The following is a 72089-nucleotide window of genomic DNA, read 5'->3' as shown; positions in this document are numbered from 1 at the left end:
CTTTTAATACGAGTGTACTTCTCTCTTCAAGTCCTTGGCTCTCCTATACTAGTGGTTAATTGCAACTTAACTAACTCTCATTCTTTTCAAATATTTGTTGTCGTCCTACACCATTTTACTAGTCACTTCATTAGGACAACTATTCATATGGTCCTGTGACACATACTCTCGTGATTTAATACAAGCAGTAAATTATAATTTCCCGACGTAGAAGATATTTTCAACTCTCATCTCTTCCAGAGCTGCGATTTTTCCTTAGCAGTCCCGTCTGTCCTTAATACTTATCCTTGATCGCTCGTAGGCCTTCTCACTTCCTTCGTTGCCTTTTGGGGTACATCTGCTGCGTATTTACTGGTAACACAATATTTTTCTCTGGTGTGAGGGATTCAAACTATAGCCCGACACATGACATATTGTATTGACAAAATTTATTTCCTTGATTTTATAAACCTCTATTATCTTGTCATGCTTCCTTCCTATGTCGGTTTCATGATATACATGAAGTTAATTCAAGTCCACTTTTCCTTTAGCACATCCTTGCTTTATTAGTCCTGTTATTGCAAAAACCTCTATGCCGAACTTTCCTTAACAAGGTCTTATAAGCTTTCTTATTCACTGCTTCGTGGCTCGCTTATTGGTTTCACACTTGCATTCACTCTCTATTCACATAAACCATGTCACCTCTCTTAGTCGTGTCCTCGCTATACCTTACTTTGTATTGTAGTTCTTGCTACGTTCTCATTATATCCTATCATAATCAACTCTATAGAGTACCATTTCTTGATCTCATTCGTAACACTGCTTATACAACAGAATAAGGCTCGTGGAGTAAGCTTACTTAACCGGTAACGCTTTCTAATTGACCCTATTACACTTACCACATAAGTTGTTTTACCAAGTTATTCACATTCATTACAAACCTTAGTATTCTATGCCCCTGTCCCCGTCACGCTGTTACTTCGTTTTACTAATAGACCCGTCGCATTTCCCTTGTAGTTATCCATCCCCATAAATCCTTTATTTATCTTTTTGATGCCACGGCCAAGTTTGTCTTCTCCTCCATGCACGTTTCTTACATTTCATTATATTTCCTTTATAATCGAACCTCTCGGTCTTTACGGAAGTTCTTGCCTCATATCACTAATTTCCTAATCAATTGTGTCAACTCACCATCCTCGTTCTTTCCTCGATGAGTAATCGGTTTCCTACCGTTATTTAGTTAAAGTATCCTTCTTACTCCCATGGTTAGAGATTTCCAGTTACTCCACTCCTAAATGCTCTCCCCTTTCTTCGACCAACCTATTAGTATACCTTTCTTACTTTCATTAACCTTCCTTGGGTCTATTCCTCCTCGAGTGCCTTTCTTCTCTTGTTATTTGTAGTATTGGCTCTGAAGTTCATGAAATGTCCTTTTAAACGTGCAAATCTGTTCTATTCTTAAGTCATTCTTGTGGAGAACTTCTCTATGTCCGAGGCGACCGTGTTAATTTGACTACACATTTATCCCTTCATATACCTTTCAAGGGTTGGGAATCTCTTGACATCGTCGCACGGTCTAACCATTCCTTCTCTTACTTCTCATTCCTCGTCATGGTCACTATCCTGTTAATCCCACTTATTGCAATTCGTTTCCTGACCCCACACATTCCTCTTTGTGTTCCATACTGTTATATCCCGTGTTTTAACACGTTGGAAAAATTTGGAAATATTCTTGACTTGTAAGAAATAAGGCCATAACTAACTTTTATTTGACATAGGAGTTGTGTATGAAAGAATATTAATGTGAAAGTGTCGAATAAGGCCAAGGACAAATTTGGAATTTTGGAAATTAGTTTCGGGAATTACAAAATTTGATTCACAAGTCATTGGCTCAAACAAAAATTGAAGTGGGATTGAGGCCCAAAGAAGGGATTATGGCCGGCCAACATGGCCATGATCCAAGCCCATTTTTACTTGGTCATGTGCTTGGTCATGTGACCAAGTCTTCTTATTATACATTAGAAGACTCAAGAAATTAGAAGACTTAGGATAAGAAGCCAAGAACAAGAAAAAGAGAGAGAGGGTCTCGGGTTTGAGGGCAAAAATTTAGCCACCAAAAATCTTGCTTCTAACATTTTTCCCTTGTTGGATTTCCACTAATTCAAGGTCCCTTTGTAACTTGGTGTAGTTGGTTTGGAAGAAAGAGGTCTTGTTCCTTCAAGTTGACCTTATATTCAAGTGAAGAAGATTGAGTAAAAAGGTAAGAATTTATCCCTTATTATTGTGTTATAAAGTCTTGTTTGTGTTGTAGTATGTAGAAATGAGTTGATTGTATAGAAAAATGGAAGTTTGCAAAGTGGGTGTGGAATATAGAATGTGGCCGTGTGTGTGTGTCAATGTGTAATTGAAATGAGTTGAAATTTATGTTGTATTCTAGTTGTGATTGTGGTGAAATGCATATTGGAAATGAAAGTTGGATGAATTTAGTTGATAATTGATAAAATGGGCATATGGCCGTAGGGTGTGTTTGGCTTGGGATAGAAATGAATTAAGTGGCTTAGTGTGTTAGTGGGTTATTGTGATGCTTGCTATGTAAATGAAGATAGAATGATATAAGTTGTATTGAATTGGAATGTAGAAACTTATGTCGTTCTAGTATGATTTTCCGACATTAAGAAAATGAAGTTGTTTGGTTGTTAATTGTGATGATCATTGATGAATTTGGAAGTTGGAAACATGTTATTAATATGTATGCCAAAGATTTGATGTTTTGAACAAGTTATGACTTTGGCGGAAAGTTGTATATTATGTATATCGTGTGTATAACTTAAGGAAAATGATATGAAATGTTTCTAGAACTATATGGTGATGATCTTGATTGTTGATGAATGTGAAATCATTGATATTGGTTTGGAAATTGAAGTTGAAATGAAGGTTATGGCATTATGTCGGCAAGTAGAACTAGTTGTGCCATATTGTGTTTCTAGTGTTTGTTGTTGATGTTGATGTTGTTGTTTGGGTTGTTGTTGATGATTGTGAGCCGAGTTGAATTCTCGGGGGTGCTATATATATTGGGGAAGTGCTGCCGAAATTTTGGTACACAAATAAGAGTTGAATTGAATTTGTAGTATCTATAACTTACAATTGGTAAATGTGACCATTTGCAGATTTTCGACGAAACGGAGAGTGAGCTTGGATAGGCTTAAAAAGCTCAAAATGTATGTAAAGCTACCGCGATCCTTCTTTTGGCATGTCTAAGTGTTTTAGGATCGGATTCGGGCCTCAAAAGACCTTCTTGGCCATCGGAATCCGCAAGAGCAAATCTCAGTTTTTCCTTCAGTAGAATTGAACCATTTTGATATGCTTTTCCTGAAATTATGCAAACTTTCTCTAAACTCCTTGAAAAGCTATAGAATGTCCGTAGAACCTTTATAGGTGACCCCATAAGCTTACAAGGGCGTAATTTGAGCCCACCGCCTTGCTTGTTCCGAGGTGGGCCCGCTATTCCCGGTTTTGCCCTTAATGTACTAAAGTCTCCTTTTCGAACGATTTTTGAAAGAAACGTTTCGACTACCCTTTTAATTACCTAACGAATATGGTTTTAAATATTCCATTAAGTCTGATAAATTGTTTTGATACTCGAAACTCATTTACTGTGATTCCTTCCGACTTCATTGGATCGGCTTGTCTTTGATATGCCTCATCGAGTCTATGGAAACATTCATGATATTTTACTTGCATTAGTCTCTCACTACTCCATTCGTGGATGCCCCAATGTTTCCCACACTGAGCCCGGGCCAGGATATGTTGTCAAGCGTAATCCCCTGCATTGTTCGCCGTGCCTCGATGTGAGGGGGCAGGTATACGCGTACATGGGTTTGTGGAGTATGCTGTGCCATGTACGTATGTTCTGATATGATTTACTATGGCCATCTGAAATGACATATTATGTTATGGGGTTATGCCCCTATTCTGATTCTTCTGTGTTGTGGCACTAGCGTCGGGAGGGTGGCCACGTTCTGTCTACCGAGTCCCTTGGCAGGGGCCGGATTTGATATGACATATGTTTCTGTACACACTCTGCATGTTTTGAAATTATGTATCTGACACTTTGGATTTTTCTGTTTATTCTGTACGTTTTATACCAGTTATGATTTTGTTTCTGCAACTCAGGCTTTACATATTCAGTACATATTTCGTACTGACCCCCTTTCCTCGGGTGCTGCGTTTTCATGCCGACGACAGGTTTGCTGATCCGTCTGCTTAGGATCTCCTTCTGCTATTTTTGGAGCGCTCTTTTATTCAGATCCATCTTTTGGTATAGTCTGTCACTTCTATATATGTATATTCTCGCTCATGGGTACGGCGGGGCCCTGTCCCGTCATATGATTCTGTCGGTCTGTTTAGAGGTCTGTGGACATGTTTGTGGGTTGGGATCTTTCTGTACAGCTGTGTGTATATGTTGTGTTTGGGCGATCCCATTCGCCGCGGTGGCCGGTCCGCATATATTTAAATGTTGTTTTGTTGGCCCTGTGTGGCCTTTGTTGGTATTTTCTGCGTGCAGGGTATATGGGATAGTCCGTAAAACAAAGGAAACTCTGCCGAAATTTTTCTGGAAATTAACTAAATTTGAAATAAAGACTTGTCGGCTTCTGCTATATACTAGAATGTGTTTGAGTGCCCAGATAGGGCACTAGTCACGGCCTACGGGGTTGGGTCGTGACAAAAGTGGTATCAGAGCGGTTCGTCCTCGGAATGTCTACAGACCGTGTCTAGTAGAGTCTTGTTTATCGGTGTGTTGTGCACCACACCTATAAACAGGAGGCTACAGGGAATTTAGGATACTACCCTTCTTTCTGTCTTAGATCGTGCGATAGAGCTGTGTTATCAGGATGATTCCTCCCTAACGAATTGTTACATTGCAGTTATGCCTCCAAAAAAGGCGACAGCGGCCCAAAAGGCCAAGGCAGTAGCTGTGGGAGAGACTAGTCGGGCCCAGAGGGTTACCAGGGCCCATGCTCATATTGCTCCTGATATATTTCCCCCGGCAGAGGGCTCTTCCACACCGCCACATGTAGAGGAGATTGGAGCAGCAGCAGCTGTAGGACGAGGGGCGGCTCCACCGCCAGCTCCCGAGATTCCAGTACCTGAGCCTCCAGCTCCACGGTCAGGGACTGAGGATCAGACTATGAGAGAGGCAGTCCAGCTATTGACCAGACTTGTGGCGGGACAGGTTCAGGGGCACGGATTGGGAGGTGACCGAGCATATAGGCGCGACAGTTCGAGAGCTCGTGAGTTCTTGACTTGTGGCCCTCTAGATTTCTTCGGGACAAAGCCCGAGGAGGATCCCGAGGAGTTCATCAGGAAGATGCGGCGCACCTTACAGTTTATTAATGCTTCCGTGACAGAGTCAGTCACATTGGCTTTGTACCGGTTGTATGATGTAGCGGCAAATTGGTATGAGTCATGGGAGTTATCCAGAGGCGACGGCGCTCCCCCAGCAGTTTGGGATGATTTTTCTCAGGCTTTTCTTAGCCAATTTCTGCCTCCGGAGTTACGGCGGGCCAAGGTTGACAGATTCTTATTGCTGAGACAGAGGGGTCGCAGTGTTCGAGAGTACAGTATGGAGTTCGACTCATTGGCCTGATACGCACCTGCTGTGGTAGCTACTATGGTTGACAGGATGCACAGGTACATTATGGGGCTGGACTGTTATTTTGTCGGCAGCTGTTTGGTATTGGCTGCTCAGCCCGGCATGGATATTGCCCGGATTCAGGCCCACGCCCAGGGCATGGAGGACCGGCATAGGGAGCGTCATCCTGATAGGAGCCAGGATCGGAGACAGCCCAAGAGGGCCAGATCATCTGGGTATTTTGGAGATTTTCGGGGCAGGCAGCCTCAGCAGCCTCAGCAGCCGCAGCAGCCTAGCAGACATCTATCCCAGCCGGCACAGAGCGCACCTCCACAGCCTACAGGTCGCAGATTTGATAGCCCAGGTTATTCAGGAGCAGGTCAGAGCTCCAGGGCTTCAGGTTCGCGGACAGACAGGGGTTCTGGTCAGACGAGGCCAGCTAGGCCTCAGTGTTCTTACTGTGGCAGATACCATCCGGGGGAGTGCTACAGATCCACCGGTGCATGTTTTTCTTGTGGCCGTCAGGGCCATTCTGTGAGAGATTGCCCGTATAAGGGTAGTGCGGGTGGTGCAGCGCAGCCTACCGGATCAGCCGCCGGGTCTTCATCTTCATCAGTGGCTATGCGCCCTACGGGGCCAGGTACTTCAGCACCAGCGGGTCGCGGCAAAGGCCGTGGTGGAGCTTCTAGTACTAGCGGTCCTTCGAACCGCATTTATGCTCTGTCCAGCCGCCAGGATCAGGAGGCATCGCCTAATGTCGTTACAGGTACATTATTGGTTTTCTCTCGGTCTGTGTATGCATTGATTGATCCAGGTTCGACTTTGTCATATATTTCGCCTCTGGTTGCTAGTAAAATTGGTATAACGTCTGAACCTATAGAGCCGTTTGAGGTAGCCACACCTATTGGGGACTTTATTGTAGCAAAACAGGTATATAAAAACTGTTCTGTAATTGTATGTGGCCGTGACACTAAGGCAGATCTAGTGGAGTTAGATATGGTCGAGTTCGATGTTATTATGGGGATGGACTGGCTAGCCTCCTGTTATGCCAATGTTGACTGCCAAAATAAGGTAGTTCGTTTCCAGTTTCCCGGGGAGCCAGTTATAGAATGGGCCGGTAATACAGCATCGCCGAAAGGTAAGTTTATTTCATACCTTAAGGCGAAGAAAATGATTAGAAAGGGTTATTTTTATCATCTGGTTCGGGTACAAGACTTGACAGCAGAAACGCCGACTCTTCAGTCAGTTCCCGTGGTTAATGAATTTCCAGATGTTTTCCCAGATGAGCTCCCAAGCCTTCCTCCAGAGCGGGAGATAGATTTTACTATTGATTTGCTTCCAGATACTCAGCCGATATCTATCCCCCCGTACAGAATGGCACCGGCAGAATTGAAAGAACTAAAAGAGCAGTGAAGGATCTGTTAGAAAAAGGCTTCATTAGACCCAGTACTTCGCCTTGGGGAGCCCCGGTATTATTTGTGCGTAAGAAAGACGGATCGTTGCGTATGTGTATTGATTATCGACAGGTGAATAAGGTAACCATAAAGAATAAATACCCCCTCCCCAGAATTGATGATTTGTTTGATCAGTTGCAGGGCGCCAAGTATTTTTCGAAGATAGATCTTCGGTCTGGCTATCATCAGGTACGGGTACGGGAGGCCGATATTCCTAAGACAGCATTCCAGAACAGATATGGACATTATGAATTCAGAGTTATGTCTTTTGGGCTGACTAATGCTCCTGCGGTATTCATGGATTTAATGAACCGGGTATTCAGGCCATTCTTGGATATGTTCGTAATTGTATTTATCGATGATATTCTGGTTTATTCTCGGTCCGAGGCAGAGCACGCAGATCATCTGAGAGCGGTATTGGGGTACTTCGGCATCAGGAATTATATGAAAAATTTTCTAAATGTGAATTCTGGCTGGCTTCAGTGGCATTTCTGGGCATATTATTGCAGCTGATGGTGTCCGGGTGGATACACAGAAGATTGATGCCGTGAAAAATTGGCCCAGACCCACGACGCCCACAGAGGTACGTAGTTTCCTGGGGTTAGCTGGCTATTACAGAAGATTTGTGGAAAAGTTTGCTTCGATTTCAGCGCCTTTGACAAGGCTAACTCAGAAGGGAGCCAAGTTCCAGTGGACTGATGCTTGTGAACGAAGCTTCCAGTTGCTGAAAGAGAAGCTGACTACAGCCGCAGTTCTGACTCTTCCAGAGGGACCCGATGGATATGTTATTTATTGTGACGCTTCTGGCGTGGGATTGGGCTGTGTATTGATGCAGCACGGCAGAGTTATAGCTTATGCTTCTCGGCAATTGAAAAAGCATGAAAAGAATTATCCTACTCACGATCTGGAGCTTGCAGCGGTGATCCATGCCCTGAAGATATGGAGACATTATTTATATGGCGTTCATGTTGATATCTATACAGATCATAAGAGTCTCCAGTATATGTTCAGGCAGAAAGAGCGGCAGCGGAGGTGGCTGGAGCTCCTGAAAGACTATGATGTGGATATTCTGTATCATCCGGGCAAGGCTAATGTTGTTGTAGATGCGCTTAGCCGGAAATCTATGGGCAGCTTGGTAGATTTACAGCCAGACAGGAGAGAGATAGTACGTGACATTTATCAGTTGGCTAATCTTGGGGTTCGTCTGGCCGATTCTGGAGGTACACGGATTTCTGTTCGAGGGGTTTCTGAATCATCTATTAAGGAAGATATCAAGCAGCATCAATATGAAGATCCTGTTTTGGCACGATACAGAGACACAACCTATGATAAGGAGAAGACTCCGTTCGAGTTCACTTCGGACGGGACTTTATTATTTAGGGGCAGGTTGTGTGTACCTGATATTGCAGGCCTTCGGTAGCAGGTTATGAGCGAGGCACATTATGCTCGCTATTCGGTCCATCCTGGGTCTACGAAGATGTACCATGATCTCCGATGCTTATACTGGTGGGATGGCATGAAACGGGACATCGCAGAGTTCGTCGCCCAGTGTCCCAATTGTCAGCAGGTCAAAATTGAACATCAGAAACCGGGTGGACTGTTGCAGGAAATGGAAATTCCGACGTGGAAGTGGGAGATCATTAATATGGACTTCATTACAGGGTTGCCTCGCACTCCACGGAAGTATGATTCCATCTGGGTTATTGTTGATAGGCTAACAAAATCAGCCCATTTTCTCCCCGTCAGAACTACTTACTCCGCTGAGGATTATGCCAGGCTTTATATTAAAGAAATTGTGCGACTTCATGGAGTTCCTATATCTATTATCACTGACAGAGGTGCTCAGTTCACGGCGAACTTCTGGAGATCTTTTCAGGAAGGATTAGGGACTCAGCTGAGCCTGAGCCCAGCTTTCCATCCTCAGAGTGACGGACAGGCCGAGCGCACTATCCAGACGCTTGAAGATATGTTGCGAGCCTGTGTTATTGATTTCAGAGGTAGCTGGGAGGATCACTTGCCATTGATTGAATTTTCTTATAATAACAGCTACCATTCCAGCATCCAGATGGCTCCGTACGAGGCTTTATATGGTAGAAAATGCAGGTCACCTATCGGATGGTTTGATATTGGCGAGACAGAGTTAATCGGCCCGGATATGATTCAGCAGGCCGTTGATAAGGTGAAACTTATCCGGGAACGACTATTGGCAGCCCAGAGTCGACAGAAATCATACGCTGATAAACGGCGTCGTCCTTTGGAATTCCAGGTTGGTGATTGGGTATTTCTGAAGGTATCGCCTATGAAAGGCGTAATGCGGTTCGGCAGAAAGGGCAAACTTAGTCTGCGTTATATTGGGCCTTATCTGATTGTGCGAAAAATTGGAAATGTCGCCTATGGGTTAGACCTGCCATCTGATTTGGAAGCGGTACATCCGGTATTCCATGTGTCTATGCTCCGCAAATGCATTGGTGATCCCTCCAGAATATTTTCTGCGGATGATATTCAGGTGACGGAGCAGTTATCTTATAAGGAGCAGCCCGTAGCTATTTTGGACCGCCAGGTAAGAAAGCTCCGGAACAAAGATGTAGCCTCTGTTAAGGTGCTGTGGCGGAACGATAATAGGGAGGAAATGACCTGGGAGGCCGAAGAGGAGATGAAGAAGAAATATCCTCATTTGTTCCCTACGGCCACAGGTAATCCTGAATCCTTACTTAATTCTGTTTCAATAATGAATGTGCGTCATATGTGCTGACTATAAACATAAACTCCCCCAAAGTATTCTCAGACCCTATAAGATTAATTTAACATTCGAGGACGAATGTTCAAAAGGGGGGGAGGATGTTATATCCCGTGTTTTAACACGTTGGAAAAATTTGGAAATATTCTTGACTTGTAAGAAATAAGGCCATAACTAACTTTTATTTGATATAGGAGTTGTGTATGAAAGAATATTAATGTGAAAGTGTCGAATAAGGCCAAGGACAAATTTGGAATTTTGGAAATTAGTTTCGGGAATTACAAAATTTGATTCGCAAGTCATTGGGCTCAAAAAAAAAATTGAAGTGGGATTGAGGCCCAAAGAAGGGATCATGGCCGGCCAATATGGCCATGATCCAAGCCCATTTTTACTTGGTCATGTGACCAAGTCTTCTTATTATACATTAGAAGACTCAAGAAATTAGAAGACTTAGGATAAGAAGCCAAGAACAAGAAAAAGAGAGAGAGGGTCTCGGGTTTGAGGGCAAAAATTTAGCCACCAAAAATCTTGCTTCTAAATTTTTTCCCTTGTTGGATTTCCACTAATTCAAGGTCCCTTTGTAACTTGGTGTAGTTGGTTTGGAAGAAAGAGGTCTTGTCAAGTTGACCTTATATTCAAGTGAAGAAGATTGAGCAAAAAGGTAAGAATTTATCCCTTATTATTGTGTTATGAAGTCTTGTTTGTGTTGTAGTATGTAGAAATGAGTTGATTGTATAGAAAAATGGAAGTTTGCAAAGTGGGTGTGGAATATAGAATGTGGCCGTGTGTGTGTGTCAATGTGTAATTGAAATGAGTTGAAATTTATGTTGTATTCTAGTTGTGATTGTGGTGAAATGCATATTGGAAATGAAAGTTGGATGAATTTAGTTGATAATTGATAAAATGGGCATATGGCCGTAGGGTGTGTTTGGCTTGGGATAGAAATGAATTAAGTGGCTTAGTGTGTTAGTGGGTTATTGTGATGCTTGCTATGTAAATGAAGATAGAATGATATAAGTTGTATTGAATTGGAATGTAGAAACTTATGTCGTTCTAGTATGATTTTCCGACATTAAGAAAATGAAGTTGTTTGGTTGTTAATTGTGATGATCATTGATGAATTTGGAAGTTGGAAACATGTTATTAATATGTATGCCAAAGATTTGATGTTTTGAACAAGTTATGACTTTGGCGGAAAGTTGTATATTATGTATATCGTGTGTATAACTTAAGGAAAATGATATGAAATGTTTCTAGAACTATATGGTGATGATCTTGATTGTTGATGAATGTGAAATCATTGATATTGGTTTGGAAATTGAAGTTGAAATGAAGGTTATGGCATTATGTCGGCAAGTAGAACTAGTTGTGCCATATTGTGTTTCTAGTGTTTGTTGTTGATGTTGATGTTGTTGTTTGGGTTGTTGTTGATGATTGTGAGCCGAGTTGAATTCTCGGGGGTGCTATATATATTGGGGAAGTGCTGCCGAAATTTTGGTACACAAATAAGAGTTGAATTGAATTTGTAGTATCTATAACTTACAATTGGTAAATGTGACCATTTGCAGATTTTCGACGAAACGGAGAGTGAGCTTGGATAGGCTTAAAAAGCTCAAAAGGTATGTAAAGCTACCCCGATCCTTGTTTTGGCATGTCTAAGTGTTTTAGGATCGGATTCGGGCCTCAAAAGACCTTCTTGGCCATCGCTATCCGCAAGAGCAAATCTCAGTTTTTCCTTCAGTAGAATTGAACCATTTTGATATGCTTTTCCTGAAATTATGCAAACTTTCTCTAAACTCCTTGAAAAGCTATAGAATGTCCGTAGAACCTTTATAGGTGACCCCATAAGCTTAAAAGGGCGTAATTTGAGCACACCGCCTTGCTTGTTCCGAGGTGGGCCCGCTATTCCCGGTTTTGCCCTTAATGTACTAAAGTCTCCTTTTCGAACGATTTTTGAAAGAAACGTTTCGACTACCCTTTTAATTACCTAACGAATATGGTTTTAAATATTCCATTATGTCTGATAAATTGTTTTGATACTCGAAACTCATTTACTATGATTCCTTCCGACTTCATTGGATCGGTTTGTCTTTGATATGCCTCATCGAGTCTAGGGAAACATTCATGATATTTTACTTGCATTAGTCTCTCACTACTCCATTCGTGGATGCCCCAATGTTTCCCACACTGAGCCCGGGCCAGGATATGTTGTCAAGCGTAATCCCCTGCATTGTTCGCCGTGCCTCGATGTGAGGGGGCAGGTATACGCGTACATGGGTTTGTGGAGTATGCTGTGCCATGTACGTTTGTTCTGATATGATTTACTATGGCCATCTGAAATGACATATTATGTTACGGGGTTATGCCCCTATTCTGATTCTTCTGTGTTGTGGCACCAGCGTCGGGAGGGTGGCCACATTCTGTCTACCGAGTCCCTTGGCAGGGGCCGGATTTGATATGACATATGTTTCTGTACACACTCTGCATGTTTTGAAATTATGTATCTGACACTTTGGATTTTTCTGTTTATTCTGTACGTTCTATACCAGTTATGATTTTGTTTCTGCAACTCAGGCTTTACATATTCAGTACATATTTCGTACTGACCCCCTTTCCTCGGGGACTGCGTTTTCATGCCGCGCAGGTACCGACGACAGGTTTGCTGATCCGTCCGCTTAGGATCTCCTTCTGCTATTTTTGGAGCGCTCTTTTATTCAGAGCCATCTTTTGGTATAGTCTGTCACTTCTATATATGTATATTCTCGCTCATGGGTACGGCGGGGCCCTGTCCCGTCATATGATTCTGTCGGTCTGTTTAGAGGTCTGTGGATATGTTTGTGGGTTGGGATCTTTCTGTACAGCTGTGTGTATATGTTGTGTTTGGGCGATCCCATTCGCCGCGGCGGCCGGTCCGCATATATTTAAATGTTGTTTTGTTGGCCCTGTGTGGCCTTTGTTGGTATTTTCTGCGTGCAGGGTATATGGGATAGTCCGTAAAACAAAGGAAACTCTACCGAAATTTTTCTGGAAATTAACTAAATTTGAAATAAAGCCTTGTCGGCTTCTGCTATGTACTAGAATGTGTTTGAGTGCCCAGATAGGGCACTAGTCACGGCCTACGGGGTTGGGTCGTGACATATACCACCACACTTTAATCCTTTTTACACGTCTACCTTCGAATTTTTACCAAAATGGCCTCATCTCTCGTGTTTTGCCTGTCGCCTCTCTTGGAGGCCCTACTCACTCATGTTTCTTACCCTTTTCACTTTTTCCGACATTTTGATCTCCTTACCTTCCATTTATTCGCTTTCTTTCTTTTCTAATTTTCTTTACCTTAGGACTTTGCAGTTCTTGCTTGTGACGACGATAACATCAGCCTACCTGTTAACGTTCTTTTGTCGCTTGAACTTTATCACTCGGTTCAACCAATGCCTTCAATATACCACAACGCCGGTGGCCGGGATACATATACCCGCTGATATAGCCATGTATAGGATATCATACGCATTCATATATATATATATAAACACATTTTCTAACGCCCCGCTTACAATGTATTTCCAAACGTACTCAAACTCACCTAACTCTAGAACTGTGGTGCACCTTCTTTTTCTTCACCGGTCTAGTTCGCCTTGTCGTACGCGACTGCTTTAGGTTTCCAATCTCTCCGCACACTCTAATTCCCCTTAGACTACTTTAGCTTCTCACTTTTCTCTTACGTCTAAAATTTACAGAACTTTTAATACACTTCCCAGAGGGGTCACCCATACTAAGATTTCTCTCGCCCCAGCACGCTTAACCTTGAAACTCTGATGAAATCCGCTGCATTAATACTGGTATAATCACATCCACCTCACCGCCTGATCTTCATAACATAATCTGGAGCAGGTTGAAGCCTTAATGGATTCCAAGACACTCTCGTAACGTATCTCCCTCCGAATTAGAAGGGGTCTCTTACTCTTCCGATTACACAATTACTATTTTGGTCTTTTTAATTCTCAATACCCATCTTTCATCTGTATATATGATTACTTTCTGTCCTAGACTTTTAGATTCCCAATGATAGCGAACACACCTTGGTCTCCTTTACTTATAAATACTCGGCCCCTTTGAGTTTCCGCTCGCCCTTATTAATAATAATCTACAGTAAATGCACATACATAGAAAATCCCAATAACGGTTTATATATCATACCTCGAGGTGTACCTGATCCTTTAACGATCTGCCCTGTTATATCTTCTTGTTTACCTTTCCTTTTCATTCTTCGACTTTACACCTCAATCATACATGCAATATTCTTACCTTACCCGACATACAGTCTTCGTGCCATTGCTTACCTTTGTACTGATTCATTCAATTGTCCAATTCACAACCTTATGACTGAACTGGTCATCAAGAGATACCTTTAATCAATTCCCCTACTTGTGCTTACACTGGTTTACCTCTATGTCGACCGATCCATTATCATAAATATACATTCTGATAACGTGACCTCAACGAAGTGACCTACCTCTGTGACTTCCCATATCACCACTCACTTTCTCCCGACGATACTGTGCTTCTGCTGAAACCAAAGGTTAGTACAAGGAAACTCTCTTCCTATGACTTGGCTCTATCGCACGATCTTAGCGGTCAAAGAAGAGTAACCACCCTAGATGCCCCGTAGCCTCCTGTTTATAAATGTGGCGCGCTTCACACCATAAACAGGACTCTACTGGACACGACTTTGTAGACAACCCCTAGGACGAACAATCTGATACCAATTTGTCACACCCTAATCTCGCTAGGGTGTGATGGGCACCCGACCCTTCCTTAGGGCCGAGCGAACCCTCTGACTCTTATTACATACATAATCCTTTGAACTCTTAATCAATAAAAATGACAAACATAATAAATGCTTTTGGAAACTTTCAGAAACAAGTCAAATCTATAATCATACGAAATTTGTAACATAACATAAAATGACACATCGGCTGATGAAGCCGCTTACAAAACTGACATTCTATACACACGACTCTGTCTGCAAAGTCTCTAACATCAATCAGAAATCATAGCACATATACTCTGACTCGGCAACACTCCAGGAGCAAATGGAGCTAGCCATTTTCGCTGGAACACATTCTAGCAAGTCTTCTAATAATACCTTTCACTCATCTGGGTGTACCTGCGTGGCATGAATCGCAGCCCCCGAAGAAAAGGGGTCAGTATGGAATATGTACTGAGCATGTAAGGCATGGAATACAGAAAAGAGGATCATAACTGAAACAGAGATTTACCAGAATCAAGTATGACCTTTTAAAACATCAAAGCATATTACACCTCGGAAAAGTCCCCGTACATGTACAAGGAATAGAACGACAAGGGTATGAGTGTGGGGTGTTTTACTAAGCAAGGGGTGATGATTCGTGAATTTTTGGAAATGAAAAAGTTATGGAATTTTATTCAGCACAGGGGTCGTGAAGTGGTATACGGCCCGTAAAGTGATTTACGGACCGTAAACCACCATCGTCCTCCAGCCTTTCAAGTTTCAACTTTCTGTTAAGTGGTGAAATGCTTAAATACGACTTGGAATACGGCCCGTAAACTGGTTTACGGACCGTAAACCTCGATCGTAAACTGCAATATTCTTCAGCCAACTTCTCTGTTTTGGACATGATTAAATACGACCCGGGAGGACGGCTCGTGAACCAATTTACGGCTCGTAAACTGTGGTTTACAACCACTGTTCACCCCGACTGGAATTCATTAAAGACCAGATTTTGACTTAATAAAAGGGACCAAGGCTTCATTTTATTTCATTATGCATCTACACCATTCAAGAACACTCTAGAAGCTCTCCAGATATTCATCCACAAAATTCAAGAGATCAAAGGGGAACCAAGATCATCAACATCTAATTCATGAAAGCAAGTGCATGAGACTCTGTTGAAATAGGGTTTTGGTATAAAAAGAGTATTGTTGCTCAAGGCTTGTTCCACCATCATCCAAGGTATGTTTCATGACTATACCATATGGTTCAAGGTATTGGAAGGCTTAGATACTTGAAATGTATAAGAACATAGAAAATGGGCCTTGCATGGGTAAATAGTGGCACAATTGAATAGTAGTTGAATGGAGTCATGAATGTTGATAAGCTACGGTTGTGAATATGTTATAAATAACGTCTAGACCATGAAATAAGTATTATATACGAGAAAACGTGATAACGAGCTATAACCGTGGATGTGGAGAAATTGGAGGAAAATGGTAGATTTTTCTTAAAGTGTATAAGTGATGATTGTTGAAAGTAATATTGTGAGTGTCGTTACGAATGTATGAGAGTGGAAATGAAACATGGGGAAAGTATTAGAAATGAAGGGAGTGCTACCCAATTTTCCTTAGAAATGGTAGTCCGTTCTTGTAATTACTTAGCTAACGACGACATGAATTCTCTTGAAGGTATACAAGTGCATTAGGGGAGAACGAGCAAGCAATAAGAATTGTAAACGTCGAAGGTATGTGAGGCTATTCCCTTTCTTTCAAAGGAATGATCCCTAGCTTTCGATTTCATAAATGCTCCCATCTTTTCCTTGCTATCAAAGGTTAAATAATCTAAGTTTCCGAAGCACGATTTCCTTCTTGATATTTCATAAATGTTTTCCAAAGTACTCCTATTTTCCAAACCAAAGGTTGCGATTATGTGAGCGTTATGATAACGACCGTGGATATTGTTTTCAATAACAATGATGATGTCAAAAGTGAAAGTATCATTATGCTGACCATGATGAGAGCAAATCTTATGTTTAAAACTTTCAAGTTTACGATTTCAAGGACTATATGAGAACGTCGAGCTATTTACTGATTTCTCAATTTATTCATAGATGGTGACTTTATTTCTAAATCTTCCAAAGTATATGAATGGATGCCTTATGAAGTTCATGATTTTATTCTATGCTTTCTTTTAATTCTATTCTTCATTGATAGTCTCGCCTTGTAATAATTGCTCCTTCAAGGAGAGACAAAGCGACGATGATTACTCCATAACACAATCGGAGGCTTTCGACCTTACGTCACTCCAACGTACTTACAGCTTTTCCTTGGGCTCTCCATCATGCCATGTATATTATGTATGTATATATATATGATATGAAAATGTTTTCAGGGGAAAGGGGGAAAGGTGAGGCGCTATAGACGCATAGCTACCTGTACAGCTGGCATATCATGATTCCATCCCAGACGCGAGATGCCCGGACGCGGGATATATGGGTTATGGATCGGGTCGTACGTTCCTCGGCACTAACTTATTATATTTATGGATCGGGTCGTACGTTCCTCGGCACTAACTTATTATATTTATGGATCGGGCCGTATGTTCCTCGGCACTAACTTATTATATTTTTGGATCGGGCCGTACGTTCCTCGGCACTAGCATATGATGACATATGGATCGGGCTGCGCGTTCCGCAGCAATTTACTATATGATGCTTTATGAGTATGCATGCATGGATTCGCCTTAAGAGGCAAGCAGTTATCGATCATCTCCTTGTACTTACTTTATTTTCTTATTCTTACTTTATTTCTTGATGTATGCCTTACATACTCAGTACAATGTTCGTACTGACATCCTTTTCTTTGGATGCTGTGTTCATGCCCACAGGTAGACGGGAAAGCGGTCCAGACTGATAGGAGTCACTAGCCGATCTGAAGAGCACTCCATCTTCCGGAGGTGCTAGTTGGTTGTTCCTTTTGTGTATATATTTGTATGTCACTCAATAGAGGCTCATAGATGCTCGATGTGGGTTGTGTGGTTCCACAACATGGGTAGTACGCATGTGTATAAGTATATTGAAATATGTTTTTGTATCAACGCGTTATATTTTTGTAATGAAAAACAAATCCTCTTTTTAAAGTTAACCGGTAATAGATGAATGATTGTTAAATGGGTTAGGTAAATGATAGTACGAGCGGTGCTCGGTGGTTAGTCCCGGGTACCCGTCGCGGCCCCTAGCTGGGTCGTGACAGAAGTGGTATCAGAGCAGTTCGTCCTAGGAAGTGTCTACGAGCCATGTCTAGTAGAGTCTTGTTTATCGGTGTGTTTTGCACCACATCTATAAACAGGAGGTTACCGGGCATTTAGGAAACATGACCATCATTCTTCTTAATAGATCGTGCAATAGAGCTGTGTTATAAGACTATCTCTCCCCTAACGGTGCGTTGTCATTTCAGCAGAACCGATGAGGGGAAAAGTTGCGACGGCCCAGAAGGGCAAGACGGTGGTTGAAGAAGGGCGTGATCGAGAGCCGTCTACGGATATGGAGGAGGGCGAACCCCAGAATAACGCCCCACTTCAATTTTCCCATACCTCGCCCACTTTTAAGGATCAGAGGGAAGCCTCGGTCTTAGCTCCAGTACCCCCTGTTCCTTCACAAGATACCGCGGGCCAAGAGATGAGACAGGCCATTCTTTTACTGACTCAATTGGTAGCCGCTCAGACTCAGCGGCAGAATGCGAGTCACGATGACAGGGGTTGGAGAAAGGTAGTTAATTCCTTTGGCTCTGACCGTGAGATTAGAGATGCGCCTCCATAGTTTCCCAGACCCAGATTTGATGGACCTGCTTGTTCAAGGTCATCTCAGAGTCTCAGAGTTTCTCGTTCTCGGGTTCAGAGTGATTTCGGTCAGAAGAGGTCACCAGTACCACGATGTATTCAGTGTCGCAGGTTACATTGGGGACCGTGTCGCCGGGGCTCGGATGTTTGTTATGCCTGTGCTAGGCCAGGCCATTTAAAGCGAAATTGTCCATCGCTACGTGGTAAAAGTGAGGTTCGAACTACGGGAATGGTAATGGGCTCTTCATCATCGACACACCCTCCAAGGTCAGGGCCACAGGGGCTAGTAAGCAGTGGTAGAGACCGAAGAACGCCTAGTCCAAGCGGATCCCAGCATCATACCCAGGCGTTAGCTGAACGACGGGATCCTGAGTCTTTCCCTGATATTACTGCAGGTATATTGCTAGCACCCTTTTATGATTAATGCGAACACATGTGCAGGTAATCCATATGGTAAATGCTATATGACTGACTAAAAAGGATAACAGGTTAAGTATGCCTACTTCGTGAGGCTATCCTATGTTATGAGCACGTAACGGGGACTGTAATGTAAAGTATAACGAGGAAACTCCTAAGGGAATATTAAGCTTTATATGAATGCAAGCGTGAAACCAGCAAGCGAACCAGGGAACAGTAAATGAGAAAGCTTGAAGGACCTTGATAGGGAAAACTCAGCGCAGGAATTCTTCAACGATCGAGACTATCGATAGAAAAAGGGGGAAGTCAAAGGGAATCAAAGTGAAGAGACATAGCAGAGTAGCAGTAGTCGTGCTTGGCATAATTAAGGGTATGGATGATATCTCTAGTGGGTGGAAAAGATTAAGACTGCGGTAAGGATAAATAATGAAAGTAGGATAATTAGTAGGAGGAGGGTCGACGCGATAGGAGCGAGATGGGGGAGGATCTGGACGGATAGAATTAGTTCAGGCAGCAAGGGACGGATTGACACAGGTGGTGTATCCTAAAGAACAAAGCGGTACTCAGTTAAGAATATGATTCCTCATGCGAAGAGTCAAGGATCGATTATTAAGTGGGAGGAGATATGATAGCAAAGAGGAAGTGTACAAAGTACGAGTGCCTAAAGAATAGTGGCGTGGTAGTTAAAGGAGAACATATCTCCTACAAATATCCCCTACCAAGTTAGAACGAGTGAAGTGAATGAGGTAAAGAGTTGAAGAGGAGAGGATGATCATGAGTTATGGGTCTATTGTACGACGATGAAGCGATGAAGTAGAGTTATAACTAATAATGATAGTGGTATAATGCGGATATGAAATCAGTTCCAAGCGCAAACAAGAGTAAGAGAATAAGGAGGCATGGGGCGTATTAGCGGCGTAAGAGACCTAGGTCCTACAGAAACGAAGGTGGCGTTACGAACAAATTTTGAGTGCCAGAGAAGAGGGAAGTGACACTAGATGGGTGGCATGGATGGCTAGACCTACTATTAATGTAAGCGTCCCTATGGGGAAAGAAGTGGTTAATCGGAGCAGATTCAGATACAGACACATAACTACTGGATGAGCTAAGTAACGTACGTTTTTGCTCGGAGTGTTATATCGGGTGCATTTCTTGGTTATAAGACTGTAAGGCGAGTACGCTAAGACTCCACGACTCCACGTATGAATTGTTATAGCCATATACTGTAGGGGACGGAATAAGTAAGGCATAGTGTAGCCAGGAGTACGTGGATTCGAGATTTAAAGGTACGAGTAAAACCCTTAAAAGGGGGGAAGCAAATAGAGAGGACACCAGAGTGAAGGTTGAAGTGACGAACCCTACGGGAGTGTATTGACTAAAAGTGGTAGGATAAGGACACGCAAAAGCAAGAAGAAGGGGGAAGAAGAAGAGTCGTGGGTCGGCAAAGATGGAAAAACACTGGTGACGGGCAGAGGTGGACTCACAATTCTCTAAGATTATACCACCTCATCGTCCCTCTAAATTATAAATCTCAGCTGAATTTGTAGCGAAGTATAAGGCCGATCTGTGAGACGTTGTGTCTCATAAGGTCCCAAGTGGAGCAAAACGAGGAACAAAATTGCGAAACTCTGATTGCACGACATGGTTGGAGGAGAGTTGGAATCAGTTTAGGGAGTACTGATTTGTTACTATTACTCTTCCAGCAGAATGGAAACTCTCGTTTGTCTGTCCTTATATTGATTTAATGACTTCCGGGATTGAATACTCTTTTAGCCCAAATAAAAATATAACCCCGGAGAATGTTATGAATATAGTGGGTGACGGTACCCCTAAGAAGAAGGCATGCAGGCCTGAGACACAGAATAATTCATGATATTAACATGGGTCTTATTGTAAAGTTACCCCGTTCCCGAGGTAAGGGCGTTAGTGAAAAGGGCATTGAGAAGGATATTGACACTTAGATGAATAGGACCGTGGATACGGCATACAGATGAATACGACTATGAATGCGAAGATAGACATGGATGCAGGTATACGGATGGATGGGTACGAATGAGAAACGCGCAAAAAGAGTATGTAATTCGTAGATGTTTACGCGTCGCCAATGAGACCAAGTGAACACTTAGGAGAAGATTAAGAGGTAAAGTAAGGGTGAGAGAGTCATGATGCCCGGGGTGAGTTAAAGGAGGGTATGTGGTAAACGGAACTGAAATGTCGAGTTTGAATTGCTGTGAGAAACAAATGGAATAATTGCTTGGGGCATAGTATAAGTACAGGTTACCTACTCACCATAGAAGCCCGAGGATATGACAACCTACGAGAGCGATAGAATCACGGAATAAAGAGGGAGTTAGGTTCCGATGCATTAGATCCTACAAGATCGTATGCAACAAGCAAGGTAGCTTATAAATATGTTACAGCTCCCACTAGGAGCATGTCAATAAAATGATGCTCAAATAACAAGAAAGTTGATGTATGAGAAAGTACCCTTTGCCACATTAGATAGGTAAGTGCGAGGACTTCGAAAATGGAGGTGGCTTAAATCAGAGTTTGGTGGCAAAAGCAATACTCGGGAAGAATTACTAGGGAAGCCAGAGTGAATGCGGAAGCCAAGTATCAGCACCTAGGCGAATTTCCAGGAAGAGTTCATGATGGTATGTATGTTTTAATTTTATGTTTTTGGTCGTGTGTGGCCATAAATGTGTTAATATTGTAATATGGCCCTGTGAGGCGAAGATATTGTGGGTTGTTGTAATGGAAAGGTAGTGTCCAAATTACAAAGGAAACTCTGGCCAATGTTCTTAGAATCACCGCTGAGTTAACATTCGAGGACGAATGTTCCAAAAAGGGGGAAGAATGTTACACCTCGGAAAAGTCCCCGTACATGTACAAGGAATAGAACGACAAGGGTATGAGTGTGGGGTGTTTTACTAAGCAAGGGGTGATGATTCGTGAATTTTTGGAAATGAAAAAGTTATGGAATTTTATTCAGCACAGGAGTCGTGAAGTGGTATACGGCCCGTAAAGTGATTTACGGACCGTAAACCACCATCGTCCTCCAGCCTTTCAAGTTTCAACTTTCTGTTAAGTGGTGAAATGCTTAAATACGACTTGGAATACGACCCGTAAACTGGTTTACGGACCGTAAACCTCGATCGTAAACTGCAATATTCTTTAGCCAACTTCTCTGTTTTGGACATGATTAAATACGACCCGGGAGGACGGCTCGTGAACCAATTTACGGCTCGTAAACTGTGGTTTACGACCACTGTTCACCCCGACTGGAATTCATTAAAGACCAGATTTTGACTTAATAAAAGGGACCAAGGCTTCATTTTATTTCATTATGCATCTACACCATTCAAGAACACTCTAGAAGCTCTCCAAATATTCATCCACAAAATTCAAGAGATCAAAGGGGAACCAAGATCATCAACATATAATTCATGAAAGCAAGTGCATGAGACTCTATTGGAAGTCATCTTCTTAAAGAAATCTCAAAAGAGTTGAAATAGGGTTTTTGTATAAAAAGAGTATTGTTGCTCAAGGCTTGTTCCACCATCATCCAAGGTATGTTTCATGACTATACCATATGGTTCAAGGTATTGGAAGGCTTAGATACCTGAAATGTATAAGAACATAGAAAATGGGCCTTGTATGGGTAAATAGTGGCACAATTGAATAGTAGTTGAATGGAGTCATGAATGTTGATAAGCTACGGTTGTGAATATGTTATAAATAACGTCTAGACCATGAAATAAGTATTATATACGAGAAAACGTGATAACGAGCTATAACCGTGGATGTGGAGAAATTGGAGGAAAATGGTAGATTTTTCTTAAAGTGTATAAGTGATGATTGTTGAAAGTAATATTGTGAGTGTCGTTACGAATGTATGAGAGTGGAAATGAAACATGGGGAAAGTATTAGAAATGAAGGGAGTGCTACCCAATTTTCCTTAGAAATGGTAGTCCGTTCTTGTAATTACTTAGCTAACGGCGACATTAATTCTCTTGAAGGTATACGAGTGCATTAGGGGAGAACGAGCAAGCAATAAGAATTGTAAACGTCGAAGGTATGTGAGGCTATTCCCTTTCTTTCAAAGGCATGATCCCTAGCTTACGATTTCATAAATGCTCCCATCTTTTCCTTGCTATCAAAGGTTAAATAATCTAAGATTCCGAAGCACGATTTCCTTCTTGATATTTCATAAATGTTTTCCAAAGTACTCCTATTTTCCAAACCAAAGGTTGCGATTATGTGAGCGATATGATAACGACCGTGGATATTGTTTTCAATAACAATGATGATGTCAAAAGTGAAAGTATCGTTATGCTGACCATGATGAGAGAAAATCTTATGTTTAAAAGTTTCAAGTTTACGATTTCAAGGACTATATGAGAACGTCGAGCTATTTACCGATTTCTCAATTTATTCATGGATGGTGACTTTATTTCTAAATCTTCCAAAGTATATGAATGGATGCCTTATGAAGTTCATGATTTTATTCTATGCTTTCTTTTAATTCTATTCTTCATTGATAGTCTCGCCTTATAATAATTTCTCCTTCAAGGAGAGACAAAGCGACGATGATTACTCCATAACACAATCGGAGGCTTTCGACCTTACATCACTCCAACGTACTTACAGCTTTTCCTTGGGCTCTCCAGCATGCCATGTATATTATGTATGTATATATATATGATATGAAAATGTTTTCAGGGGAAAGGGGGAAAGGTGAGGTGCTATAGACGCATAGCTACCTGTACAGCTGGCATATCATGATTCCATCCCGGACGCGGGATGCCCGGACGCGGGATATATGAGTTATAGATCGGGTCGTACGTTCCTCGGCACTAACTTATTATATTTATGGATCGGGCCGTACGTTCCTCGGCACTAGCATATCATGACATATGGATCGGGCTGCGCGTTCCGCAGCAATTTACTATATGATGCTTTATGAGTATGCATGCATGGATCCGCCTTAAGAGGCAAGCAGTTCTCGATTATCTCCTTGTACTTACTTTATTTTATTATTCTTACTTTATTTCTTGATGTATGCCTTACATACTCAGTACAATGTTCGTACTGACATCCTTTTCTTTTGATGCTGTGTTCATGCCCACAGGTAGACGGGAAAGCGGTCCAGACTGATAGGAGTCACTGAAGAGCACTCCATCTTCCGGAGGTGCTAGTTGGTTGTTCCTTTTGTGTATATACTTGTATGTCACTCAATAGAGGCTCATAGATGCTCGATGTGGGTTGTGTGGTTCCACAACATGGGTAGTACGCATGTCTATAAGTATATTGAAATATGTTTTTGTATCAACGCGTTATATTTTTGTAATGAAAAACAAATCTTCTTTTTAAAGTTAACCGGTAATAGATGAATGATTGTTAAATGGGTTAGGTAAATGATTGTCACACCCCGACTTTACTAGGGTGTGATAGGCACCCGACCCCATATCGGGAGCCGAGCGAACCCGCTGACTCTTGTTACATACTTAACTTCCTTAGACTCTTATATCAATAAAAATGGAAAACATAGTAAAACTTTCAAGAGATTGTTTTTCCCATCGTACTCAAGTCAAACAGAATCTGCAATCACATGGACTTTATGATATAACATATTATCGACACTCTATACCCACGACTCTGTCTGCAAAGTCTCTAACATAGAACAAAACATCATAGTATTGCACGCTGATTCGGCTACACTCCAGGGCCAAGTGGAGCTCGCCAACTTCGCTGGAACATCTTCTATAATGGCTTCGGCTCATCTGGGTGTACCTGCGCGGCATGAAACGCAACCCCCGAGGAAGAGGGGTTAGTACGAGCAATGTACTGAGTATGTAAGGCATGAACAACAATACAAGGAGAGGTACCAGTGGAGATAATCACAAGGGAATCATATGGCATCTCGTAGGGAACATATCATGTCATATCGTATCGTGTCAGATCATATCATGTCATATCGTATCGTGTCAGATCATATCATGTCATATCGTATCGTGTCAGATCATATCATGTCATACTGTATCATATCATGTCATATCATAGCATACCATGTCGTATCATATCATATCATGTCATATCGTGTCATATCATATCCTGTCGTATCATATCATATCATGTCATATCATGTCATATCATATCCTGTCGTATCATATCATATCATGTCATATCATGGGGAATCATATCCTGTCGTATCATATCATATCATGTCATATCATGGGGAATCATATAGTGTATTATAGGCCGATTGAAATACATGTACATATGAATGCCACTTAGGGCGGAAACCATGCATGCTTATTGGTCATATTATATCATAGCACCGAAATATGTCGGCTCGCCTATATATCCCGCGTCCGGGATGATAATGCCAGCTGACTAGCTGGCGATGAAAGATGTTTCCCTTCCCCATATCCCCATATTCATGTATCCCTTCCCCCCTCCCATATACATATATAGCATGCATGAGAGCCCAAGGAAAGTCATGTGTCTATCGGAGTGACGTAAGGTCGGTAACCTCCGATTGTATTATGGAATCATCATGGTCGACATGTCACGCCTTAAAGGAACAATGATAAGGCGAGACTATCAATGAAGAACATTATCTTGGGAAAACATAAAACGGGATCATAACATATTACCCCGTGTACTTTAAAACTTTTAAAATAGTCATTATCCAAAAGTAGCTTAGCATTTCATATCGTCGTATTCATGGTAAGAACATATCCTTGGTATATTCGTCATAGACACTTTCTCATGTCTGACTTCATTATTATCATCATAACTTCGTAGTCGTTGTTGTAGTTATAAAACTTTCACAATCGTAAAACTTGGATTTTGGAGAAAAATGTATATTTTGGAAAACATTTATAACTTTTGGAAAGGAAATCATGTTTTGAATTCATAACTTTTGGCTTTTGAAAATAAGGACGTTATGGGGAACATATGAAGACTCAGAAACATATTTCGGGTCAATCGGAATTAGTATACGAAAGTTATGAGCGTTTGAAGTTCAGAACCTTTTATGAACATTTCAAAAGTCATTTTTGGAAAATCATTCTTATCATAATCATCATAGAACATTCTCAATCTTGACATCATCATGGTCATCGTGAAACATATCCATCGTCATTGCCATAAGGGCTTACGACACCATAACCTTTGTTTTGGAGAAATACGAACATTTTGGTAAACATTGACGGGTTATCGGGGAAGTAAGCATACCTCAGAATCATAGACATCTAACTTTCATAACAAGGACGATATGGAAACAATTACAAATTATAACATCGGGATCATGCCATAGAAAGAAAGGGACGAGCCTTAACATACCTGCGTCGCGCCTTACTAGCTACGCTTATTCGTCCAACTTGTTAATCTACAGTCAAAGGAGTTCACACATTCATTAGATCCTTTGTCATATACTTGCCTTGACCTTTCAAGCACATTCATTTATATTCTGCCGAAATTTCGGCAGCATCTCCCCTGTAAATATATCAACCCCGAGAATATGGCTCGGCCCCAAATCAACAACAACAATCCGGGAATTTGACCCTGCCAAACCACAACAATACTAACAATCATAACAACAATATCGACAAGTAATTCAAAACGTCCAAACCAACACCCAACCTTACCCGAAACCTTCCAACTTAATGAATACGACAACAATGCTTTTCTTTCTTTCCAATTCATAAACTATGTCAACAATTCCATACATTACCACATTATCTTCATAAATATGAGAAAACATATTGGAATCATATTATCTTTCAAAACAGCCCACAACACTACAACTTCGACATGAGTCATTAAACCTTCATTTTTCACCATGGCGTTCACAATACGATAACCAATTCATACCAAATAAAATCAGTCCATTTCTTTCACACAAGCAGCCACCATTCGGCCAACACATTAACACACACAACTTCATGCATTTCATCCATTTTAACACATTACGACATGTTCAAAACGCTCATAACCATACCAACCAACACTAAATAAAATTAGGCCATTACCTAACATACAAAGCAGCCCATTTTCGGCCAACACCCCAACATCCATATTGTCATGAACTTCATTCATTTTCACACTCCACAACATATACCACAATCAAATAACATTAAGTAAAATTTGTTTATCATACTTACACCAAAGAAACATACACACGGCCATAACTCCAACTTGCTTTCTATCATGAATTTCTTCCATCTTAGCATACTACAACACATATAAACCTTTCATAACACATAAAACAAGATTAAAACTCACCTTTCTTCTTCAACTTCTCAACTTGCCTCGAATGCGGGAACGACGAAACGGGTAACTTATCTTCCGAAACGATTGTGCCACGTTGTAGAGGACCCTTGAATTAGTGGGAATACCACAAGAAAATAATTTTTTGAACAAGATTTCTCATGGCCAAATTTTTCCATGGTTGGCCGAAACTCTCACCTTCACTCTCTTCATCTTTTTTTTTTTGTTTTGTTCTTCTCCTTTTGTCTTGAATTAGAAGAAGACTTCATATATATATACATATATTTCCAAACATGTGAGGGGCACATGCCCCTCTCTAGAAAATTCTCCAATTTTCTTGATTTTTCCTTTCTTTTCTTAAGTTCTCACTTGGTCAAAGAAGACCAAATGTTTTCCTTGGCACACTTTAGCCCCCAAAGCAATGTGGGCATATACTTATGCCACACAACCAACATGGAAATTTTTTTATGAATTTTCAAGACTTTGTGAAATTCCCGTTTTGCCCCTCGACTTTTCTCAATATTACCGTCTTGCCCCTAGCCTTCCGCAACATTACCACAAGCCATTTTGTGAATTTTCCCTTCTTACCCTTAACTTGCCATGACTACCTTGGAATATCCGAACGTATGAAATACGGGATATAACAATGATAGTACGAGCGGTGCTCGGTGGTTAGTCCCGGGTACCCGTCGCGGCCCCTAGCCGGGTCGTGACAAAGCACTTGCCTTTTTAAATGAAAATCATGCATATCCACGTCATATCATATATACAGATAACGTGTCCCGGCCCTCCAGTAAGGGACTCGGTGGATAACATCATACATATCCACATCATATATCTTGTATGCATATAACGTGTCCCGGCCCCTCTAGTGAGGGACTCGGTGGATAGAATCATGCCTGTCAACATCATATATCATGTATACATATAACGTGTCCCGGCCCTCTATTGAGGGACTCGGTGGATAGAATCATGCACACCAGCATCATATACCATATATACATAACGTGTCCCGACCCTCTATTGCGGGTCTCGGTGAATAAAGTCATCATATGCCATCCTGGCCGCCATCCCCGTATCATCATATCATCATATATATATACATATAACGTGTCCCGACCCGTAAGTGAGAGGGACTCAGTGAGCAATGCAGTGGAGTACGCACGAGAACATATCCTGGCCCGGGACTCAGTGGAGGATACATTAAGGCATGCACGAGCCGAGTCGTGAGAAACTATATGCACATAAATCAAGACTCGATAGACAAGTATACTTACCGACACCTGAAGGCTCAGAAACAAGTTTTGGGTCAATCCGACTTTGTATAAGAAAGTTATGGGCGTTTTAAGTACAGAACCTTCTACGAACGTTTTAGAAGCCATTTTTGGAAAATCAGAACAACAATCAAGTTAGTTACTTTTCGAATATCGTTATGGATCAAATCAGATAGAGCTCTTGGAACCATATGTACGTATCAAAATATATCAAAGACTCAATGGAATAATCAAACGTGCTGTCATTTGAAAATCAAAACTTTAGTCATATCAATTATTTTTCGAATGCCATTCGGAAACATATCAAACAGAACTTCGGACATCATAGATATGCATCAAAACCATATGAAACAGCTTATGGAAATCAAGAACGTTAGCCATCCTAGTGGCTCTAAGAATGGGAGTTTCTTTGGAATCACATACATATACTTTGTCATGTTGGTTTCACAAAGATCATGCCAAAAGAAAGAAAGAAAAGGTAAGCCTAACATACCTGTTCAATCTCCTATTAGCTACGCTTATTTGTCCGAGCTCATAAATCTACATTTGAAGGGATTTATGCTAACGTTAGCCTTTTCATCGCACATTTGTACCATATTTCAAATCATACTATTTTATATCCTGCCGAAAATCGGGCAGCATCTCCCCTGTTTATATGCCTAGCCCGAATTCCAATTCAGCAACCAACAACATCAACAACAATACCAATAGTATTAATATCATTTCCAATACCAACGTATGCCATAGAACAGCCCACAAACTGTTTTCTAAATTTCTCAACCAACCAATTTGCGGTATAACTATTTAGTAATTTTATTTCCGTAGAGAAGCTGAAATCAATACCAATAACATTAATAACAACATCCTACAAGAAGTATATATATATTTTATCAAAAGTTCTCCTCAAACTCAAACCATAATTCAACAACATCAACAAACGAATTTATATCGCTATTTTCTCCATTCTAATCCGTTAAAACTTTAAATAAACTTGTTAACAATGAAAAGGGATCGTAATCGTACCCCATGTGTGCAGACATCACGTCCATCCTCTTTTTATTGATTGACTTTTAGCTCATATTGAAGCCAACGCAGCGTACAACACTTTTCCCTTTATGGGATTCGGGATTCGGGGCTCAGATTTTGGTCAAAATTGTTTTTTCTCCTCTCCAAGGCTCCTCTTTCTCTTTTTCAAGAATTTTCTGGTGTTTTGGTATGAAAATTGAGGAGAAAAGGGCCGAAGTTGCACTTAAATAAACATGAGTCATGGGCCCAACCCGGTTGGGCTCGGATTGGGCCTAGCCCACAGACCTTTCTGCCTTAAAACGTCCATATCTCCTTGTCCCGATGTCACCTGTGGATCCACGACATATGGTTGGAAAGCTCATTCAATTATCTAAAACTTTTTTTTCTTGGTAGTTTTCCAAATTCCAAACATATAATACTGTTTGTTCCCCTCTAAGTTAGATCACCCGAAAACGTTACTTAAAAATATTTGTTTGGAGTACTTCCACTTCGATTTGGCTCAAGGGTCCTTCTTGAGTTGTGTTTAACTTCACATATGTGCTTCATATAATTTGTCACATGTCCGAAAAAAATCTCGACGTGTGGGCCCCACCTCAGCTTACAAATAATCCGACGTACTAAAATACGGGATACAACACTATCAACGTGAGTTTAAATTACGTAGAAACAACATAATCAATTTTTTTTTTGAGGAAGCACATGTCATGCTCATGCTCTGAAAATGCGGGGTATAACATTAAGCTTTCATATTGATATTGATCATGCTTTACATACTCAGTACATTCTTCGTACTGACGTCCTTTTGTTTGTGGACGATGCGTCATGCCCGCAGGTGCACAGGGAGACAGGCTTGATCCATAGCTATATTTTCAGGGACTACATAGCGGAGCTCCATTTCATTCGGAGCTATAGCTTTTGGGTACTTATTCTTTTGTGTACATAATTATGGGCATAGCGGGGTCCTGTCCCGCTCATGTGATATGTTATAACCTTCTTAGAGGCTCGTAGACATGTGTATGTGGTTAGATGTGTTTGGCTTTGTCGGCCTATATTTTTGTATGTCATTTTGTTGGCCTTGTCTGCCCATGTACATTGATATGGCATAGATGCCTATGATGATATAAGAAATGTTGTCGTCCAATTGGGACTAGTATGATTGATGGCTAGAATGCATGATTTTATTTATGGCTCACCTAGACGTTATGTGAAAGTATGTTAAAGGGGTGACCGGGTGGGGTAGCGCCGGGTGCTCATCGCGGCACCCCTAGTCGGGTCGTGACATGAAGCCTGTCTTTGGGATATCTTTCTCCTTAACTCTCACTTCATGATACCCGGACCTCAAATCGACCTTTGAAAACCATTTGGCACCATGCAGTTGATCAAATAAATCATCAATCCTCGGAAGAGGGTATTTATTCTTAATCGTCACCTTATTCAATTGCCGATTGTCAATGCACATTCTCAAGGAGCCATCTTTCTTTCGGACGAACAATACGGGTGCTCCCCACAGGGATGAACTAGGCCTAATAAAGCCTTTATCAAGCAAGTCTTTCAATTGCTCCTTCAACTCTTTCAATTCTGTGGGTGCCATTCTATAGGGAGGGATAGATATAGGCTTAGTTCCTGGCAACACATCAATGGCAAAATCAATATCCCGCTCGGGAGGAAGGCCTGGAAGCTCTTCTGGGAACACATCCGGAAATTCATTCACTACGGGAACTGACTGAAGAGTCGGCGATTCAGCTTCTAAATCTTGAACCCGAACTAAATGACAGATACATCCCTTTGTGATCATCTTCCTTGCTTTTAGATAAGAAATAAACCTACCTTTTGGTGACGCCGTGTTCCCTTTCCACTCTAAAACTGGTTCTCCCGGAAATTGGAAACGAACCTTTTTCATTCGGCAATCAACATTGGCATAACAAGAAGCCAACCAATCCATGCCCATAATAACATCAAAATCCACCATTTCTAACTCATGCAAATCAATCATGGTACGACGATCACAAATCACAATTACATAATTTCTATATACTCGGCTAGCTATTACCGATTCACCCACGGGTGTAGACACCTCAAAAGGTTTGATCGACTCCGGCTCAACTCTAAATCGACCCGCAATATATGGAGTAACATATGACAATGTGGAGCCCAGATCAATCAAAGCACAAACATCATGAGAGAATACCGATAATATACCTGTAACCACATCATGAGAAGACTCAAGATCTTGACGTCCAGGCAAAGAATAAACACGGTGCTGAGGACCGCTAGACCTGGGAGCTCTCCCTCTGCCTCTACCATGACCGACTGGCGCATGTGAACCTGGCCCCATAGGGCGTACGGATGCTGAAGATCCGGCTACCGATCCTGAAGGCTGGGTCCTACCTCTACCATGAATCGAGGGGCAATCACGCATGATATGGCCTGGTCGACCACAAGAATAGCAACCATCTGAACCTTATCGGCATTGACCCCAATGCAACTTCCTACACTGGGAACATCGTGGCACGGTTGGCCTCGCCTGACCCGAATCACCTCTAAACTGGGACCCTAAAAAACTCGGACTCAGCCCTGAACGAGCAGATCTATCAAATCTCTGACCTGAAAATCGTGGAGGTGCACTGGTCATAGAATAGCCTGTATGTCTGGGAAACTATTGCCTGTGCCCACATCTAAACTCGCTCGTCGGACCCAAAGATCTAGCCCTCTTGCTATGTCCCCGATCTTGCTCATGTTCACTTCTCTACTGTTGTAAACTTTCTTCTTAGTTCTGAGCATGGGCCTGAATGCGTGCAATATCCATACCGTCCTGAAGGGACGTAGTCAAGCATCTATCCATCAAGTGTGGCCCTAGGCCCTTCACAAATCGGTGTACCCGGTCACCCATATCCGCTACCATAGCTGAAGCATACCTTGCCACGGAGTTAAAGCGGAGACTATACTCTAGGGCACTCATACTACCTTGCTTCAAGTTAAAGAATTTATCGGCCCTAGCTCGCCGAACTTCTAGAGGCATATAGTGTCGGAGGAAAGCATCAACAAACTCTTGCCATACCGGGGGAGGTGCATTGGCTCCCCGTGAAGCCATCCATACCGTATACCATTGGATCGAGACATCTCTCAATCTATACGACGCTAGCTCCACCGACTCGGTGTCCGAAGCATGTATCAATCGAAGCGTCCTCAACATACCATCGATGAAATCCTGAGGGTCCTCCTCCGGCTTTGATCCAAAGAATTTCGGAGGGTTCAAAGTAATGAAGTCACGGGCCCTTGCACTAACATCCCTATCACCTTGCCCTGAACTTTGCCTCTGAGTCTGGGCCGCAACCAACTGAGTAAGCAAATGTATGGCCTCGTTCACATCTTGGCCCGAAGCATCCGGTGGAGGAGCTGGGGCTGAGGCTCCCTCACGCTCCTCAGTAATAGGCACTGTCTGGGAGGACTGAGATTGAGTCGCACTTTGGGACTCACTTTCCTCTACTACCGGTGGCGGTTGTTATATCCCGCATTTTGTATATTCGAATAATTCAAGATAATTACGGGAAGCTAAGGACAAGGTTATATTTTTATTTTGTTTAGCATACAAGTTGTTCATGAAAGTTTTGAAGTGGAAATATTAAGAAAGGCTAGGGGTAAAAAGGGAATTGCACAAGATGACTCATAGATATATGGAGGGAGGCTAAGGGCAAATTTGGAATTTGGAGAATAAATTTTCATGAATTACAAGACCAAAAAAAAAATTGGGCTTAAGTGAAAAAGGCCAAGGTGGCCGGCCAAGGCATATGGGCCAAGGCCCATATGGATCCAAAATAAATAAGTAAGAGATGATCATATTTTTCATCTTCTACAAATAGAAATTTCAAGAAGCCTTGAGAAGGAAAAAAAAAATGGCCATTCGGCCATATTGGTTGAGCAAGAACCTTGGAGGAAAAAATTGTTCAAAAATTATTTTCTACTAATTGGAAGGTCCCTAGCAAGGTGAAGTAATCATTGGAGCAAGAAAAACATTTATTCTTGCAAGAAGCAATTTTAGCCAAGAAGGAAGCTAAGGGAGAAAGGTAAGAATTAATCTTCTTTTTATATGTTATAGATAGTTATGTATGTTGTAGTATGTAGAAAATGAATGAAATTCATGAAACTTTGTGTGTTGAAGATGTGGTCGTGTATATGGTGTTGTAGTCGTGTGTATGTGTGGTGTGTAGGAACAATGATTCAATTGTTTTATTTAGTGTTTTAGTTGTTGTTGTTGTGGATTCTATGTTGATAATGAAAGTTTGGTGATCCTAGTTGAAGTTGTAAGTATGAGAGAGGGGTTGTGGAAGTCAATGTGACTATAATATTATTTCTTGTATTTATGAAAAACAATGTTGTTAGCATGTGGACTATTGGTATAATTTATGCCTTTGGAAGAAGAAAATGTGTTGTTGTTGTTGTTATTGCATTTGGGAAGTTTCGGGTGGAATGGCATAGTGGTTGGATTATTTTGAATATAGTACGGATGGGTTGAAGTATTCTTGAACATTTTTTGAATGGTTTCGGATTAGTACTTGAATATGTGAGCAGTCATGAATTGAGCGTAAATGGAAAGTCGTCAAAGTTTGTAGAAAGAAGTCACTAATGTTAGTATGCGTCTTGAATCGACTGTGGATATTGCTGGAATAATTGTTGGTATTGTTGTTGATATTTTGGCCGAGTTAAATTCTCGGATTTGTTGTTGTATGTTTGGCCGAGTTGAATTCTCGGGGATGTTGCATTTACAGGGGAAATGTTGCCGAAATATCTGTATATTAAGTGTTGGTTTGGAATTAGACTCTTAAGTGTTTATTGTCACACCCCAATCTTACTAGGGTGTGATGGGCACCCGACCCTTATTTAGGGCCGAGCGAACCCTCTGACTCTTATTACACATATATTCTCTTTGGATTCTTATATCAAATAAAATGAAATACATAGTAAGACTTTCTTTTCATCGTACTCAGATCAAATAAAATCTATCATTACATGAAACTTGTAATATGAAGCATAATAACACATCTGCTGGTGGAGCCGCTTACAGTACTGGCATTCTATACCCACGACTCTGTCTGCAAAGTCTCTAACTTCGACCAAGACATCATAGCATAATACTCTGACCCGGCAACACTCCAGGGGCAAGTGGAGCTTGCCAACTTCGCTGGAACATCTTCTATAATGGCTTCTATTCATCTGGGTGCACCTGCGCGGCATGAAACGCAGCCCCCGAAGAAAAGGGGTCAGTACGGAATATGTACTGAGTATGTAAAGCATGGAATACAGAAAACAGAACCATAATTGAAACAAGCAGTACAAAAGGTAAGTACATTAGACAGAATACCAGAGTGCTTATCTTCCGAACGCAAATCATGCATATCGATGTCATATGTCAGAAAAAGTACAAAAAATAAGTAGATCATCCAGAGTGCCAAAATGCTTACTTTCCAAACACAGACCATGCATGCTTAGTGCTGCGGAGCGTGCAGCCCGATCCATACATATATATTATATTGCTGCGGAACGTGCAGCCCGATCCATACATATATATTATATTGCTGCGGAACGTGCAGCCCGATCCATACATATATGTTATATTGCTGCGGAACGTGCAGCCTGATCCATACATATATGTTATATTGCCGCGGAACGTGCAGCCCGATCCATTTATATATATTATATTAGTGTTGCGGAACGTGCAGCCCGATCCATACATATATGTTATATTGCTGCGGAACGTGCAGCCCGATCCATTTATATATATTATATTAGTGTCGAGGAACGTACGGCCCGATCCATATATAACATAACATGTTAGTGCCGAGTATAACATAGTGCGCACAATGACATAACCGGCCCGGGGCTCGACGAACGATATAACAATAGTATGCACGAGCAGAGTAGTGAGAAACCATATGCACATAATCAATTCTAAGACTCAATGAACAAGTATACTCACCGACACCTGAAGGCTCAGAAACAAGTTTCGGGTCAATACGATTTAGTATAAGAAAGTTATGAGCGTTTGAAGTACAGAACCTTCTACGAACGTTTCAGAAGCCATTTTTGGAAAATCAAAGCAACAATCATACTAGGTACCTTTTGAATATCGTTATGGATCAAATCAGATAGAGCTTTTGGAACCATATGTACGTATCAAAATGTATCAAAGACTCGATGGAATAATCAAACGTGCTATCATTTGAAAGCCAAGACATTAGTCATATCATTTATCTCTCGAATGCCATTTGGAAACATATCAACCAAACTTTGGACATCATAGATCGGCATCAAAACCATATGAAACAGCTTATGGAAATCAAGAATGTTAGCCATCCTAGTGCCTCTAAGAATAGGAGTTTATTTGAAGTCATATATATACGTCATCTACTTGTTTCATAAGGATCATGCCAAAAGAAAGAAAGGGTAAGCCTTACATACCTTGTCCGCTTCCTAAGCTAATCCGAACTTAAGTCTCGGCCTTTCCAAAATCTACAACAATATTAGTGAATACCAAACATTAGCTACCGCTACTTAAGAATCCAATTCTAAACTAACACTTTATCTACAGAAAATTTGGCAGCATTTCCCCTGTAAATAAAACCAACCTCGAGAATCCAACTCGGCCAAATTATCAACAACAATACCAATAGTATTAACATCATTTCCAATACCAATGTATGCCATAGAACAGCCCACACACTGTTTTCTAAATTTCTCAACCAACCAATTTGCGGTATAACTATTTAGTAATTTTATTTCCGTAGAGAAGCTGAAATCAATACCAATAACATTAATAACAACATCCTACAAGAAGTATATATATATTTTATCGAAAGTTCTCCTCAAACTCAAACCATAATTCAACAACATCAACAAACGAATTTATATCGCTATTTTCTCCATTCTAATCCGTTAAAACTTTAAATAAACTTGTTAACAATGAAAAGGGATCGTAATCTTACCCCAAGTGTGCAGCCATCACGTCCATCCTCTTTTTCTTGTTTTATTTTTAGCTCATATTGAAGACAACGCAGCCTACAACACTTTTCCCTTCATGGGCTTCGGGATTCGGGGCTCAGATTTTGGTCAAAATTGGTTTTTCTTCTCTCCAAGGCTCCTCTTTCTCTTTTTCCAGAATTTTCTGGTGTTTTGGTATGAAAATTGAGGAGAAAAGGGCTGAAGTTTCACTTAAATAAACATGGGTCATGGGCCTAACCCGGTTGGGCTCGGATTGGGCCTAGCCCACTGACCTTTCTTCCTTAAAACGTCCATATCTCCTTCTCCCGACGTCACCTGTGGACCCACGACCTATGGTTGGAAAGCTAATTCAATTATCTACAACTTATATTTCTTGGTATTTTTCTGAATTCCAAACTTATAATACCGTGTTTTCCCTCGAAGTCAGATCACCCGAAAACGTTACTTAAAAATATTTGTTTGGAGGACTTCCACTTCGATTTGGCTCAAGGTCCTTCTTGAGTTGTGTTTAACTTCGCATATGTGCTTCATATAATTTGTCACATGTCCAAAAAAAATCTCGACGTGTGGGCCCTACCTCAGCTTACAAATAATCCGACGTACTAAAATACGGGATACAACACTATCAACATGAGTTTAAATTGTGTAGCAACAACATAATTGTCAATCAATTGTTTTTTTGAGGAAGCACGTGTCATGCTCATGCTCTGAAAATGCGGGGTATAACATTTATGGCTAATGTCTGGTATATATGAATATTGTTGTAGATCTTGCGAAGCGAAAGACTTAAGTTCGGAGTAGCATAGAAAGCGGGCAAGGTATTTAAGGCTTACCTTTCTTTCTTTTGGCATGATCTCTATGAAACGAGCAAATGACGTATATGTATGAGTTCAAAGAATTTCCTATTCTTAGAGCCACTAGGATGGCTAATATTCTTGACTTCCATAAGCGGTTTCATATGATTTTGATGTGTATCCATAATGTCCGAAGTTTGTTTCATATGTTTCCGAATTGGCATTCGAAAGATAAGTGATATGGCTTATGTCTTGATTTCCCAAATGATAGTACGTTTGATTATTCCGCTAAGTCCTTGATACACTTTGATATGTACACATGATTCTAAAAGCTACATTTGATTTGATCCATATGATATCCGAAAGATACTTGATGTGATTGTTGCTTCGATTCTCCAAAAATGGCTTCTGAAATGTTCGTAAAAGCTTTTGTACTTCAAACGCTCATAACTTTCTCATACTAAGTCGGATTGACCCGAAACTTGTTTCTGAGCCCTCCGATGTCGGTAAGTATACTTATTAGTCGAGTCCTGATTTATATGCATATAGTTTCTCACTACTCTGCTCGTGCACGCCTTAATATGTCTGTTCACCGAGTCCCGGGCCGAGTATGTTATCGTGCGCACTCTATTGCATTGTTCACCGAGTCCCTTAATGGGCCGGGTACGGTATATGTATATGATGGTGTGATATGATGATGATGATGATGTGTTATGGTGGCCAGGAGGGTATATGATGATTTGATTCACCGAGTCCCTCACTAGAGGGCCGGGTACGGTATGTATATATGCATATGCATGATGATATGATGGTACACTGATATGATGATATGACTTCATTCACCGAGCCCCTCACTATAGGGCCGGGTATGGTATATATGTGATATATGATATTGATATGCATGACTCTACTCACCGAGTCCCTCACTAGAGGGCCGGGTACGGTATATGTATACATGTATTCATGATGGCATAATGACATGACTTCATTCATCGAGTCCCATAATGGGCCGGGTACGGTACGTGATATGAAAATGTTTGATTATGTTCCGTACTACACAGGTACAGTGGTTTCTTTATTATGATACTTGACTTCCGGAATCTCTATTTCAGTTATGATCTTTCCAGTTGTATTTCATGCCTTACATACTCAGTACATATTCCGTACTGACCCCCTCTTCTTCGGGGGCTGCGTTTCATGCCCGTAGGTACAGACGTTCGTGTGAGTGACCCGACAGCTTAGGCTATCCGTTCTGCTGCCTTGGAGTGCTCCCTTGCTCTGGAGCCCATATTTTGGTACATTCTCTTCCGTTATGTATATGCATGTGTATATTCAGGGGTACGGCGGGGCCCTGTCCCGTCATATGTTTCTGTTGTGTTTGTTAGAGGCCTGTAGACATATATGTGGGTCATGGGTCGTGATTGTTCGTTTATGTCTGTGATTTGCGTCTAAGCGGTCCTATTTGCTATACATAACACACGGTTAAGGAACAAGAATTTCTTATATCATAGATCTATCGCTCGATTCTTATGAAGAAAGAAGGTCATTCATTCCTATAATGTCTGCAGCTTCTTGTTTATAAGTGTGGCGCGCAACACACCCATAACCAAGACCCTACTAGACACGGCTCGTAGACACGCCCTAGGACTGAACTGCTCTGATACCACTTTTGTCACGACCCGTCTAGAGGGCCGCGAAGAGCACCCGGTGCTAGCCCACCCGGGCGCCCATTATCTCATGCTTATGCTTACATCTAGGTGAGCCACATAATTAAACGCACAATTCTATTCATTCATCATGCTAGTCCCATCGGATGACAATGCCTTTATATCCTAATTTGCATCTATGCCACATCAATGTACATGAGCCGGCAAGGCTAACAAAATAAAATACAAAAATATAGGCCGACAAGGCCAGACATATCTAACCATATACAAGTGACTATGAGCCTCTAAGATGAGTATAACATATCACATGAGCGGGACAGGACCCCGCTGTGCCCATAATTATGTACACAAATGAATGAGTACCCAAAAGCTATGGCTCCAAATGAAATGGAGCTCTGCTAGGTGGTCTATGAGAATACCGCTATGGATCAAGCCAGTCTCCCTGTGCACTTGCGGGCATGATGCAGCGTCCACAAACAAAAGGACGTCAGCACGAAGAATGTATTGAGTATGTAAAGCATAGTCAATATCAATATAGAAGCATAGATAGCAACATAAGAAATAGCATAGGATGGGAGATGGCAATATCATCGTCATATGCACTTAATTGCCTTTCATAGGAACTTTCCATTGCTAATACGTATTTGTGTACATACATCACTATCCGTATTCCACCATAATACCCGTACCATATTTGTGCTCGTATTCGTATACATGCCCTTATTGACATTCATATACATAGTCATATCATATTCGTATTCATATCATATACATAATCATGTTATACACGTAGCATTTACATAGCATACCCGACCACGTAGGATCGGTGTTTCATACATATCCTTATATAACATACCCGACCACGTAGGATCGGTGTTTCACGTACCCTACCATATATAAGCTCGGTGGTCATACATACCTGGCCAACCAAGGCTCAGTGTTACACGTACCTGGCCCTACCAAGGCTCAGTGTTGTCCATACCCAACTGCAGTGGTGTGTGCGCGTTACGTAAATATACATACATATACATCTATACATATACATCTATACATATACTACCCGGCCATATAAGCTCGGTGTTCCATAATAGTCATCACAATAGCTCATAAGCATCTTTACTTTTAACCCCATTATCATAATCGTCATCGTTATTATCATTATAGCCATCATCAATACCATTATCACTATCATCATCATTCATTTCATCTACCTTAATAGGCCTACTCGTCATGCGAGGAACTTAGTACAATCGTGGCGTATCAAGAATCGTGAGCTTACAAGCTCGGACGATCAAATCATTTGAAAGACAGCATACTCGTACAGAGGATTTAGATGTTTGGCCAAAGAACCATGCCTTATGAAAGAAGGGTTAGCCTTACATACCTTTTCCGATCAACTATTTTACACTTGCGCGTTCTCCTCCAATGCTAGCGTTTCTACCATCATTAAAGTCATACTATCATTAGAACCGATAGTTAACATATATGACTAAAACTAGAGGAAATCGGACAGCATCTCCTCTATTTATACGAAATTTCTCCATAACGTATAGCAACTCCCAAACGTCAATAATACATTCGCAATACTATAACAATAGCCTTTAGTCGCCTACATTACCCATATTCTCAATTCACTTACAATTCTCCATATTCAAGATCATAACACATGATTTCGTCCATTCACATACAATGTCTATTTCATGATCTTAACGTCATTTATAACCCATTCCTGTCACAACACAACAACAATCATGATTCAATCCAAACTATTTCTCAAAATGGTACTATTCAACATTCATGACCCATTTTACCATACCTTTCTACAATCTATGTATTTCAACTCTCTAATACCTTAAGCAACATATAATTATCATGAGTCTTACCTTAGAATATTTCTTCTCCTTCCCGCCACCAAGGCTAGTCCATACGCATGAATATTTCCCATATAACTATTTATTTCCTTTATAATCGAATCTCGGTATTCCTTGTCCTCATCCCATGTCATTGATGTACTACCTCCTGGTTAGCTTTGTTGGTTCACTATCCTCTAGCTTGTCCTTGGTGATTGCTCAATTTTTCTTTTCTTCCTTTCTTCTTCTTTCCTCTCCTTTTGACCAGCCCATTAGTGTACCTTTCCTGCTTTCATCCTCAAACCTTCCTTGAGTTCCTTCCTCCCCTAGCGCCCCTCTCCATGTGTTATCTTATAGTATCGACCCTAAAGTTCGTGAAATATTCCTTTAAACGTGTAAATCCGTTCTATTCTTAAATCATCTTTTGGGGAAGCTTCTCCATTTCCGAGGCAACCATATCAGTATAACTACACATTTATCACTTTATATACCTCTCGAGAGCTTAAAATCTCTTAGTATCGTTGCAAGGCCTGATCATTCTTTCTCTTACTTCACATTCCTAGTTGTGGTTACTATCCTTTAGTCCCACTTATCAAAGTCTATTCCCTGACCCCACACATTCGTCTTTTATTCCATACTACCATCCTTTATCCCCTTTGCTTGCCTACCTTCGAATTTCTATCCAATTAATCCCTTCCCTTGTCCGTCATCTCTCTTGGAAGCTTCACTCACCCTCGTTTCTTATACTTTTCCCTTTTCTCAATACATTCTAATCTCTTTACTTTTTATATATTCACTTTCTCCTTTTCCTGATATTATCGCATTAAGGCTTTCCAACTCTAACCTGTAGTGAAATTAACATCAACTTACCTTGTAACATTTGTAACTTGAACTTCACTACCCTGTTCGGTTGATGCCGTCAGTATACCGCAACATCGGTTGCTGGGATACATATACCGGTTGGTACAGCCATATATGGGATGTCATACACATATATATATGTTTACTAACGCCTCGCTTACAATGTACTTCCCAATACTATTCAAACTCATCCTAATTCTACAGTTGTGATGCACTTTTTTTTTCGTCGGTCTAGTCCGCTTCATCCTTTGCAACCTTTTAGGGCTTCATATACCGGTTGGTACAACCACATATGGGATGTCATACACATATATATATGTTTACTAACGCCTCGCTTACAATGTACTTCCCAATACTATTCAAACTCATCCTAATTCTACAGTTGTGATGCACTTTTTTTTTCGTCGGTCTAGTCCGCTTCATCCTTTGCAACCTTTTAGGGTTTCTAACCACTCCGCATACTCCAATTTCCCTTAGGCTACTCAAGCTTCTCATCTGTCTCTTATGTCTGAATTTGTAGGACTCTTTATATACTTCCCAGGGGGTCACCCATCATAGTATTTCTCTCACCCCAGCACGCTTAACCTTGGAGTGCTAATGGGATCCGGTGCGTTAGTGCTGGTACGATCACATCTACCCTACTGCATGACCTTTATTGCATGACCTAGAACCAGTTGAAGTTCTAACGGGCCCCAATAAATTCTCGTAATGCATCTCCCTCCGGATTAAAAGGATCTCTTACTCTTCCGACAAAGCAAATGCTATTTTGGCCTTTGAAATCCTCAATAATCACCTTCAGTCTGCATGTATGACTACTTTTCATCCTAGCTTTCGAGATTCCCAATGGTGGCGAAAGCATCTTAATCGCAGTTACCTCCAAATACCTAAGTCACTGATCCCCTTTAGGATTTCCGCTCATCACTATTCAGTATTACCCTGAAGTAATTACATACGCACATAGGAAATTCCACTAAGAACTCGTATACCTATAGCCGATCGGTCCTTAGCCTGATCTGGAGGGCTATAGAGTGAAGTGTACTCCTCATCCTTGTTTTCCCACTGTCTACTAGTTTGGCCTAACATAATGCTGAAACATAGGTAAAATCTAGATGTGCCAAACTTTGTACTTCCTCAATTATGTCTTCGTCCACAGGAGTCGCGTGAACCCTTAAACGGGTCTTTGTCATATGATTTCTCAGTCGAGTCTCCTCCTACTAGAGCAACATTCTCCGATGGGTCCGTCTCAATGGAATAGCTGATGCTTTTTCTTATACCTCTTGACATCCTCGATCCCGAGTCGAGGGGTAATACAAGTCTCATGTCCCCCTTCGGAGCCTCACTTACGCTTCCATTAACTGAACTTATCCTCTTCTCCAATAAAATCCTGCAATTTAACAAGAATCGTACCAAGAACGAGCTTTCCCATCGTTGGCTCTACTGCACGATCTATGATCAGAAAGAAAGATGACATCCTAAATATCCCGCAGCTTCCTGTTTATAGATGTGGTGCACAACACATCGATAAACGAGACTCTACTAGACACGGTCTGTAGACACTCCGAGGATGAACTGCTCTGATACCACTTTGGTCACGACCCAAACCGATGGGCCATGACTAGTGCCTGAACTAGGCACCCGTATACGACCCGCTAGATATAATCCGACTGAAACTGAAAACAATATGGCACTCTGTAAACGCATGTTGTGAAATCAGCATGTCATACATCAGAAAGAACCTGTCTCCTGAGAAGTCACAGTTAACCAAAACATAACAAATATGCAAGCCGACAAGGCTGCCACTATACAAGAGGACATCCAAGACGAACTACATCGATATAGCTGACCAAACCGTATATACACAACCCACATATGTCTACAGACCTCTAAGAGTATAACAAAGTCTACGACAAAAGGATCTGTACCAAAATAACTCAAGCTCCGGAACAATGGAGCTCTCCAAGCGGCTAGGCAGAAGTCCTAAGCCGGAGGATCACCAAACTGAGTGTCTGTACCTGCGGGCATGAAACGCAGCCCCCGAAGAAAGGGGGTCAGTACGAATAGTGTACTGAGTATGTAAGGCATGAAATCAACAGATACATAAAATCCTGAAAAACATTTGAGGCGTGTCAATGAATGGGCAAAATAAATGTATCAGTATAGCTATATCAAAGAAACACATATATCCATAGAAATATTACAACAAAGGCCACAACGACACCCCCTATCAACTGTGCCATATATATACACATCATAGCAAAGGCCACAACGCAACCCCTGTCAACTGTGCCATATATATACACATCACAACAAAGGCCATAGCACACCCTCTGTCAACTGTGCCATATATATACACATCACAACAAAGGCCACAACACACCCCCTGTCAACTGTGCCATATATACACATCACAACAAAGGCCACAGCACACCCCCTGTCAACTGTGCCATATTTACACATCACAACAAAGGCCACAACACACCCCCTGTCAACTGTGCCATATATACACATCACAACAAAGGCCACAGCACACCTCTTGTAAACTATGTCATATATATACACATCACAAGGGCCACAGCATCACCCCCTGTCAACTGGGCTTTGTAATACACAACAAAGGTCACAGCATCACCCCCTGTCAACTGTGCCTTACATATACATGAAGAATGAAAATGAGTGCAGTGCATAATCAAAATGAAATAATAGAGCTCTCTGTAATGTCACAAAGTAGCCATATACATATATTATACTCATGGCATGCATAGGAGTTCAAATGAAAATTGTCGCTCTATCCCACCTTGGAGGAACAATTTATAAGGTCAGATGAACAACAATGAAATAAATCGAGGAAATCATGAAATAGCTTAACATTTTCACATCATCGTTGAAATCATATTTGAGACCTTTAAGTATAAAATCATCCTCAACGTAATCCTCATAAAAATATTCTCGTTCTTAACATCATAAGAAGCTTTAAGAGTCATAAACTTCTAGCTTTGAAATCAAGGAAGTTATGAAAACACTTATGGAATCATACAATGTTGCACCTCGGAAAATTTCCCATTGGAGCGCAAGTAAATGAACTAGTAATGCATGCAAATGGATGTGGACGATTAGAATGAGAAGCCTAAGAAATATGGAAAGTTGCAGATTTGAAATCTGCCCAGTGGTCTTAAAGTGCAAATACGGACCGTAAATTGGTATACGGTCCGTAAAATGGCAGTCGTAAATTGGCATGCAAGACTTCAACCTTCTGCCAGTCGAGCAAATGGTATAATACGACCTATAATACGGACCGTAAACTAATTTACGACCCGTAAACCATGGTCGTAAATCACCATGCAAGCAGCCCAAGTTTCTGATTCTGTTAAGGTTAAAGACGACCACGAGGGACGGTCCGTAAACTGCAATACGGGCCGTAAACCATGATTTACGACCACTGTTCACTTCAACACAGATTTGCAATTCATTAAATAAGAGGACCAAGACTTGTTTTATTTCATTTCCACATTACACACCTTCTCTCTAGAACATCTCTCTACATTTACTATACATGTTTTCAAGGATATTTAGTGATCAAAAACATTAAAACAAGTGAATCAAGAGTGAGGAAACCATCAAAGACCATCCAAGTCAAGAAATCCAAATGGAGGAAAACTAGGGTTTTGCTCAAAGTGGAGTATTATCAACTAAAGCTTGTTCTTACAACTTCTAAGGTAAGATTCATGATATTTACATGATGTTTAGGGTATTGGAGAATTAAAATACATGGATTGTAGAAAATACGGTAAGATGGGTTATGAATGATGAATAGTGACAACTTGAGGAATAGTTTGAATTGAATCATGAATGTTGTTGTGTTGTGATATGAACATGTTATAAATGGTATTAAGATCATGAACTAGACACTTTAGACGAATGGACGAAGGTGGGTGTTATGACCTTGAACATGGGTGAATTAGAAGCAAATTGAGAAATCTAGATAACGTGGATAATGTGAATGACTAATGGCCATTGTTATGATATTAATGAAGGTAGAAATGCTAACATTGGAAGGGGACGTGCAAGCGTAGAATAGTCCGACGAAAAGGTATGTAAGGCTAACCCTTCTTTCATAAGGCATGGTTCTTTGGCCAAATTTCTAAATCCTCTATACGAGTACGTTGTCTCCAAATGATTGATCCTCCGAGCTCATAAGCTCCCGATCCTCGATATGTACCGCGTTGTACTACGCTCCTCATATAACGAGTAAGCCTATAATTTAGAAGTAACGATAATGATGATGATAGCAATGATGATGATAATAATAATAATAATGCTAAAGGTGCCTACGGGCTATTAGATGTATGTGTGCCTATGAAGGGCTATAATGAAACCCCGAGCCTATGGTGCCGGGTAGAGTACATGTTTATATAGAATATATGTATATAGATCTGTATAGAGTATGTATACGAGTACGAAATGCGCGCACACCTCTGCAGATGGTACGAATAACCCTGAAGCCCTGGTAGGGCTAGGTAGATATGACCTTGAGCCTTGGTTGGCCAAGTATGTATGAAACACCGAACCTTCGTGGTCGTGTATGCTATGTATCTATGTATATATGTGTATTTGCTATGTATATGACATCATTAAGAGTACGGATATGTTATGTATATGAGATGTAAATGATTATGAGAGTAATTAAGTATGAATATGGATGTTTGAACGCGGATACGCAATAGATACGGAATGCCTCTATGGAAAGCAAGTAAGTGCCGCGATGATGATATTATAGTTTCCCCTCCTATGCCACTTCATATATTGTCTATGATGCTTCTATACTGATGTTGATCATGCTTTACATACCCAGTACATTCTTCGTACTGACGTCCTTTTGTTTGTGGACGCTGCGTCATGCCCGCAGGTGCACAGGGAGACAGACTTGATCCATAGCTGCTTATTCAGAGATTGCATAGCAGAGATCCATTTCCCTCGGAGCCATAGCTTTTGGGTACTTATTCTTTTGCATATATGATTATGGGCATAGCGGGGTCCTGTCCCGCTCATGTGATATGTTATACTCTTCTTAGAGGCTCGTAGTCACGTGTATATGTTTAGATATGTCTAGCCTTGTTGGCCCATGTTTTGTATATCATTTTGTCGGCCATGTTGGCCATGTACATTGATGTGGCATAAATGCCAATTGTGATATAATGGTGATGTCATCCAATGGGATTAGTATGACGAATGAATGGAAATATAAGTTAATTGCGTGGCTCACCTAAGTATAAGCATAAGTGTAAGTTAAAGGGGTGCCCGGGTGGACTAGCACCGGGTGCTCGTCGCGACCCCCTAGTCGGGTAGTGACAAAAGTGGTATTAGAGCGGTTCCGTCCTAGGGTGTGTCTACGAGCCGTGTCTAGTAGAGTCTTGGTTATGGGTGTGTTGCGCGCCACACTTATAAACAAGAAGCTGCGGACATTTTAGGAATAAATGACCTTCTTTCTTCATAAGAAATCGTGCGATAGAGCTATGATGTAAGAAATTCTTGTTCCTTAATCGTGTGTTGTGTATTTTAGAGATGCCTATAAAGAAAATGGCTACAGCAGCCCAAAAGGGCAAGACGGTGGCAGAAAAGCGTACTAAAAGAGCACCGCCACCAGTAGTAGAGGAAGGTGATTCCCAGAGTGCGGCTCAACCTCAGTCCTCCCAGATAGTGCATATTTCTGAGGAGCGTGAGGGAGCCTCAACCCCAGTTCCAGCACCTCCAGCCCCTCCACCAAATGCTTCGGGTCAAGATGTAAAAAAGGCCATTACTTTATTGACTCAATTGGTTGCGACCCAGGCTCAAAGGAAACGTTCAGGGCATGGTGATAGAGCTGTTAGTTAAAGGGCCCGTGACTTCATTACTTTAAACCCTCCGGAGTTCTTTGGGTCAAAGTCGGAGGAGGATCCCCAGGACTTTATTGATGGTATGCTAAGGACGCTCCGGTTGATACATACTTCAGACACCGAGTCGGTAGAGCTAGCATCATATAGATTGAGAGATGTCTCGATCCAGTGGTATACGGTATGGATGGCTTCACGGGGATCCAATGCACCTCCTCCGTTATGGCAAGAGTTTGTTGATGATTTTCTCTAACATTATATGCCTCCAGAAGTTCGGCGAGCTAGGGCCGATAAATTCTTGAACTTGAGGTAAGGTAGTATGAGTGCCTTAGAGTATAGCCTCTGCTTTAACTCCCTGGCTTGGTATGCTTCGGCCATGGTAGCGGATATGGGCGACCGGGTACACCGATTTGTAAAGGGCCTAGGGCCACATTTGATGGACAAATTCTTGACTGCATCCCTTCAGAACGGTATGGATATTGCACGCATTCAGGCGCATGCTCAGAACTTAGAGGAAAGCCTACAGCAGCGGAGAAGTGAACGTGACCAGGATAGGGGACATAGCAAGAGGGCCAGATCTTCGGGCCCAATGAGTGAGTCCAGAGGCGGACACAGGCAGCAGTTCCCTAGACATTCAGGATATTCTATGACCAGTGCACCTCCATGGTTTTCAGGCCAGAGCCTTGACAGATCTACCCATCCCGGGCCAAGTCAGAGTTATTCGGGCTCCCAGTTTAGAGGTGATTCAGGCCAGTCAAGGCCACCTATACCACGATGTTCCCAGTGTGGGAAGTCGCATTGGGGTCAATGCCGGTTGGGTTCAGATGTTTACTATTCATGTGGTCGACCATGCCATATTATACGTGATTGCCCCTCAGTACATGGTAGAGGTAGGACCCAGCCATCAGGGTCGGTAGCCGGGTCTTCGGCATCTGTACGCCCTACGGGGCCAGGTTAACATGCGCCAGTCGGCCATGGTAGAGGTAGAGGCAGAGCTCCCAGTTCCACCGGTCCTCAGCACCGTATTTATGCTTTGGCTGGACGCCAAGATCTCAAGTCTTCTCCTGACGTGGTCACAGGTATATTGTCTATATTCTCTCATGATGTATATGGTTTGATTGATCCGGTCTCCACATTATCATATGTTACTCCTTATATTGCGGGTCAATTTATAGTCGAGCCGGAGTCGATCGAACCTTTTGAGGTGTCTACACCCGTGGGTGAATCGGTGATAGCTAGCCGAGTATATAGAGATTGTATAGTTACGATTTGTAACCGTCGTACCATGATTGATTTGCATGAGCTAGAAATGGTAGATTTTGATGTTACTATGAGCATGGATTGGTTGGCTTCTTGTTATGCCAATGTTGATTGTAGAATGAAAATGGTTTGTTTCCAGTTTCCCGGAGAACCAGTCCTAGAATGGAAAGGGAATACAGCGTCACCAAAATGTAGGTTTATTTCCTATCTAAAGGCAAGGAAGATGATCACAAAAGGGTGCATTTATCACCTTGTGCGGGTCCAAGATATAGAAGCTGAGTCGCCGACTCTTTAGTCAGTTCCAGTGGTGAATGAATTTCCGGATGTATTCCCGGAAGAGCTTCCAGGCCTTCCTCCCGAGCGGGAGATCGATTTTGCCATTGATGTGTTGCCAGACACTAAGCCCATATCTATTCCTCCATATAGAATGGCACCCGCAGAATTGAAAGAGTTAAAGGAGCAATTGAGAGACTTGCTGGATAAGGGCTTCATTAGGCCTAGTTCATCCCCGTGGGGAGCACCCGTATTGTTTGTCCGGAAGAAAGATGGCTCTTTGAGAATGTGCATTAATTATCGACAGTTGAATAAAGTAACGGTTAAGAATAAATATCCTCTTCCAAGGATCGATGACTTATTTGATCAATTGCAAGGCGCCAAATGGTTTTTAAAGATTGATTTGAGGTCCGGGTATCATCAAGTGAGAGTTGGAAAGAAAGACATCCTTAAGACAGCTTTTAGGACAAGATATGGTCATTTTGAATTTCGGGTGATGTCATTTGCGCTAACGAACGCGCCGGCGGTATTCATGGATTTGATGAATAATGTATTCAGGCCCTTCCTAGATTTATTTGTGATTGTATTTATCGCTGACATCTTGGTGTATTCTAGGTCCGAGGTAGAACATGCAGATCATTTGCGTATTGTCCTTGGAGTTCTTCGAGCTCGAGAGTTGTTTGCAAAGTTTTCTAAATGTGAGTTTTTGTTGAACTCGGTATCATTTCTGGGCCATATTGTTACCGCCGATGGTATTCGAGTGGATAGCCAAAAGATTGAGGCCGTAAAGACTTGGCCAAGGCCTACGACTCCTACCGAGGTTCGTAGCTTTTTGGGCTTAGGAGGTTATTACAGGAGGTTCGTTGAAGGTTTTTCTTCTATTTCTGCACCACTCACAAAGCTGACCCAGAAATCGGAAAAGTTTCAATGGACAGACGCTTGCGAACGTAGTTTCCAAGAGTTGAAAGATAGATTGACTTCCACCCCAGTCTTAACACTTCCAGAGGGATTGGAAGGATATGTTGTTTATTGCGATGCTTCAGGCATCGGGCTAGGATGTGTACTGATGCAACATGGCAAAGTGATTGCGTATGCTTCAAGGTAATTGCGGAAACATGAGAAGAATTACCCTACCCATGACTTAGAATTGGCTGCAGTGGTCCATGCATTAAAAATATGGAGACATTACTTATATGGCGTCCATGTGGATATCTATACAGATCATAAGAGTCTTCAATATATCTTAAAGCAGAAGGAGTTGAATATGAGGCAACGACGATGGTTGGAGTTGCTAAAAGATTATGATGTTGATATCTTGTATCACCCCGGAAAGGCGAATGTTGTAGCTGATGCTCTCAGCCACTGATCTATGGGAAGTTTATGTGATGTACGACCGGAGAAGAGAGAGATGGCCCGTGAGCTTCAGCAATTAGCCAGCCTAGGAGTCCGAGTAGTAGACTCAGGTAGCAAGGGAACTATTATTCAGAATTCTACAGTTTCGTCGCTAGTAGCAGAAGTGAAGGAGCGACAATATGAGGATCCCATGCTAATGCAGTACAGAGATACACTCCCTCAGAAAAAGGAGTCATCATTCGACATTTCAGGAGACGGAGTTCTCCGATGTAGAGGTAGATTATGTGTTCCTGATGTGGCAAGTCTACGCCACCAGATACTGAGAGAAGCTCATTGTTCCCGTTACTCCGTTCACCCCGGAGCGACGAAGATGTATCATGATCTTAAGTCTATTTATTGGTGGAATGGAATGAAGAAAGATGTAGCAGAATTAGTGGCTCAATGTCCCAATTGTCAGCAAGTGAAAATAGAGCACCAAAAATCGGGCGGATTGCTACAAGCTATGGAAATCCCAACTTGGAAGTGGGAAGTGATTAATATTGATTTCATTACATGCTTACCCCGTTCTCAACGTAAGTATGACTCCATATGGGTGATTGTGGATAGACTCACTAAATCAGCTCATTTCTTACCAGTCAAAACGACCTATGTGGTAGAAGACTATGCAAGGCTTTACCTTAAAGAGATAGTGAGACTCCACGGCGTCCCAGTATCTATTATTTCTGATAGAGGGACTCAGTTTATAGCCAAGTTTTGGAGGTCTTTCCAAGAGGGTTTAGGGACCCGAGTTAGCCTTAGCACGACATTTCACCCACAGACTGATGGGCAAGCTGAACGCACTATACAAACCCTTGATGATATGTTACGAGCATATATGATAGACTTTGGAGGAAATTGGGATGATCATTTGCCACTCATTGAATTTTCTTATAATAATAGTTATCATTCTAGCGTTCAAATGGCACCGTATGAGGCTTTATATGGACGGAAGTGTAGATCCCCAATCGGGTGGTTTGAAATAGGAGAGGCTCAGTTGATAGGGCCAGACTTAGTCCAGCAGGCCATAGAGAAAGTCAAACTCATAAAAGATCGGTTGTTAGCGGCTCAAAGTCGTCAGAAGTCCTATACAGATAATCGTCGAAGGCACTTAGAGTTCCAAATTAAAGATTGGGTATTCTTGAAAGTGTCGCCAATGAAGGGCGTCATGAGATTTGGCAAAAAGGGGAAGCTTAGTCCCCGGTATATAGGGCCTTATGAGATTGTGCGGAAGGTAGGCAAAGTGGCCGATGAGTTAGATTTACCTCCAGATTTGGAGTCAATCCATCCAGTCTTCCATGTCTCGATGCTTCGAAAATGTGTGGGGGATGCCACTAGGATCGTGCCAATAGATGATGTGCAAGTGACGGAAAGGTTAACTTATGATGAAATACCCATTGCCATATTAGATAGGAAAGTACGGAGGCTTAGGAACAAAGAAGTGGCCACAGTTAAAGTTCTGTGGAGAAATAACAACCGAGAGGAAATGACGTGGGAAGCGGAAGAAAGTATGCGATCAAAATACCCACATTTATTTCAGCCCTTGGAAGAAGTCCAAGATGAGACGTCAAGATCGTAAGGTATGTATGCTTTCCTTTTATGCTTTTGGGTCGTGTGTGACCAAATTTCTATGCTATTGTGTTTTGGCCCTGTGAGGCATCGATATTATGGGTTGTTGTGGCAGGATGGTAGTGCCATGTTATAGGGGAAACTCTGGCGAAATTTTTATAGAATCCCCGAAGATTTTAACATTCGAGGACGAATGTTCTTAAGGGGGGAAGAATGTTGCACCTCGGAAAATTTCCCATTGGAGCGCAAGTAAATGAACTAGTAATGCATGCAAATGGATGTGGACGATTAGAATGAGAAGCCTAAGAAATATGGAAAGTTGCAGACTTTAAATCTTCCCAGTGGCCGTAAAGTGCAAATACGGACCGTAAATTGGTATACGGTCCGTAAACTGGCAGTCATAAATTGGCATGCAAGACTTCAACCTTCTGCCAGTCAAGGAAATGGTATAATACGACCTGGAATACGGACCGTAAAGTAATTTACGGCCCGTAAACCATGGTCGTAAATCACCATGCAAGCAGCCCAGGTTTCTGATTCTGTTAAGGATAAAGACGACCACGAGGGACGGTCCGTAAATTGCAATACGGGCCGTAAACCATGATTTACAACCACTGTTCACTTCAACACAGATTTGCAATTCATTAAATAAGAGGATCAAGACTTGTTTTATTCCATTTCCACATTACACACCTTCTCTCTAGAACATCTCTCTACATTTACTATACAAGTTTTCAAGGATATTTAGTGATCAACAACATTAAAACAAGTGAATCAAGAGTGAGGAAACCATCAAAGACCATCCAAGTCAAGAAATCCAAATGGAGAAAAACTAGGGTTTTGCTCAAAGTGGAGTATTATCAACTAAAGCTTGTTCCTACAACTCCTACGTCCTTTTGTTTGTGGATGTTGCGTCATGCCCGCAGGTGCACAGGGAGACAGACTTGATCCATAGCTGCTTATTCAGAGATTGCATAGCAGAGCTCCATTTCTCTCGGAGCCATAGCTTTTGGGTACTTATTGTTTTGCATATATGATTATGGGCATAGCGGGGTCCTGTCCCGCTCATGTGATATGTTATACTCTTCTTAGAGGCTTGTAGTCACGTGTATATGTTTAGATATGTCTGGCCTTGTCGGCCCATGTTTTGTATATCATTTTGTCGGCCACGTTGGCCATGTACATTGATGTGGCATAAATGCCAATTGTGATATAATGGTGATGTCGTCCAATGGGATTAGTATGACGAATGAATGGAAATATAGGTTAATTGCGTGGTTCACCTAAGTATAAGCATAAGTGTAAGTAAAAGGGATGCCCGGGTGGGCTAGCACCGGGTGCTCATCGCGGCCCCCTAGTCGGGTCGTGACATACAATAGGAATCATGCCTTTGAAAGAAAAGGATGAGCCTTAACATACCTGTTCAGCCTCCAATTATCTGCACTTATTCGTCCGAGCTTGCAAGTCTACATTTAAGAGGATTCACACAATCGTTAGACTCATCGTAGTATATTTGTGCTAAGCTCTCAAGTCAAACTATTTTATATTCTCCTGAAAATCGGGCAACATCTCCCCTGTTTATATGCCTAGCCCGAAATCTCAATTCAGCAACCAACAACAACAACAACAATACCAACATCAATAACATCATTTCCAACACCAATATGTACCATAAAACAGTCCACACGCTGTTTTGCAGCTTCAATAACTAACCAACTTACTACACAATTATTTAACGACTTTGTCTCCGTAAATAAGCCTTAAATAATACAAAAAGGGAAAGATTCATACGTTTTTTCTTGTTAAGACAGCAATATCTTCAATATCCACGCTAAAATTCACCGCAAAACAATACTAGAATCACAACCATGCGTTACCTGCACTTAAACCACTACTCCGCGACTTAAAAATTCCTCACTTTTGATTTCCAATTTCTGGAATTTTCTAGGACAATCTGATGAAAAAAGGGGTTATTACCCTTTATATAGGGTCAAATTCGGGTCGGGTTCACTGTAGCACGCGTTTCTACTCTGTCAGCCGAATTTGTAACGTCCAAAATTCTCTACTCCGATGTCCTATCGATGAACGATTTATTGCGTTAGAAACTTGACTCGACGAACTTAATTTTAGGCTTTTGTTCACTTCAAAACACTTCATATGCAAAGAGATATTCGTCCCCCAAGTTGGACAAAACATTTCACACAAAACTTCACCATCCTTTCTCCAAAGTCGTACTACTCCATTTCTTCCACTCATTTCCTTATAAAACCTTCCGGTATACCTTATATACATCATTCACTCATTAAATATACTTAGTAATGCTTCCTCCTTACATTCCAAAGTGGTTTTACTTAACCTTAACTCAACGTATTTATGTTTCAAATTTGATAAGTGCTTCTTCGAAGATACGGGGTATAACAGATTCGCTGAGAGTGTGTACTTGCAAGGAAAGAAGAACTAATGAGATGTTAAATATAGAATAATGGGATAACACCCTAAGGGGGGGGGGGGGAGATGAGACAAACAAGTATTGGACCAGAAGTAGGCCTTGCAAAAAGATGGAAATATGGCAATAAAAGAATTGGAAACCACCTCAAAGGGATACTACACTAGCAGGCTGATAAGGTGAAATGACAATTTGATGATAACCATAACCAGCCAGTCATGTGCATGACCAAGTAAGGATTGAAAGGGAGTATACTAAGGAAGAAGAAATTACTCAGAAATTCAAGATAAGAGTGTAATAGGAAGTTCAGAACTGAAAAGGCAGAGAAGGATTAAGTATGATGGTATTCGAAGTACATAGTAGATTAAGATAAAAGTTAAGTAAAATATCCACTAAGAACAAGAGGAAGGATAGTAGGCTAACAAGTCTGGTCAAGAAACAAAACATTGATAACAGGGGATAAGAGTCTTAGTAAGCAGTGCAGAAATTCGATCACAAAGGAAATAGAATGAATATACCAGGTATATGTTAAAAATGAACAAGTCATGGTATTGAAGGGAAGATAAGAAGAAGAAAAGGATTGGCAAGATATTGGAATAACTATGATGCCTGACTATGGTATAACTACCTAATAAAGGGAGATTACAAAGTAGTGTGAGTTGGGAAAATGAAAGAGTGGGTTGTGGAAAATAGATGTGATAGTACATTGATTACGATAGTATTGAAAGAAGGAGATCATTGAAGAAGGGATTCGAGATATTCTGGATGTAAGAATAAGAAGTACCGATAGCCCAGATCGAGTATAAAGAGCCTTATGAAAAGGAAAAAGCAAAGCGAGAAGCCAAGTAAAGCGTATGGTGAAAGGAAATTTCGGTGTTATGTTAACTGGAAAATAAAATATCGTAAAGATCGATTCAATCGCTATATAAAAGCAAGGGGTACCATATGACCAGTTTCTGAGGTTGTCCTTAAGAGAGGAAAGATAATTTAACTCCAATAGGATGAAGGCATAGAATATCTGTAAAGCGTAAGAAGGATACATAAAAGTCAAAGGAATAAAAGTTTCAACCATACGAAAAGTGATAAAAGCATGTGGTAAATATTGGATACACGAACATATAAAAGTATAAACAATAGAGGTTGAAGAGACAGTGAGGATGATAAAGTATGAAGGACTAGTATACAAACAAGTGATAAGGAAAAGGGATGACAGTCAGTGCGAGTATAACTTCTAGCCATAGGAAGAAGAAGAATAATATCCAAGAATCGATTGAGTAAGAAATTCAATAAACTCGAGAGTACAACCATTGCTGATAGCCCACGCTAATCAAAAGATACCCAAGGAATTGTGAAGCTATAAATATAGAGTCCATATGTATGTAAAGATGATGAGCTAGTAGTTGCACGAGGAAGAACTACATATGCATTAAGAAGGAAAACCATGCTATTGCTTATATAAAGAAACCAAGGAATCCAATAAATATTAGTCATCAGAAATTCAGGCACTCCCTAGCGTAAAGGATCATTGAATATTGTTGTAGTAAAACTAGGAATGCCAGAGATTTAGTGTGAGAAAACCCAAAAGGGTTAAGGAAAATACTAGCTAGTTAGACAACTCAGTCCGTGCCAGTACAACTGAACGGTATGCAGACAAGAAATGATGTAGCCTCTCCCCAGAAGAGCTCCAAACAGAGACACAAGCACCCTTAGGTATGTAATGCTTCTTTGAAGGGTTTCTTGGTCGTACCTGACCAGTATGGATATTGATGTTGTAGCCCTGTGAGGCAATTGTATATTTTCGGTTGTTGTGACAGGATGGTAGTGGTACAATTATAGGGGAAACTTTGGAAAAAATTTCATAGAAATTCCTAAGGGCTTAACATTCGAGGACGAAAGTTTTTGAAGGGGGAGAATGTTACACCCCGTATTTCTATACGTTGAAATTAATAAGTGTTGGTTGTTTTAAGTAGGGAATCTGGAGTTGCCTTCAAGGATATATATACGATTGTATGCGTTTATCTTGTGGTTATAATAGTTTTAGTTCATATAATGAGCTATGGGAGGATTGAAGAGCAAGTGAATTAAAGAAACTAAGTTCGTAGGAACTTTGGAGAAAATATGAAGGGCAATTTTTGTTTGATTTGGAGAAATAATATCTTTTAGTATATGAGAAGTGTTGAGGCAAAGCAAAAGCCTAAAATGAAGTTCGGGAAGTCTAGTTTCCAACACAACAAACCGTGCATCAGTCCGACATCGAAATCAAGCGTTATGAGCATTTTAAGATGGGCTATCAAAGTAGGGAATTAACCCTGCGCGAACGCACCAGAAGGTGGCGCGAACGCGCAGAGGATAACCTAGAAACTCAGCGCGAACGCGCCACAAGGCAGCGCGATAGCACTGAGCAATTTCTGAGTCAGTACTAACCGACTCTAGCCAAGTATAAAAGTTGTTTTACCCCCTTATTTTCAGACCAAACACCCCTCTAAATTTCTCAAATATTCTAGAAACCTCTCCCAACTTCCGTACATCAAATTTTTAAGCAAATAGAGTATAATTGCCGAATTGTGGTCCAGAAAGCGTATAGTTGCGATTATAAAATCGTATAGTGGCGAGTCTTGGCTCGAATTCAAGGTAGAAAGTGACGATAATATGGTACTAGCAGGAGTAAGGTATGAATCTTTCCTTGTAATATTCATTTTGGTTTATTTACGGAGATAAAGTTATTAAACATTCATATAACATGTTGGTTAGTTGAGAAATTTGGAAAACATCGCGTGGAATGTTTTATGGATCATATTGGTGTTAATAATGTCGTTGTTGATGTTGGTATTGTTGTGGTTGTTGTTGTTGGTTGTTGGATTTTGATTTAGGGCTAGGCATATAAACATGGAAGATGCTGCCCGAATTTCGAAAGATTCTTAGAAGAATTAAATTGAAGGCTTAAGATGGGCATATGACATTGAGCCTAACAATAGTATGAATGGTTTATCTATAGATTTATGAGCTTGGAAAGATAAGCGTTGAGTGGCTAAGGAGATTGAAAGGTATGTAAGGCTAGTCCCTTTCTTTCTAAAGGCATGATTCCTATTGTTATATCCCGTATTTTTATATGTCGAATTATTCGCAAGCTAATCGACATAAGTTAAGGACGGGATTATTTTTGGATATGAAATAGGAATTTTTAATTCTCAATTGTAATTAGTACACAAATTGCTTATAAATTTTATTTAGTGTAGAAATATTATTGGAGATTAGGGACTAATTAATTATGATTAGATTATTAAGTAGAGATTAGTAATTGATTAAAATTAATTAAGTTTATTATAATTTGTGGGCCCCACCCGTAATAAAAAAAAAGATAAATCAAGAAATCAAATTGGTGAGTCATCAGGGGGGGGGGGGACGTGTCCATTTGAGGGGCACCATATATAGATAGTTGGATGATGAACAAATTAGCAAGTTAATTTCATTTCACAAGTTTTAAAAAAAAAATAGAAGAGAAAGAACATTGCCATGGCTGCCAAGCTCTCGGCCAGCCATGGTTGTTGAGCAAAAATATTTTGTTGCTCATTTTGATTAAGTTCCAAGTGATTTGCAAGTTCAAGAAGGTGATGGCAACATTGGATATTGAATTGAAGAAGAAGAAATAGTGAAATTGGAGCAAATAAGTGTAGAAATTCCTCCAAGTAAATTAAGGTAAGATTTTCTTATTTTGTGGTATAATTGTATTAATGGTGTTGTAATGGAAGGATTAAAATTGGATTGGATGAAATTGGAAGTATGAAATCGCATGAAATCATTGATATTAGGAGTTGTAGTTGTTATATGGAATTGTTGAGTTGAAAGGATTAAATGTATGATTTATGTTCGTATGTTGTTGTTCGTGTTGTGGTCACGTTGTCGTTGATGTGGATTCTAAATTTGGAAGAAGGAAGTGTATAACGTATCGTATACAAAGCATATGTTGGTTTGTTTGGTGTATAATCTTAAAAAGTTAATGATTTGGATTGGAAAAGGATTAAGAAGGGTTGTTGGATTGTTTGAGTTGTTTATGGGCCGAATTGTAAGGGTTTTATATGCATATCTCTATTACTGTCATTGTTGGTATTGCTGTGATAACAGGAGGTTAATTGGAAGTTCGGGTTAGGCGAGTCTATAGGGGCCCTTTTCCCCATATCCCCCATATACATATACATATATCATATACATATATTATATAAATAGCATGCATGAGAGCCCAAAGAAAGTCATGTATCCATCGGAGTGACGTAAGGTCGGTAACCTCCGATTACATTATGGAATAACCATGGCCGCTTTGTCTCACCTTGAAGGAACAATTATTATAAGATGAGACGAGCAACAAATAACAGCATACATAAACCGACACCTGAAGGCTCAGAAACAAGTTTCAGGTCAATCCGATTTAGTATAAGGAAGTTATGAGCGTTTGAAGTACAGAACCTTTTGCGAACATTTCAGAAGTCATTTTTGGAAAATCATCCTTATCATAGTCATCATAGAAATATTCTCATCTTTGACATCATCTTTGTCATCGTGAAACATATCCATCGTTATGGTCATAAAAACTTACAAAATCATAAACCTCTGTTTTGATAGAGTACCGGCACTTTGGAAAAAAACATTTACGAGTTATCAGGAAGAGAATCATGCCTTGGAATCATAAACATCTAACTTTTGAAAACAAGGAAATATGGAAGCAATTATGAAATCATAACATCGGAATCATGCCTTGAAAGAAAGGGACGAGCCTTAACATACCTGCTCCATGTCCTATTAGCTACGCTTACTTATCCAAGCTTGCTAGTCTACATTCAAAAGAATTTACACAATTATTAGATTCGTCGTCATACACTTTCCTTAGTTTCTCAAATAAATTCGCTTATGATCTGCCGAAATTTCGGCTGCATTTCCCCTGTAAATACGCCATCCCCGAGAATCTAACTCGGCCAATTTTATCAACAACATCCGAGAATTCAACTCGGCCAAATTATCAACAACAATACCAATCACCATACTAACAACTTTAACAATTTATTTAAAATACATTCTAAAATTGGCAATCCTTGCCACACAATTCATCGGCACTTCATTTGTATTCAATTCAATCACATATAATCAAGCCAATACCAATGATACCACATTCAAGTATTAATCCGAAATCATTCCAACACGATTCAAGAATACTTCAAACAATTCACATAACATTCCAAACAACCCAATCGACATACTACTTCCCCCGAGACCTTCCAACTTCAATAAAAACAATAACAACCTAATTCCTTCTTTCAAATTCAATCACAACAACCCAACAATTTACACACTAACAACATTATCTTCCATAAATACAAGAAGACTATTTTCAAATCACATTAACCCCTAAAACAAACTCTCCAACCATCACAACTTCACTAGAATCATCCAACTTTCATTATCAACATAGCATCCACAACAATAACAACCAAACACTAAAATAATTAAATCATTATTCCTACACACACACATATATGCACGGCCACAACATGTTTCCATATTTCCATGAATTTCATCCACTTTTACATACTACAACATACATAATCATCCATAACATATAAGAAAAGGATTAAACCTTACCTTTTTCCTTCATTTCTCACTTGGCTAAGATTTGTAACTTGCAAGAATATGTGCTTTTCTTGCTCCAATGACCACTTCACTTTGCTAAGGACCCTTCAAATTTTTTTCCCAAGGTTCTTGTTGGACTTGGTATGGCCGAATGGCCTTTGGGTTTTTCTTCTTCTTCTTTTTTTTGTTTCTCTAAGGTTCTTGAAATTTCTATGGATCAAGATGAATAAGATGACTTAGTCATCTTTTTATTTTGTCCATTAAGCTTCTAGATGGGCCTAAGCCCACTCCAATTGGACGGCCCAAATGGCCCCTTTAATTTCAAGCCCATTTTTTTTTGTTTTGTTTTGCACTTCATGAAAATTTATTTTTTTCCAAATTCCAAATTTGCCCTTAGTCTTCCTCCATATTTCCATGAGTCATATTGCGAATTTCCCTTTTTACCCTTAACCTTTCTTAATATTTCCACTTCAAAATTTTTCATACACAACTTGTGTGCTAAACCAAAATCAAAATATAACCTCGTCCTTAACTTCCCGTGATTATCTTAAATTATCCGAACGTATAAAATGCGGGATATAACATGTATGATCCTGAAAATGGGTATCTGCACCGTGAATTGCAGGCCCCGGGCAAAAGGGACGTTAGTACATGGTGAATAGTACTAGTATGTAAAACCTGCTGAAATGAAGAACATGGCACAACATAGATATAGGATATGAACTGAAACTGAATGTAACTTGAACATGAGCATGAAACGTGAGTAAAGTCTTAAAACAGTAAATCAATAGAAATACTTGTATGTAAAACTACTTGTAACGTGGGGAATGCTATAGTATAACCGACAACATGGTCTGGTACTTGCGTCCTACTAGCAGAACACTCACAACCTTGCCACGGATATGAGATTTAAGTAATAATAAGCATGTAAGGATCCAAACTGCATAATGAAGGTGTTGCCTCCTTGCTGACAACCCTTATCCTACGGTGGCTACGTAGTTTCAGGATATCTGAGCCTTCTCGGTTAACTAAGCAATTCCCAAAACATGAACATAATATAGTTGGCTAAGAAACCCATGATTTTCGTGAAATAACTTGTAAATAACTTGTAATCATGATTTCACGAAATAACTTGTAACATGGTTTCATGAAATATCTTGTAATATGGTTTCATGAGATAACTTGTCATAGTCTTGCAAACATGTTCTTGATTCATGAGTAATAACAATAGTTCATAATTATATATATATATATATATATATATATAATTGACTTGAAAACATGCTTGTAACTTGCTACATAAAATCATAAAGTTTCATATAGACATAATGAGAACAAATGAGGAAGAATTCATGATTCATGGATTAAGCTAGGGTTCCTAATAACCGTAATGGAAGATTAGGAATACAATAACGAATATAGATACAAAATTCATGTACATAAATACGGGCTACCAATATGTTGGGTTTAATGCCCTAGGGTTTGAACTTCATGGATATCAAGAAACGGAGCATGGGGAAGAACGTAGAGATTCCCACATGTGGATGGAAGTTCGACATACCTTAATTGCTCCAAAACTTGAATTAAAGACTTGAGCTTTGAAGAAGATTTCAAAAATCTTGAATTCTTGAACCTTGAGATGGGTTTTCTTGAAAACCCTAGTTTTGGAATGATGATTTCTTGTTTAGATTACAAGGATACGTATTAGAATTGAGTTGGAATAATTAGAGTAGGCTTACCTTGATGTTCTTGATGATGGAAGAGGGTAGGAGGTCGTTCTAGGGCTTGAAGGAATGAAAAATAATGATTTGAACTGGTACGGACGAATATGTACAGTTCTGGAAAAATTAAAATTTTGGCCCAGTTAAATACTGGCCGTATTTCAAAATACGGACCGTATTTTGAAATACTAGCCGTATTTTGAAATACGGACTGCACTGCATCTCTTCAGTAAAATGGCCATAACTCTTTGCACAAATGTCCGTTTGACCCCCCATAATATACCGTTGGAAAGGTATTTCAAAGATCTACAACTTTCATGAAGGACGGTTTCCCAAATTCCAAATACGTTTTGAAATACGGGTCGTATTTTGAAATACGGTCCGAATTTAACCATTTGACATCCAAATGTCAAATTCCAGAATGCTCAGAAATCCTTGGTTTCAGTTTACGGTCACTGTTCATGGGCGTAAACTCCCATCCTACAACGGAACAGGGAAATTCCAATTCCCACATTCTTTATCTGATTTTCTAAGTCTTGGATCATGGTCAAAGCATACGTTAAAGGTACGGGGTGTTACACTCCTGCACTCCTTATTTCAATTATGATCCTCTTTACTGTATTTCATGCTTTATATACTCAATACATATTTCGTACTGACCCCTTTCTTCGGGGGGCTGCGTTTCATGCCCGCAGGTACAGATAGTTGGTTAGTGACCCTTGAGCATAGGACTTCTACTCAGCTATCTTGGAGAGCTCCATTGTTTCGGAGCCTAGACTTTTGGTACAGATCTTATGATATATATATATATATATTTATCCAGGTGTACGGCGGGGGCCCTGTCCCGTCATTTTTCGCTATCGGTATTCTTAGAGGTCTGTAGGCTTATGTGTGGGTTGTGTGTAAGTTCTGTTCAGCTGTGTCTATACGATGTGCTATGATATGATGTTCGTCTGTAGTGGCAGGCTTGTCGGCTTGCATATGATATGCATATGTCGTGGCAGCCTTGTCGGCTTGCATATGATATTGATATGTCGTGGCAGCTTTGTCGGCTTGTGTAACATTTTATGATTTGATTAGTTGTGACTCCTTAGGAGACGGTTTATCTGGATATATATATATATATATATATATGACGACGTTATGAACCTTGGAGTTTTTTTGCAAGTTTCCATATTGTCCTTAGATTCAGTTTGATTATATCCAACTGGTACATATACAAGTGTCCAGGTCGGGCACTAGTCATGGCCCATGGGGTTGGATCGTGACACCTATGTTATGATTCCATACATGTCTTCCATAACATTCTTGTTCCCGAATAGCTTAAGCCAGAAGTTCATGGTTCTCAAGGTTTTTATGATGTTAAAGACAAGATGTTTTCTATGATGGCCATGATGACAGTAGTGACTCCTTTCTTGTGAATTCATAGATGTTTTCCAGAATGTCCTTATTCCCACAAGCTAGAGATTCATGATTCTTAAAGTTTCATATGACGTTAAAGATTATTATGTTTTCATGATGATAATGATAATGATAATGGTAATGATGATGACTGTTTCTAGAAGTTTCAAAGTTTATGATTTTAATGCTATGATGAGATTGTTGAGCTTATTTCATGATTTCCTTGATTTTACTCATTGTTGTTGATCTCACCTTATAATCATTGTTCCTTCAGGGTGAGGTAAAGCGATGATGATTCTTCCATAATATAAATCGGAGGTTACCGACATTACGTCACTCCGATGAAGTGGTAACTTTTACTTGGGCTCTCATGTATGCTACTTATGTTATATATGTAGATGATATGTCCCATAATATATATATGGGGTATGGGGAAAGGTGAGGCGTTATATATGCATAACCACCTGATCAGATGGATAACGTCCCAGACGCGGGATATATGGATAAATGGATCGGGTTGCACGTTCTGCAGCAATATAATATATATATATATATATATATATATATATATGGACCGGGTTGCACTTTTCGCAGCAGTGCATATATTTATGGATCGGGCTGCACATTCCGCAGCACGATAATATATACAAGAAGAAAAGTTTTCAAAAAGGTTAAGCATGTATGATATCCGCCTTACGAGGAAATCAGATGCACAAGTTATCTCTGTATTTTCATATTATTTCCCATATTTTTTGTTATGTTTTTATTCATGCCTTACATACTCAGTACATTATTCATACTGACGTCCCTTCTTGTGGACGTTGCGTTCATGCCCGCAGGTAGATAAGTAGACGGACCTGATCCTTAAGAGCTCCATCAGCGGAATCTCAGAAGTGTTCTAGTTTTTTCGGAGCCGCAGTTATTGGTACTACTTGTTTATGCACATATACTTGGGTATGGCAGAGTCATGCCTCGTCCTTATGGATTTGTGTATTCCATTTAGAGGCTCGTAGACAAATATATGTAACTAGGTGTTCCTTAGCTTTATCAGTTCTTCTTGTTGTATAACATTTGGTAGCCTTATTGACTTATGCATAAGGCATCATTGCTGATGACTGTACTAAGTATGTTATTCATGAGTTATCTGTGTGGCCCGCCTAGAAGGGATTATGGAGTGTCAGACCAGAGGTGCTCGGTAGACTCGTACCAGGTACCCGTCATGGCCCTTTGTTGGGTCGTGAGAAAAGGGTGATTAGCACTGTAACGACCAATCGAGTCATTACAAAACTTGATATATTATTCATACTGACGTCCTTTTTGTTGTGGACGCTATATTCCTGCCTGCATGTGTAGGTAATCAGTGTGACGCGCCCTCACAATAGACGAGATTGCAATTCAGTGAAGGATCAGTAAGACTCCACTTCATTCAAAGTGCAACCGAGTCTAGAAGTCATGGTGTCAGAGTTTTGCTACAGACTTATGGGTAGGCTGGGACCTGTCCCGACTATGTTTTGTTGTCAGATACTCTTAAAGGCTTTGTAGACATAGGTTCAGTATGTACAGTATGTCAGTGGCCTGGTCGGCCCTCGTTTATATTTCTGTAACGGCCTTCCCAGTCGTTATGAAAAATATAAGATCACCCTACCCAATAGAACGTTCTCAAGGGTAGAACGAGCTAATAGGTACTTGATTATACATGTCTAAGAACTGAAAACTTTACTTTTTTATGATTATTGTTGATTGTGTGGAGTCCATTGGGGGTGATGCAGGAAATTCTAACTCCGTTGGGAATTTCGAGGTCATGGGTGAGTCCGTATGGTGTTTTATATCAATGTGAATGTTTTGTTTGTGTTTGTGAGGCCTCGGATAAAGTGTTGGGTGGTAGTGTTGGAAAATTGTGAAAATTATGAAATTACTGCCTCAGTGGTACCTGTTATATCCCGTATTTTCGCATATTCGGAAAATTCGAAATAATTTTGACTTGTAAGAAATAAGGCCATATTTTGATTTTATTTAATACATATATGTGTTCATGAAATGTTGATGTGGAAATATGGAGGAAGGCCAAGGTAAAAATTGGGAACTTTGGAAATTTGTTTCGGGAATTACAAAATAGGACCCATAACTAATTGGGCTTGGAAGAATGAAAGAAAAAAAAAAGGAAAGGGAGGCCCAATCCAAGGTTGGCCTGCCATGAGGAAGAAAAAAGGGCCCAATCCCATAAATGATTTAAACCCATGTATAATAGATAGAAGAGGGACCATTTGTTCCACTCTAGAACATTCAAGAAAAAGAAAAAGAGAGAGAGCAAGCAAAAGGGGCCTCTCGGCCGAAAAAGAAGAGAAAAAAATTGTTGGAGCTCAAATCTTTGGTTCAAAATTCATCTCTTTTGAATTCCTACTAAGCCCGGAACCCTCTTCAACGTGATGCAATTTTAGAGGCAAGAAAGTACTTTTTTTTATCAAGGGGAAAAGTTGGAAAAGGTAAGGATTCTACCCTTTTCTTATGTAAAATTTATATTGTTATAGTGAGTGGAATTTAATGAAAAATATGGAGATGTTGTGTGTGGTGTGTGAGCCGTGTGTGTGTGTGTGTGTGTGTTGTGGCCGTGTGGTGTCTTTTGTGAAGGAAGATGAATTGAATTTGTTTAGTATGTTAATTATGTTGTTGTGGCCTTGTGATGTAAATGGAAGAATAATGGTTCAAGATTGACATGAAAATTAGTTGTAAGTTGTTGTAGGAAAATTGTGTGATTTTATTATGGTCTTATGTAATTATGGGAATGGAATTGTTAAGGTGCAAATTGTGGTTGTTGTTGATCAAAATTGGAAGATGAAAAATGTGTTATGAATGTTGTGTCGAAGGTTGGAGGTTTCGGGTGAATTATAGTTTTGGCGGGATTGTTGAATAGTTTGTAGAATTGTATGAAATGCTTTTGAATTGCATTTGAATGATCTTGAATTAGTAGTGGATATGTAAGTGTCGATATCGGCTTGAATATTCGTAGTTGAATTGAATGTTGATGAATTATGTTGAAAGGAAGGTTACTAATGTTAGAATGTGTTTTGTATTGATTAGTGATGTTATTGGTATGGTTGTTGGTATTGTTGGTATGGTTGTTGATGAATTTGGCCGAGTTTAAATTCTCGGGGATGTTGAATTTACAGGAGAGATGCTGCCGAAATTTCTGTAGACAAGTACTAGTTAAAACTGAATTTCTAAGTACTTGTAGCTAATGTGTGGTAATTGATAATATTATCGTAGATATTGGAGAGCCCGAGACTTGAGTCGGGATTTTTTTGGCGAGTGATCGAGATTTGTTAACGAGCGATTGAGGTATGTAAAGCCTACCTTCTTTCTTTTGGCATGGCCTTTTTGGAATGAACAAATAACGTATAAGTATGCTCCTAAAGAAAATCCTATTCTTAGAGCCACTAGGATGGCTAACATCTTTGACCTCCATAAGCTATTCCATATGGCTGGATACATATTTTATGATGTTCAAAGATCCTATTTGTTATGTTCCGAATGTTGTTCGAAAGAAAAATGATAAGACTAAAGCCTTTGATGAATATTTCGATATGAGAATATGGTCTTAAAGTCCCCATTTGATTTGATCCATAATGTTATCCGCAAGTCTCCTAATATGAATATGTGATCCATAATGATGTTCGAAAGTCTTCTAATATGAATGATACTTAAATTTCCAAGTATGACTTATGAAATATTTTCGGTTCGAAAGATTCTAGTTGGTATACTTCCGAATGATGTCCGAAAAATAATTGATATGGTTAAAGTTTTGGATACATATATTTTGATACGTACATATGATCTTAAAGGCTCCATTTGATTTGCTCCATAGTAATGGTTGAAAGTTCCCCTAATATGAATGTCACTTGAATTTCCGAAAAGAGCTTCTGAAATGCTTTTAGAAAGTTCTGTACTTCAAAAGGTTGTAACTTTCGTATACTAACTCCGATTGACCCGAAACTGATTTCTGAGCCTATGGATGCCGTAAATATATTTGTTCATCGAGTTTTGAAATTTATTTATTTATATGCATATGGTTTCCGCACTACTCTGCTCGTGCCTACTACTATGATTTCGTTCGCCGGATCCCGGGCCGGTTTTGTGATCGTGCGCACTATGTTATATTCGGCAGTATGATGTGTTACGGTACCCGAGACCTCGCCATAGGGCCGGGTACCGCTTACATACGGCGTTATGATGTGATATGGCATATGATATATTCTGATGTGTGATATGATATTATGATATGATATGTTCGGGGATTGTACGGAGATTTGAAACCTTCTGGAGTATGATGTGTTGTGGCGCCAGTGTCGGAGTGGCGACCACGTTCCTGAGCCTTATGCATGATTGTTATTTGCATTACGTATGTTTTTAAAACAGGTTTGATATACTGAGGTTGTAACCGCTTCCATACTCCTTATTTCAGTTCTGATTTGGATGACTGTACTTCATGCTTTACATACTCAGTACATATTTCGTACTAACCCCCTTTCTTCGGGGGCTGCGTTTCATGCCCGCAGGTACAGACGTTTGTTTTGGTGATCCTCCGGTATAGGATACATATTCTGCCATTTGGAGTACTCCTTTTTATCCGGAGCTCATATTTTGGTACATATCTTCTGTTACACATGTTCTGTATATATGGCTATTTGGGTACGGTGGGGCCCTGTCACGTCATATGATTCTGTTATGTTTTGTAGAGGCCTGTAGTCATATATGTGGGTCATGGGTCATGTTTGTTCGTTTCTGTTTATGATCTGTGCCTTAAGCGGTCCCAGTTGCTGTTATGGCCAAAATGACCCATATGTTTGTATATGTTTGCATATCTGGGCGATGTGTATTCCGCCAGCCTACCGGATTTGATATGATATTTCTGTACGGGCAACCGCTTAAGATGACATTTGTTCTTAGTATCTGCTTGAAATAATGTATGTTAAGCCTTAATAAATCTTTGATATGTCGATATGGTACGTAAGTCAGTTTGGGTGTCCAAATAGGGCACCAGTCGCGGCCCACGGGGCTGGGTCGTGACAGTACCGCTGTGGCGGGGGATGTATCGCTGCAGCGGGACCGCTGTAGCGGTCGATCTCTCGCCAACACGGTCATTTGGGAGTCAGGGTCTCTACTATGGCAGGCCTTGGACCGCTGCAGCGGGTCCAGGCTCGCCACAACGGAGGGACAGGTTCATTATGGTTCGCTACAGCGGGCACCTGCCTGCTATAGCGAGACCGTCGTAGTGGCATAACGACCGCTGTAGCGGTTGACGTAAAACAGTAGCTGGGTTTTAAACATTTAGTTCTAAATTCTTTGTTCATAAAATGCGAAAATAGTTCCAACAAGCACCTGGGGCGAAATTTTAAGCTAGGGCAAGAATATCCATGAGAGGTAAGTCTCAACTATTCCTTCCATCATTACGCTTTTATCTTCATGATCTTCATCCTTTTTATAGGTCTATAAAGGTGTATTGGGAATAGTAACCCTAGCACTTAATAAAATTTTTATAATTGATGGGTTATGATTGTTATTGTGTGTTTATCGTCTAATAGCTTGGGTTATCACTTTCTATCCAAGAATTGAACCATTAGAGACATGAACTAATTGAATTCAGACTTAGGGTTTCATAAAAATTATAGCTTGACCATAGAAACTGCTTATAATAGATGATTTGATTAAATACCCTTGTAAATTAATAGTTCATGGTTGTAAGGCCAATGTTAGATTGATTTAACCTAGAAATCATTTGCCCATTAGAATGGGGAAAAAGGGGAAGGGTGTTCATTGAATTGAATGACTAGAGTGATTGTGACTTATTTAGCATCTTAATTGCTAGACTTTGAGTGTTCCAAGGTTTTATGGATGGGAAAGGCTATAGCGGAGTAATTTGCATTGGTCCAGCGCTACAGTTGAGATAGGTTACGGTCTACTTGAGTTAGACTTTGATTAGTTGATTGTATGTGTTATGAAATTGATAGGAGAAAGCATGTCTAGTCTTCAAGAATAATGTGTGTGGTTAAATTCCTACATGCTTTTGATTGATTAATTTGCCACTATTCGATATGTTGGAACCTCCGACAAATGAATCCAAAATGAGTGGTACATGGACACCATGGGTCCCCTGCAGGTCATGACCACTGAGAAATGACATCAGTTAGCATGTGTATACAGCGTGTGTTCGGTTGTTATTGATAAACTTATTTTCGTTGTTTTCTTCCATTGATTTGATTCTTGATATTGTTGGGTGATTTGATTGTTAGTATCCTTGGTTGACTTGTTGTTGGGTTGTTTGATTATGTGTTATTGACTAGCTTGTCTATTTTATTGATTTAATGATTTATGCATGATATTAATCTTAGTAGGCCTATGATATCTACCTGTACATAGTGTTTGCACTGATACTACCTTGCTGCATTCTTTTGAATGCAGATTGTGATCAAGACAATGCTACCCGACCTCATATTTAGCGTTGAGGCCGTTTGCTGATAGATTTAGGGTGAGCTCCTATCCATGCCAGGCCGCCCGAAGATCTTCGTTTCTGATGTCTATTTCCATTCTAGACATTGATGGTTATTTATTTTAGACATTATACATTCCTTAGGTATGTTTTGTGTTAGAGTCCTTATACAGTGAATTTCAGATTTTGGGGTTGTAATAGTTTGGACTTCCGCATTTATGTAATTTTTCTATGGCATGATATTTAATGCTTTATCTTGTGTTTAACTATTATGAATTGGTTAACTAAAAATGGACTTGAATGAGTAGATGGCTAGACATATTGGCTCGCCCACTAGGAGATAGTGTAGGTGCCAGTTGTTACGTCCCGTATTTTATACATTGGGACAATCCGGATTAACTATGATAAGTTAGGGCCAAGACCATTCCGGGACTTGAAGCCGGGACTTTTGACCTTTGATTTCATTTTGAGACATAGGTTGTACATGAAATTGTTGGCATGGAACACTTAAGAAAAGTTGGGACCAAAAGTCATAAATTTGGAAGTTAAAAATCTTGCAAAAGAGGCCCTTTGGCCGTGTGGCTTTGAAAGTGATCCCACACACTTTGTGGCCAATTTTAAATGGTCCAACACATGTGTGGGCCATGGACACTTGGAGGGTTCATTTAGGAGCCTAAAAGATGACTTCTAAGTCATCTTCTATCATTCTACACTTAGCAAAAAAAAAAATCAAGAAGTTGAAGAGCAACAACAACAACCATTCGGCCAAGCCTAAGAAAAACCAAGTCCAATTTTAGCCATCCCAAAAATATTTCCTTGGTGTAAATCCACTAATTAAAGGTCCCTAAGTAACGTGGAAGTGTTGTTGGAGCGATCAAACCATCCGTCAAGTAGATCGCAAACCCTAGCCTATTGTGGAGTTGAAGAAGAAAGGTAAGATTTGATCTTGTTTTATGTGTTGTGAATGTTTTATGCATGTTGTAGTATGTTAATATGGATGAAATTTGTGAAATATAGTAGGTTGGAGGTGAGCCGTGTATGGTGTGTATGATCGTGTAGATGTGTGTGTTGTGATTGGGTTGATGAATTGATTCTATGTAGCATATTTAGTTGTGTAGTGTGGAGAAAAGAATAAGAATCATCAATATATGTATATGTGTAGTGTGGCCGAATGTAGGTCATATTGCATGACAAGAATGGGTTATGGTTGTGTTTTCGGGTTTGGGATTGTTTTTCGGGAAAATTGGAGCAATTGTTGGATTGTTTGATATATTGTGTAAATTGTTTAAAATGTCCTTGAATATTGTTGGTATGGGTTCGGGTTGGTAATTGAATGTATGAGCGGTAATGTGGCTTGAATGTAAGCCGTCGAATTGAATATTATGAATGTTGTAGAATGATGTAAAAGAGAGTTATTAACGTTATATTGCCTTTCGGATTGGTCATTGGAGTTGTTAGGTTGGTTATTATTGTTGTGATTGTTGATTTGGCCGAGTTAAATTCTCGGGGTTGGCCTATTTACAGGGGAAATGCTGCCCAAATTTCTGTAGAATTGAGTGTTAGTTTGGAATAAATCGCCTAAGTGCCTATGTCTAATGTTTGATATTCGTTGACGTATTTGTAGACCTTGGGGAGCCCGAGGCGTAGGTTGGGATTAGTTTGAGTTGGGCTAGCTTGGAGTGCGTACGAGGTATGTAAAGCTCAAAACTTCCTTCTTTTGGCATGCCTTAGTTATAAATAGGCTATGTTACGAGCCTCGAGGAAATTCTAAATCCGCAATCCGAGCACGTTATGACTCTTATATATATATATTTCTTGGCATTCGTATGTTTGATGTGATGAAATACGAACCCTTATGTCTTCGAAATAATTGATTTCCAAATGTTGCACAAAAAACATTGTTTTAAAGAATTCCGTAACTCCGGACGCCGTATCTTTCACAGAAAGGCTCGGATTGCTCCGATATTTTCGTAGGAGTTTGCATGGCGTATGGTGAGTATATATTTTCCATAGGCGGGCCCGGCTCGGGTCGATACCCGTCCGTGGGTCCCGCGACTTTCCTTTATGTAATTCGGAGGACTCTTGAAAGAATTTGGTATGACTATTATTTTGATTCTCAAGTATGGTCATTTTACTTATATTTGAGTCCATGATAATGATTTTATGCAGATGGTTACTCACGACTCTGCTCGTGCGTTTTGTTATATCTTTCGCCGAGTCCCGGGCCGGTTCTGTTGTCATGCGCACTTTGATATACTCCGGTGTTATGCTGTGTTTATGGTTCACCGAGCCACTCACTAGAGAGTCGGGTTCCACTTATATTGGGCGTTATGCTGTGTATGGCGTTATGTTGTGTTATGATGTGTGACGGGGACATGGAGATGTGAAACCTTCGGGTGTTATGCTGTGTTATGGCGCCATCGACGGGCGGGCGACCATATTTTCGGTGCCCTATGCATGACTTATATTTTGAGAGTAAACATTTTGATATTTTGGACTTGCACTTATT

The sequence above is a fragment of the Lycium barbarum genome, chromosome 1 (assembly GCF_019175385.1).
Source record: "Lycium barbarum isolate Lr01 chromosome 1, ASM1917538v2, whole genome shotgun sequence".
Lineage (NCBI taxonomy): Eukaryota > Viridiplantae > Streptophyta > Magnoliopsida > Solanales > Solanaceae > Lycium > Lycium barbarum.
Note: the sequence above shows the minus strand (reverse complement) of the source record.